A 58985-nucleotide genomic window follows, 5' to 3' on the forward strand; every position below is an offset into this window, starting at 1 on the left:
AAGAAACTTTTACCTCATAGAAATTTACCTCGGGTTCATGAAGAAACATTTACCTCAGAGAAATTTACTACTGTCACTCCAGGGCACTTCTGGGCCCATAACCTGTCAAGGAATTGGGCAGCAGGTGTCCAAGTGGAGTCAGAGATGCTGACACAAACTTGTAGTTTTACATAAATAAATATGTTTTACATCAATATTTACAGCAAACAAGATAGTCTGGCTAGCAGGAGCATCATGAGGTAAAATGACAAAGCATACAGGGCACATAGAAGAAAAAGGTGGGGGGAAAGGGAAACTCCCCCTCCACACATACAGCAACCAATCACAGTGCAGATTGCCTTGTGTAGGAGACAGCACTCTCCAATCAATTCACTATGTCTGTGGGTTTCTGGCTCACTGCACAACCCCACTGCTCCAGCTACTAAGTTTAAATACCTTAACATTATGTTAGTATCATGGTTGTTAAGTGAATCTGGCTTCCACATACCGAGTTTGATCATATGACTATGGGACATTGCTTTTACACATCATTACAGTCACAAGGACATTTAGTACTATGAGTATGATGGACTGTCTGCTAACATAAAGCCAGGTCATGGCACACTTGAAAATAAATGGAGAAGCCTGTAATTGTTGAGTCTCTCTGGCAAGAACAAAGAATGTTTATCCACAGGTAATATGCATGTGTAAAGCTTGTAACAATTCTGGGTAGTTAGAAAGCTGATAAAAGTAACAAGAGCTAGGCAACTTTATTTATTTATTTATTTATTTATTTATTTATTTATTTATTTATTTGTCAAATACGTATAAGATAACAGATACAAGTATAAACATGACTATGAATACAGGATAAGGATATGAATAAATGGGGACAGTAGGACAGGGACGGTAGGCACGCTGGTGCATTTATGCACGCCCCTTACAGATCTCTTAGGAATGGGGTGAGGTCAACAGTAGACAGTCTAAGGTTAAAGTTATGGGGGTTTGGGGATGTAACCAAAGAGTCAGGTAGTGCATTCCAGGCATTGACCACTCTGTTGCTGAAGTCGTATTTTCTGCAATCAAGTTTGGAGTGGTTTACCTTAAGTTTGTATCTGTTGTGTGCTTGTGTATTATTGTGGTTGAAGCTGAAGTAGTCCTTGACAGGTAGGACGTTGTTGCAGATAATTTTGTGTACTACGCTTAGATCAGACCGAAGGCGGCATTGTTCTAAATTGTCTTAATCCCAAGATTTCAAGCCTAGTGGCATAAAGTATTCTATTGTGAACAGAGGAGTGGCGTACTCTTCTCGTGAAATATCTCTGGATTTACTCAATTGTATTAATGTCTGATATGCAGTGGGGGTTCCAGGCAGATGAGCTCTATTCGAGCCTGGATAGCTCAGCAGACTAAAGCACTGTAATTTAACTCCAGCTGTCTGCAATTAGCAAGTTCGAATCTCGCCAGGCTCAAGGTTGACTCAGCCTTCCATCCTTTCTAAGGTAGGTAAATTGAGGACCCAGTTTGTGGGGGCAATAAGCTGACTTTGTAAAAATATACAAAAGTATGAAGGCTCTTGCTTAATGCATTGTAAGCCGCCCTGAGTCTCCGGAGAAGGGCGGCATATAAATCAAATTAAAAAAAAAAAATTGGTCTAGCAAAGGTTTTGTATGCCCTAGTTTGCAGTACAATATTGCCGGAGAAGAAGATACACAGGATTAGGTTAACAACTCCTAATGCCTTTTTGGCAATGTTGTTGCAGTGAGCTCTGGCACTTAGATCATTTGAGATGAGTACTCCAAGGTCCTTGACAGAATGTGGGTCGTCTACGAGGTCGTATCCGCCCAGCTTGTATTTGATGTTCTGATTTTTTTTTTGCCAATGTGAAAGACAGAGCATTTGTTGGTTGATATTTTGCAGATATAGGAATAGAGATGGCCCGCAGGGACAGCGAAGAAAGGAGGCACAGGCTGGCACAGATAGGGAAAGAGCAAGTTCCCTGAAGTGCCGGCATTAGGCTCCGACCCAGCGGCGAAGGAAGGCAATCATGGAGCTGTCAAAAGCTGGAACGGCCACAAACAAGAAGAGGAAAAGCAGGAGTGGAGATTGAACAGAGTATTGTTACCGGGTGAGTGATTGGCCAACTCTCAGGTAAGAAGAAAAAAAATTGTAAAGTTTGATAGAAGTCCCAATGCGTAATTAGCAGCTAATTGGCACTCGGGAACTCAAGTGGGGGAAAAAAAAAGGAACTTTAAAACTAAAGCCCTAAAGGAACCTTCCACCTGGATTTAAAATTGGACTTGGAAGAAATTAAAAATAAGATAAGAAAACAGAGAAGTATTCTTTAAACAACAAAAGGACTTAATTCGGAGAAGAGGAAGTAATTATTTTTGTGGATTTACAAATTGATATTTGTTGTCGGGGGATTTGTGAATTGGAGAGAGCCATCTACTGGTGAAAAGGAAGTATTACACTAAGTTTAGTCTACTTCGACATGCTCTGAACTGGATCCAGAAGCAGCCCGACAACCAGTGCAACTCCCAGAGCAGAGGCATAGTATGTGTTGTTTTAGAAACGCACATCACTGCCCGTGCCGCTTCATTTGGCACCAGCTGAAGCTTCCAGATACTCTTCAAGGGCAGCCCTATATAGAGTGCATTGCAGTAGTCCAACTAGGAAGTGAATAGAGCATGAGTTTGTTGGAAGAAACATCCCTCTAGGTTCTGCTCCAAGTGGGGAAACAGACACTGGAAACATGGAGACTGCTTGGAAAGATGGTTTAATGGTGGACAGGATCACATGGCTTGAGTTCCTGAACAGAAAAAAGGGCAGATACAGGGAGTCTTCGGGTTTTTATGCTCTCTCTGGCTCTGCATTTCTTGGGCCCCCGAAAGAGTATCCTGATTGGTTGTCAGACTCCCAGTGGGTGGGGGCCTTGCTGGCTGATGGTCACATGTGCTTCCCAGGTCACATGTGGTGAGTTTCTGCTGCTATTGTGTAGAGGGCTAATCCTATCTTTGGCAATTCCTACTCTGGCTCTGCCTGAAGGAGGTAGATCTTTGTTATGTAGAATAGACTGGCCGAAGCCTTAATGGCCCATTGACAAAGGTAGGGGGGCAGGAAGGTGGGAGCTGCTTTGTCTGTAAAATATGCTTCTCATATTTCTCATCCAGGGAAATATAATATTCTGCCTTTTTCATATTTCCTAAAATATTTCACTCTTCCAGGAAAGGGGTGGGTGCTAACTTCCTACAAGTGACTGTGAGCAGAGCCCCTCAATCTTGGAATGGGTGCAATTAACACACAAGACAAAAGGCGCAGTGGTTAGAGTGCAGTACTGCAGCTACTTCAGCCGACTGCTAGTTCAGCAGATCAGCGGATCAAATCTCACCGGCTCAAGGTTGACTCAGCCTTCCATCCTTCCGAGGTGGGTAAAATGAGGACCCAGATTGTTGGGGGGCAATATGCTATTTAGTATACTGTCTTTGGTGTAAGCCGCCCCAGAGTCCTCGGAGAATGGGCGGCATAGAAATATGAATAATAATATAATATAATATAATATAATATAATATAATATAATATAATAATATAATATAATATAATATAATATAATATAATATAATATAATATAATATAATATAATATAATATAATATAATAATATAATATAATATAATATAATATAATATAATATAATATAATATAATAAATAATGGTGTATTTTGGTCCTCTGAGCTCATGCCCAGAACCTGGACAGTAAAGGCCAGGCTTTTGGCTGCTACTACTGAACACTTGGTTACTTGACAACAAGGAATTCAGAAGTCCTAAATCTTAATTCTTGGCTGGAACAAAGAGAGATCCAACTTTGAATTAAGGAGAAATTTCCTGTCAATGAGAACAATTAATCAGTGGAAGGGCTTGCCTCCAGAAACTGTGGCTGCTCCAATACTGGAGGTTTTTAAGGAGAAACCAGACAGCCATTTGTCCAGAATGACATAAGGTCTCCTGCTTGAGCCGGGGGTTGGACTAGAAGACCTCCAAGGTCCCTCCCAACTCTGTTATTCTGTATTCTCTCCTGCTGCTTGCTCAGGAGTCTCACACACGCTTCAGTAGGGGGCAGAGATCCCAGGAGGAATGGCTGGGATGTGGGTGTGTGAAGTGAGTGCCAGAGCCAGCCTGCATTGCAACTGAGTCAGGCATGTAAAACATGACACAAAGCCTCCAGGTGGCTGACAGATGTAAAAACCCAAATGCAAAACCTAATAATCCCCCCTCCTGGTGACAACAATCAAATCAATATCGGGGGGGGGAGGGAGAGGTCTACTGGCAAACACTTCAGGGCTTTTGGAAAGAGTATCAAGGTGTGTGCGTGGGGGGGCAATCTTATCTCCATGAGGATGATGTTCCACAAGGAAAGAACCACCCAGGGGAAGGATCTTCTTGGTATCATTAGATGGACCTCTTTAAGACAGGGGACTCGTAACCTAGCCTGCCTCCTTGCTCTGATGGGCCTGATGCAGTGGTGAAATCCAATTTTTTTACTACCAGTTATGTGGGCATGGCTTGGTGGGCATAGTGTGGCTTGGTGTGGCAGGGGAAAGATACTGCTAAATCCCCATTCCCACCCCACTCTGGGGCCAGCCAGAGGTCGTATTTGCCAGTTCTCTGAACTATTCAAAATTTTTGCTATCGGTTCTCCGAACTACTCAAAATTTCCACTATCAGTTCTCTAGAACCTGTAGGATTTCACCCCTGGTCTGGTGGATGAAACTGAGAAAGTCCTTCAAAGAATGCTCTGCAGCCAGTGTGGCCTTTAACTCCCTCTGGAACCCTAAAAGATCCCATTCGAGCTCAGGGAACGGGAAGAAAAGCTTGCGGAGGGTGGGGTCTCTGAGGAACAAACACCTCGGGGGATATAAGGGGCAGTGGTTTCACATAGTGGTGGAAATATATTCATTGTGGGGCCAAATGGGTCTGGAACAGTGGTGGGTTGCCCTCGGTTCGGACCGGTTCGCAAGAACCGGTAGTAAAACCGGTGGGAGGCTCCGCCCACTGACCCAGGCGTCATCAAAAGCGATCTGCGCACGCGGGCATGATGCAATAGCAAAGGTAAGTAGAACCTACTCCTGGTCTGGAACTCTAACAATCCTGTCCAACCTGGTCATTCCAATTTCAGAGCTAATGTGTGGGTGTTCCTGGGCTTGGACAGAAGGTCTGGAGCTCCTGCCTGGTTTAAGGGAGGCTCTTTTTCTTTTTTGCATGAGGGTGGAAGGGTATGGGAAGTGGGGGGGGGGTTTCTCTGAGGGGTCTAGAAGATCCTTGGGAGAGCAGCAGAGGTGGGTTTCAGCAGCTTCTGACCAGTTCTGGAGAACCGGTAGCAGAAATTTTTAGTCGTTCGGAGAACCGGTAGTAAAAATTCTGACTGGCCCCACCCACATCTATTCTCTGCCTCCCGAGTCCCAGCTGATCGGGAGGAAATAGGGATTTTGCAGTATCCTTCCCCCGGGAGTGGGGAGGGAATGGAGATTTTACAGTATCCTTCCCCTGTCATGCCCACCAAGTCATGCCCACCAAGCCATGCCACGCCCACCAAGCCACGCCCACAGAACCGGTAGTAAAATATTTTGAAACCCACCTCTGGAGAGCAGAGCGTGGTTAGCAAACTTTGGGGATGGTGGGACACGGGGGAACCGGTGGGGCAGGTGGCTCAGCAGGTCCCCTCAGTTCAGCCACTTCTTCCTTGAACTTCTCCTTTTGCTACTTCAGACTCTTATCACTATGCTGAAAGTTGGAGATGGTTTGGGTTGTCTTTTCTGTCCTTCTTGTGGGGCCTCTTTAAAATGACACTCCCTTCTCACCAACAGTAAGTTTCCCACACCTGTTTGTTAAACTCATTCTTTAAATTTTTATTTTATTTTAAAAAAATACAATGGAAACTGTAAAAAAAAAATACTTACACAGAGATATCAAAACTAGACAAAACACTTTTAAAAACATGATGTATCAAAGAAAGTACAAAAAACAAAAATATACTTAGATTGCTTTTCAGAGTTCAATGTCTTGGTTTAGTTTAGTTTAGTTAATTGCACTTTTATACCGCCCTTCTCCCGAAGGACTCAGGGCAGTGTACAGCCATAGTAAATACAGTAACACACAAAAATTAAAAACCATTAAATTCAGTAATAGGCCATAATTAAAAAACCCCAAAACTAAAATCATTTAAAAACCCATTAAAAGTATTGTTCCATCAGGCCAGCTTGACGAAATGATAGAGGTATAATTTCAGCAACTATAGTTTCCTATGCAAAACAGGCCCACATCTGTTTGTTAGACTCATTCTTTAACATTTTCGCCTTTAAATAAGTGACCGTTCTTAACGGAAAAGTTCCCTCCTCAGGAAACTGGTTCTCCACACATCCTTTTGCCCAATCACGCCATAAACAACTATTTTAAAAGGTCATATTTGTGTAACATAAAAGCTCAGATGCTACTTGGGAAAAACTTGGAGGGTACCTGAGTTCCTTTCCGTGGCGTGCAAACTCAACAAACACACCTGATAAGACTTTTATCTTGGACAGGGCTACAAATAGATTTATTTGGCAGGGTAAGAAGCCTCGAATTAGGTTGAAAGTGATGCAGAAACCGAAAGAACAAGGCGGGTTAGGGGTCCCAAATTGGAAGTGTGGAAATTGGGATCGTAGAAACACCCAGGAGCATAGAAGGGTCCAAAGGCAGATGCATGAATAAATGTGATAAATGTATTTATTCATATAACAAAACATATTAACTATATACAAAGGCTGTCTTAATATCCATTAGGTTAGGGGGCACACAGCGTGTGTGACTATCCTTATCAAAGATCATGTCTCATGGAGAACAAATGTAAAAGAGAGCATGGTGGAAAGGTTAGAGGGGGTTTTATACTCAGTGTAAGCCCCTCCTCTCCACATAGGGGTGGGGGCACTTTCTGCCTCCACTAGTATCTGTATGATACATGTGCCAATGGCTTGCAAATACTTGACAGGAAGTATTACTATAATTTGGCGGTTTTGGTTTGGATCTGTGAATGGATTACACTATAATTTGGCGGTTTTGATTTGGATCTGTGAATGGATTACACTATAATTTGGCGGTTTTGATTTCGATCTGTGAATGGATTACACTACAAAGGAGACGTTTGCTAGCAATCGAAGGTCACGATCTCCAACAGGGGTGGCATGCCCACCTATGGTGGGAGAGAGGCAAACCCCCAGCATACTTTACAAAGCACCACGTGCGAGGAGTCCTGATTGAGAGTTGGATGGAAATTAGGAAAACATATTATAATAAGGTACCACTCTGGGTTTCACCTGTGGAAGCTGTGACTTATCCAATTCTGTATAATCCAGAGAAAAAATTGACCTACAAAGAAATATTAGAGACAACTGGGAAGTTAAAAACAAAATTGTTACTTCAGGAACAAGGAGTGAACCTAGACTGGTGGACATATATGCAAATTAGTAGTAAATACATGAGAGACAGACAGAGAATGGGGATTAGCTGAGAGGTGCAGACTCTAGATAGGATATTAATGGGGGTAGATGAAAAGGTGCTATCTAGATGCTATAAATTCTTTATGGCTATGGAGGTAGGAGAGGAAGGTGTGAAGACTTCGATTCATGCCTGGGAGAAGAATCTAGGTTATTCAATAGAGCCTGAGAGGTGGAACGAAATCTGGACTAAGAATTTGAAACTAACCCGGTCAATAGGATATAAAGAAAATATACATAAAATGGCGTATAGATGGCATTTGCTGCCGGCCAGACTTGCTAAAATGTTTCCTGGAAAATCCTCAGTCTGTTGGAAATGTGGCGTTAAAGAAGGTACATATTTTCACCAATGGTGGACCTGTCGAGAGGCAATGAAATTTTGGAAGAATATTCAGAAGTGGCTTAATGAGATGTTGGGGCAGCGTATACAACTGTGTCCTGAGGTATTTTTATTAGGGATAAGAGCCTTAAATGTTAATAAAACTTCATGGTACCTGCTGCTACATATAACAACAGCTGCAAGGTTGGCATTAGCCCAATACTGGAAGATGGATGTTAGCACACCCGAACAAGTAGTAATTCAGAAAATAATAAACTGTGCGGAATCAGATCGACTTACTATGTTACTGAAAGGACGAGGGGACCCAGACTATTATATATCTTGAAGTCAATGGCATAATTGTCAAATCGAGCTGTAAATAGAGGTATTGGATAAACATGTTGCTTGGTATATGTAATAGACTTATGCAGGTTACCCTATATATGTAACGGGACAAGTTTAGTTCCTTCTCGCGTAGTGATGTAGGCTGCTGTAGATTTAAGGTTTGTTGGATGTATAAGATAAAATAAAATAAAATTTACAAAAAAAAAAAGACTTTTATTTCCAAAGAAGCAAATTCCAAATGGGACACACACACACACACACACACACACCAACCACACACACACCGTTCCATAGTGGGGGCCCTTTTATATAGTTCTGTGAAGCACACATGGCCATGGCCAGTCATGAAAACACACATATACCAATCACTAAGAACAATAACCTGAACATCTTCAAGAGCCATAGCAACAGCTGAAGTTGAGTTAGAGCTTACAAGGTATGGGAGACTTTGACTGACCAATAACATTCTGACACTGAAAGCATCCTTAAACCACTTGGGTACCAGCATCTGTCTACCGTCTGAATGGGCAGGCATCCTTCAGCAGGAAGACCGATGGTCATCTATCATTACAGGTCAACCAGTCGTTCAAAACCAGTGAATAATCTCATCAGCAGATCCAAGGCATCATGCGATTGCTACTTCTTGGACTAAATGCTGTAACAAGCAATAAATACATCAATATACAAATAAAAATAGTCTCGTAGTACATACATTAAAATATATGAAATTGGGCTGTTCCCAGATCAATAGAATAGAATAGAATTTTTTATTGGCCAAGTGTGATTGGACACACAAGGAATTTGTCTTGGTGCCTATGCTCTCAGTGTACATAAAAGAAAAGATACGTTCATCAAGAATCATAAGGTACAACAATTACTGATAGTCATAGGGAACAAATAAGCAATCAAATCCTATTAGAAAACAGTCAATATAATTCTTAAGGATACCAGCAACAAGATAACAGTCATATCAGAAGGTAATCACACTAGTAGCAATAGCAATAGCACTCAGACTTATATGCCGCTTCACAGTGCTTTTATAGCTCTCTCTAAGTGCTTTACAGAGTCAGCATCTTTGCCCCCAACAATCTGGGTCCTCATTTTACCCACCTCGGAAGGATGGAAGGCTGAGTCAACCTTGTAAATGCAGAGCATAAAAGCCCCAGTGATCTCTGTGTGCTAAATTTCAATTCAATTCAGAATAGAGCTGGAAGGGACCTCGGAGGTCTTCTAGTCCAATCTCCTGCTCAAGCAGGAGACCCTGTATCTTGCCACTGTTCTAAATAAAGGTAGTCCTCAACTTACAACAGTTCATTTAGTGACCATCCAAAGTTACCACGGCAATGAAAAAAGTGACTTATGACCGCTTTTCACAGTAACGACCTTTGCCCATGATCTTCTGATCAAATATCAGATGCTTGGCGACTGGTTCACACTTACGACCGTTGCTGATCCCCTTTTAGACCTAACCAGCAAAATCAATGGGGAAGCCAGATTCACTTATAAGCCGGGTTACTAACTTATCAACTGCAGTGATTCCCTTAACAACTGTGGCAAGACAGGTCGTAAAATGGGGCAAAACTCACTTAATAAATGTCTCACTTAACAACAGAGATTTTGGGCTGAATTGTGGTCCTAAGTCGAGGACTACCTTCCCCACAAGAGGGTTTACATTTAGTGGAGAAAAAAAAAGTAACAAAAGGAGATTGCACCGTCCCACCCTGGCCACTGTCAAAGGGTTCATTTGGGTCTGATGAGGTTAGGCAAAGAGATGACCTGGGTTTGATCTGAGTCATGTCCAAACAACATAATATTCCCCAGGTCCCACTCGCACCTATGGCAAAATTCCACTGAATCCCAGGTTGGCTGAGAGTTGCAAAGTGCGCAAGCAAAGGAATAAGGTCCCCAAGCACTCACACATACATAGACACACACACACACAGAGTGCAAAATCCAGGCTCGGTTCAGAATCCACACCCAAATCCAAGCCCAGCCAAGCTGCAAGTCCAAAGTCTGAGAAGCAGGTCCGAAGTCCAAACGGAGGTCACATGAAGCACAGATTCGAAGTCACACAAATAGCAGTCACGGAGTTACCGTACCTGCATGGCAGGGAAAATGTGTGCTTGTTTCTAACACTGCATTGTCGAAATGTCGGACTAAGGAGGCGTGTGTTGGTATTACTCCTTAGGAGGAAAGAGGCTCCTTGCAATGGATTAGCCTCACCGACCTCCACTGCGCCTCCCTCCCTCCCTGCGACTCCCTCAGTCCTATGGTGGAGGCGGCTTCGCGCAAGCTCATTGCATTTCAGAACCCCTGAGGTACCGCAATCAGCTCTGCCGCACCTATCAGCTGGGCTAAAAACGAACGAATATAGGTAGGTATAGTGCAGGGGAGGGCCCAGCTGATGGTTGGAGTGAACCGGTTTGCTCTCAGCTCACCATCAGTGCTACCGGCTGCCTGAACTGGGGCGAACCATTAGAAACCCACGACTGCTGCCCCTCCATACAAACAGGAAGGAATCATCCCTTCTCCCCCCAGTGTTTCCGTCCTCTTGTCTCTCTTATACCTCCAGCTCAACATCACCAAGAAGCCTTTATACCAGACAGCCTCCCCCCCGTTTTTCCAACCTACCATCCAGTGGTGAAATCTAAAATTTGTTACTACCGGTTCTGCGGGCGTGGCTTGGTGGGGGGGTAATGTGACTGGGTGGGTGTGGTCAATTTTTTTTAACTTTTAAAACCATTTTTTCTACAACCTCTTCGGTGAAGAGGTTGTAAAAAAATGCTTTCAAAAGGCTCTGACGATCCCAGCTGAGTTGCCTGATCGTCAGAGGCTTTTTTTTCTTTTAAATGCCTCTGCCGATCAAGCAACTCAGCTTGGATTGTCAGGCATCGTCTTGGATTGTCAGCTTGGATCGACAAACTCAGCTTGATGATCAGGCAACTCAGCTTGGATCGTCAGAGGCATAAATGCCTCTGATGATCCAAGCTGAGTTGCCTGATCATCAGAGGCTTTTTTTCTTTTAAATGCCTCTGACGATCCAAGCTGAGTTGCCTGATTGGCAGAGGCTTTTTTTCTTTTAAATGCCTCTGACGATCCAAGCTGAGTTGCCTGATCATCAGAGGCTTTTTTTCTTTTAAATGCCTCTGACGATCCAAGCTGAGTTGCCTGATCATCAGAGGCTTTTTTTCTTTTAAATGCCTGACGATCCAAGCTGAGTTGCCTGATTGGCAGAGGCTTTTTTAAAAAGCCTCTGCTGATCAGGCAACTCAGCTTGGCTCGTCAGAGGTATTTAAAAGAAAAAAAGCCTCTGATGATCGTGCAGCTCAGCTGGGCATGGGGGGGGGGCAAGAATTTTTGCTACCGGTTCTCCGAACCATCCGCCTCCATCGCTACCAGGTTGGGCGATCCGGTCTGAACCGGGAGCATTTCACCCCTGCTACCATCGCTTTCTCCCCTTCTCCTCCAGTCCTTTGTGGACAGAAATCCCCCATTTTCCCAAGGTGCCCCACTTCCTGCTCCCAGCCCTTTCCTGTCTCAGTCTCCTTCCTTGGAGCTGGAGGGCCAGAGAAGCTGAGCTTTGACTGATTTCCCCTTGTACAGTAGTTGATCAGAGGGTCCCAAGCAGGAGGGGCTGAGCCCCAGAGGAGCCTCTGAAAGCCCACCATCCTTCCATGGCTGCTTGGGAAGACTTTCAGGATGAACTCCCCACCCCACCAATCCTGAAGGTATTGGCTCTCAGGTATTCTCCAAGCCCCAAGTTTTGTCTCTTAAATAGACTTCAGCAACAGTGAGGCTCACCTCGGATGTCATTATGGGTGGGAGCATTGCCGCTGATTGAATCTCGTCTTCAGTGCCATAAGGAGGGGAAGAACAAAGTTTTTCTAGAGGAAGGTGATTAAGGTGAATTGTCATTGCCTGACAGAGTTTTTTCCTGTAGTTCAGCCTGTACCCTAAAAGATGTCAAAGAGAGAAAATAGCTAGTTTATTTCTGGGGCAGCAGCTGCAGCCTGAAATGGATTTAAGCTGAAGACCCTAAAGGGCCCAGTTGGTAAAACTCAGCATCTTTCATTTCGTTTTCATTTTCATTTTATTAGATTTCTATACCGCCCTACTCCCGAAGGACTCAGGGCGGTGCACAGCCAAACAATAAAAACACATACAATACAAAATTTAAAAATAGAATAAAATCAAATTAAATAATTTTGGCCCCGACAAATTTAAAACCCCAAACTTTTAAAACCAATTTAAAATTTAATATATAAAATACTAAAAGATATTTAAAATTTTAAAAATCTTTTATAAAAGAGGGGGAAAATTAGGCCAGGCCGGCCTGGTGAAATAGTAAGGTCTTTAAGGCGCGGCGGAAGGTGCGCAGATCCGGGATCCTCCGTATCTCCGGGGGGAGCTCGTTCCAGATAGTAGGTGCCCCCACAGAGAAGGCTCTCCCCCTGGGGGCCGCCAGTCGGCATTGTTTGGCTGACGGCACCCGGAGGAGCCCCTCTCTATGGGAGCGCACCGGCCAGTGGGAGGCTATTGGTGGTAGTAGGCGGTCCCGCAAGTACCCGGGTCCTAAGCCATGGAGCGCTTTAAAGGTGGTAACCAGAACCAGAATCTTGATTTGCTTATTATGGATGAAAGGCAAAATTGTTGGCTGCCTACCGGTACAGGTGCTGACCATGGGGAAGTGGAAGGGACAATCCTGGGGGTGTTAAGAAATAATCGAGTTGAAACTGTCCGTGTTCCTATTAGATCTCCTATAGGACAACACAGTCCTGTTTCTCCACCATCATTGAAGCCATTCAAAAGTGGCCAGCAGGGCTGTTCCCAGTAGGGGTTTCTACTAAATCATTTATTCAATGATGCTTCATCTCTGGGAATTCTGTCATTGGGACAAGACAGATGATGCTCCCCCATGTATGTTTTGATTTCTACTCCAAAACCCCAATCCCGACCTTTCCTGATAGGACCTTGGCTGATCTGTCCCCGTACCCACACACACACAAACACAGCCAGCCGAGGGTTAAGGAAACACTTTGGAACGCACCCAGGTCTTATCTCCCACTTGGCAGCGATAGACACACCGTCTGCCAAATGCCTTTATTTTCACAAACAGAAAGATAAGGTACTTAACGTGCAAAAAGTCCAAGCAGAAATAATATTTCTCTCCGCAGTTCCGAACGAGGCTTTAGTGACTATCCAAGGTTTACTTTTGTTCGTCACAAGGAGCACTGACCACTACCCTCTATTATATAGTCTCTGGGGTGTGGTCCAGTGACTCAGTTCTAATCCCTAGCACGCCTCCTAAGCTGCTGCAAACGTTTATCACGCCTTCGGAGGCGTGCGTCCAGGAATGATGTTTCTTCGTCACTCTGATCCGAGCCAGCTGTCTCCCTACTGATCTCCTCTCCCTCGGCCGGCACCTGAGACAATGCCAGAGGGGAGGGGCCTGGAGAGGGAGGCCTGGCTGACTCCTCTTCCTCATGCTCGGAGCTTTCTTCCTCCGATGGGACAGGCTCAGAGGGCGGGGCCACAACACTTGGCCACCATCAATTACTTTTAAGCAAGGATGTTAAACTTCTGGGGATTGGTACAAGACAGATGGTATTCCCCATATATTCCAGACATGGTAGTTCTTAATCCAACTCTCACAACATTTGGTTTGATTTCTACTCCAAAACCTCAGTCCCAACCCAGCAAGATCCAAGTACCAGCGACCTTGTCTGATCTTGAAAAGCTAAGCAAGGCCTAAGTGGCTTAGCACTTTCATCTGAGACTGGCCCAGCAAGCAAGACCAATTGCAAGCAAGTCAGAAGGCCCATCCTAGAGGAGAGAAACGGCAAAGCACTTCCGCCTTGTTGCTGACAAAATGACCTGGATGTTATTGGGCCACACTTGGCGAAGCTCAATTGAGGGAACACTTCCTACATCTCGCGTCTCTTGCTCTGAGCCAAGCAAGCAGAAGCTCCTTCCACCGCTGGACCTTCCCCTCTGCAGTTGTCTGTTCCCAAGTGTGATTGCAAGCAAGGGCAGAAAACATGGGTCCCCTCACTCCATGACCCCCACCTTCCACCAGAGCTTTCCTGAAAATCCTTCTTGCCAGGTGAGAAGACACTGGGCAAGTTTATGGCTTTTCTGGCATTTTAGAGATTATTTATCAGACTTTTCTTGGATTCCTGACCCCCTGATATTCTGTATTTGCTCCTCTGAAGAAAGTCTATAGAGCTCAAAGAGGCTCCCTCCCAAACAACAGCAAGGATGAACATTCTGAGGTTTACAGGAAATGGAAAAAAATGGCTGCATAGTTTCTTCTTCCTTTTTAATTCTCATTCAAAATGAGAATTGTGGGGAAAGGTTTTGTGGAGATCCTGGCTGCAAATGCCAGGGAGGCTCTCTCCCATCACACCAGAACAATCAACACAAAAAGACACAGGGCTTGGGGTCAATAGATGCGTTTCACTTACCGATCAGGAAGAGAATCAGAACAGCTGAGATTACGAAAATCGCAACTCCCACTAAACCAAGTAACTTTATATCTAAAGAAAGAGAAACATGGTTCTGATTAGACAGATGCTGAATTCCCTGACATGGAGATGCTGAGCAATGGAAGCATTTCCCAACCTGAACTGGCCTCCAGGCAGTGTCTCCACCTGAAGGAAGCCTCCCTTCCCTCTGAGGCTGAAGAGGGCAGAGCAAACGGCCTTGAAGGGGCAAAGAAAGAGCCATAACCAAGGCAGCAGTCAGATAAGGAGGAGATTTCAGCCTGGGCCAAGAAATCAGCTTAAGTACATGTGTCAAACAGGCCCTTCTCTAGTTCATCTGAAGATAAATGGAGGGAGGAAGAAGCATTTTCAAATTTCAAGATTGTACACGACATTGGTTTCTTATTCTGGTCTTCCTTGTTGGGCTGACAAAGGGCCAACCTCCCCTGGTAACAATGGCATTGAACTATCCAACAATGGTGAACGATCTACTTATACATTTATTTGTATTGATGTATTTTATTTAATAGATTTATATGCCGCCCATCTCACCAGGAAGTAACATATTGCAAATGCTGAGCCTCTCACCTGTTTCCTCCTTCAAGGCCAAGGCCAGGGGCTCCTGCAAGCCCTCGTGATCCAGGTGGCACCGAAAATGGTCCCTCTCCTTGGGGTCGATCTCAATGCTGAGCTGGACATAATAGGTCCCGTCCGAGTTGGGGACCACATTCTTATGGAGGGTCTCATACTTGCAGGCCTCTCCGTCCCTCGTCCAAGTGGTCAGGATTTCCTTGGGGTAGAAGCCAAAGGCCTGGCAGATGAGGACCTCCAGGCTGTCATCCACCAACTTGCGAGTCACTTTCCCCACTGGAGACTCTGCAAAAGGAACAACACCTGAGTTCCCAGGATTTCTTGTGTTTCTGTCATGGCAATTTAATAAGTGGGAAAACCTCCTTTGGCCATCCTTTCCCTCTGCTCCCTCACCTCTCCCTCCCTCTGGGACATGGAACTCTTTAGATTCATTTTTGAAAGGGACTCATCGACTTTGGGGTAAAGTTCTCACTCTGACCAAAGTAATTGTAATTCTTGGGCTTTGAGTTCAGTTTTGACACCCTAAATTGAATTTGTTCAAGTTGTCCCAGGCGGAAATTGAAAAGAGAATCAATCAGCTTTTGGTTCTGCCCTAAATGCAGGATGTAAAAATTAGATTTCCTCATGAAAATGAGGAACTGGATCTCAGCCTTAATATCTTGCTCCTTTGGTTTCCTTTTCTTTGAATAACTTATTTTTTGAGAGGTGGAGATTTTGGAACTTATTTTCCCTATTGTGGTAAATGTCCCTAGTTTGTTTTGGTAAATTCCCAGTTCTCTTTCTGCCGGGCGTGTGAAAGGTGTCTTTGTTGTGGCCCGCCGGCGGCCCATGGATCTGGCAGCAGAGTTGGACAGTGAGGAGATTGGGGAGGAACTTGGGCCAGTCCTGGGGGCTGGAGAAAGCTCGGATGAGGGCTCTGCATCAGAGGCAGAGAGGGAATTAGCAGCAGCGAGGCAGAGAAACAGCTGGAGCCCGTTCCCATGCGCAGAGCTGCCAGAAGACAAGAACAACTCAAAAAGCAGGGTCGACTTGGGAGTAAAGCCATACCTTGGAGATGATTGGCCCCTCCCAATGGAAACAAAAGAGGAGCAAACCGGGAAGGGGATTTTGCAGGAAACAATTCATTCATTTGATAGTTTCAAAAGTGAAAAATTCTGGGTGACTTCCGGTTGGTGCCACGGCGATTCAGATGGGGAATTAGCGGGGCTCTTTGGAGCCCCGTGAAAACCCCGTCTGTCAAGCCGCTGCCGGCAGCTCTGTGGACCTACCCTATCCTGTAAGAACAGGGGGTTAGAGAGGGACCCCTCGGACGGCCGAGAGGAACGGGCAGGTTCCTCGGGGCCGGAGGATTGCCCTCTGCGCCAGCGGTGGTGATGCAGCAGCCATGGCGGCTGCCCCAAGATTGCAGCAACTGGAACAAAAGGATGTGCAGGTGGAGAAGCGGAGAGCGGAGCAGGGAGAGTGGCATTTGAAAGCCAGGTGAGTGGAATTCTGCCCAGGCGGGAACTGCCCGTAAATGCTGGATTACAACAAGTGTGCCCCAGCCTTAACAGCAGCTGAGAACTATTGGGGCAAAATGAATGGTGGAAGAAAAAGACCTGTTGTGGATAGCGTTAATTACTGACTTCTTGGAAACGATCTCACTACAGATTTGCTTTTTCTTTTTCTTTTTGTGTGGCTAAATGAGAATGGATTATGTTTGAAAGAGAGGAAAGAGAAGAGGAAATAAATACGCTTTTAAAAGCAAAGACAAAAGACAAACGGAGATGGACAAAATGGTTGCCAGCTGAGAAGTGAAAGTGTAAATTCCAGACTGCTTGTTACTTGAAAGAGAAACTTTGTTGCTTGTTACTTAAAGTGGATTATTTTGAGAAAAAAATTCAGGAGACTTGACTTTGGATATATAATCTGTTTATTGGAGGATTTATTGAAGATCAGAAAGAAGAAACTAAATGGAATAATGAAAACTGAACTAATAAGCGTGGTAACAAGAGAAAAAGGGTGCGGCAATAAAAGAAGGACATGATGATACCATATATGGAATAGCTAACTCAGAACTAACTTTATAGAACTTATAACTTTGATGACATTGAAATGGAAAAGAAACATACTTAGACAAATTGGAGAAAGAAAAAAATGGAATATATTATGTAACAAGATAACAAAATACTATAGTTTGATTTAAATGGATGTAATGGTGTCTGGGTGTTTGATGTTTGAATAATGTTAGGAGATACTTTCCTTCTTCTCTTTGTTCTGTCTCTATTTTTTTTTCTTTTTTTTAATTTTTCTTCTTTGTCTTTTTTCCTCCCTCTACTTTTTCTAATTCTTTCTTAAATCTCTTTTGTTATATTTCTATTCTCTTTCCCCTCTTTATTTTTGCTTCTTTTTTCTTTTTTTATTCTAACTATTATAAATATTGTTACTATTCTCTCTCTTTCTTTACTATTATTTTTATTGAAATTGATTTTATAAATATACAAATAATTTGACAAGAAAACAAGAGTACAAATGATTGAAAAACATGATTTTTGGATGTTCTAAAGCTTTTTAAAATTTTGAATCTCTAATAAGCTCTATTTACAGACCTAATAATTTAGAAGAAAATGTTTTTCAAGGTGCTGGATATTAAAAAGAACTATTTACAAACTTAATAATTAGAGAAAATTGATTTTAAAGTGACTTAAAATTTTGTTACTTATAGAAAATAAGAAATAAGCATGGAATGGGAGAAAGCCTAGGAGAGAATAGGAGCTAAGATATTCGTTTATACATTCTTATTTTAAATTAGTAAAAGATATGGAGGAGAATGGACTGAAAAATAAATAGGGGTAATACATTCTGAATTAATTTAAAGTTAAAAAACTGAATAAGAGATGTAGGAATGGAGGAAAACATAAATCTGGACAATAACTAAAATAAAATGCTATGAACCAGCTAAACAAATGAAGTTAGGAGTGGAGGGAAGCATGATTCTGGAGAACAGTGAAAGCAAAGCTGTGATCCAGTCTTACAAATAAGATAGGAGTGGAGGAAAGCATCATACTGGAGAACAGTTAAAGCAAAGCTGGGAACCAGTTAAAAATTAAAAAAAAAAAGATTTAGGAGTGGAGGAAAGCACGTGCTGGAAAACAGTTAAAGTAAAGCTGTGAACCAGCCAATAAATAGAGTTAGGAGTGGAGGAAAGCATATGCTGGGTAACAGTTAAAGCAAAACTGTGAACTAGCCAAAAAATAAAAAGTTAGGAGTGGAGGAAAATATATTTGGAGATCAACTGAAATAAAGTTGTGAACCAGTTAAAAATAGAGGTTGGAGCGGAGGAAAGCATCGCTGGAAAGCAGCTGATTAAGATGTGAACCAGCCAAAAAATAAACCTAGGAGGAAGTGGAGGAGATAATACTGGAGAATAGTTAAGTCAAACTGTGAACCAGTTAAACAAATAGAGATAGAAGTGGTGGAAAATACCACTGGGAAATAGCTACTTAAATTATGAACCAGCTAAATTCAGACTTAATAGTATTAGAGAACAAGCCTGAAGTAAACAAAATAAAGTATTTTGGGAGTAACAAATTATAGATGGAAATGTTGATTGATTTTGAAACGACTTTAAGAGAGGAGGAAAATATTCTTTGTCAAGATCATGGATACTAGCTGCCATTTAAGAGAAGTAGAATATAGATTTGATGTAATGGGTCTTAGGAATGAGGAATATATGTGAAATATTGATTGTTAAAATGATAAAGATTTGGAATGGTGTCTATTTGGAAATAATTGTTTAGAATTGCGGGTGATATAGTAGAATGATAAATGTTTAGAATAAGATTTTTTTTCTTTTCTTTCTTTTTTTTTTAAAGATGTAAATGGATAAAATTTGGAACAAAATTGGTTGAGGGAATGTGAGTAATTGTACCTATTTTATACCGGACCAAATCCTTGCTCTAAAAAGATGTATTTTATGTTGTATGTCTAAAAAAAAACAAAAAAAAAAGAGTGAAAAGTTCTGTTCGTGACTCTAAAAGACTATGCCAAGTTTTGCCTTGTACTGCGGTTGGAAACAAGTTATGTGGCAGCTTGCCAAACGAGATAAGGTGTGTTGAGAAATATTCCTTTGAAATACTGTTTGGACAAACCTTTCTGACTGTGAATGAACGTAATTCACAGTCTTGTAAATGAAAGAGGTTTTGCTGGAACCAATTCCTGCCTCCTGCTTGTTAAGGGAGCCTAAATCAGAACAGTCTTGGCTGTAGAGCACAAAACATGAGGAGGGGAAAAAGAGGGAGCCTAGAAAAAAAAATGCACAACCTGAGCCCATTTGGGCACTCACCTGTCTTCTTCGGAGCCTCCTTCTGGTAGGACAGGCATTTCTGCATCATCTTAATGCACATCTCCTCCAGGTAGACTTTATTCCTCTGGGACTTCCTTGTATCATCCTCCCACTTCTCCTTGACCTTCTGGGCCTGGGGCTGAGCTGCCACCCATCTCAGGGTCTCCTTGTCGAAGCTGATGAAGTCCATCCCATTGTAGCCATAGTGGAAATACCCTCCTTGGCTCCCGTCTTCCCCGAGTTCGCAGCCCAAAATCGCCTGCCAGGTGTGAAGCCCTGAAAGAGACCCAGGTGGTGAGGGAATAGTCCAAAATTCCTCTCCCCTAAACACTCTACAGGCTGCCATTTAAGTGTTTTCTTTCCCCCATCCCACCAGATGAAGCTGAAGCTCAAATATTTTGGCCACCAGAGCAGAAGAGAGGACTCCCTGGGAAAGACCTGATTGTCAGCGTTCCAGAAAAACCCCAACTCCAAGTAAAGAGGCAGATGCAAGCATTTTCCAAAGTTCTCTTTACTAGAATAGGCACATCTGGGAAAACCCGAACCTGAAAAGCCTGGATTTTCCCTCAGTAAGTCAAAACCCCCAAAACCATCCCCTTTCTCCCCAGTCGATCACATGCTCCAATCAACATCCGTTCCATCTCGACCCAGTCCCCTGACCGCTCCTTCTCCAGATGCTGGATCACCCTGACCTTGACCGACAGGAAGAATGCTATTATGTCTAAAGACAACCCCTCTCCTTAATCCCCCTCCTACTTTTCCACACTCGAGAAGGTGGCAGCATTGAAGCTTCCGGCCTAATATGGCTTCCAAAGCTGACACTGATATTGGGAAAAGAGAAGGGGACAGCAGAGGATGAGATGGTTAGACAGGCTCTCTCGGCTTGTCGTTCGTTCAGAACTGCGATAGGAAATAATCACCAGTAACGCACAGAGAATCAGGGTTTACTTTGGCAATGATAAGCTTGCAGTCAAATTCTTTTTGGTTGCAAGTGTTTTGGTTGCGGTGTTTTGGTTCAAAGTCAGCGCTGGGTGTAATCACACCACAGCGCTATTTAACAAAAACTCAGCCCCTTAAACACACATCCAGTGATTATCAATCAAGCACCCCCCACTCCCTTAACAGTAACAGCTGCGAGCACCAGAGCAGCGAGGACAGCAGAATCGGAGAGGCCCGGCAACGTCATCAATCATCGCCCTGAATGCTGCTATCCAGGAACTGTTTGTGTGTTCGCTGTGGCTGCTTATCTCCACTCCTTCGTCTCCCACACCCCCCATCGATGGCGAGCTCCGGTAGGACTCGACAGGCGGCCCCCCCTACCAGGAGCTCACCTATAAATAGAAAGCATACAAATGTTAGTCACTGTTACGATCCTGCATTAGGTTTGTCTGGGTATTTCCAATGGAACCGTTGTATCAATCGGGCAGCGTGAACATCGGGTGCTGCCACCCACGAGGCCTGTGTTACAGGGTATCCTTTCCACCGCACAGTGGCTGCTGCGGCCGTCAGTGCCAAGACAACCACAGCCAGCCAGAGAATCCAAGTTCGCTCCTCCCAGTGCTCCTCACTTAACAGAGGGGCCCAGCCCACCATATCGTAGGAGCCCACTTGTCCAACCATGCTAATCCTAAAATCACTGGTTCTAACATTTTCTCCACTATAATAAACAAAATAGTTTCGGTGTGCTCCCCAATATCGAGGTGCACCTTTTCTGTTATATGAGTCACTGGTGCCCCTCCCAGCAATGAACCATCCATTTGTTCAAAGGTAATAGGGGTTCTCAACCACACAACCCGCAGCCCAAGTTCGTCAACTATTGCCCTACGAATTAAACAACGAGTACACCCTGAATCAATCAATGCCTCATATCGGCGTCCAGTGGTTGCCCGTGGGTTTCGGAGTACGACTGGTACCACAAAAGGTTGGATGGGGTCGCTCACCATCGGGTCGTGTGGGTCCTCATCGTCGTCATCACTATCCCCAGCCACAATCGGGAATTTTTCCGCCACCACTTTCTTAGTATCTGTAGCCAGGGGATCCCTCTCCGCACAGGATGTTCGAGTCATTTGGGACCGTTCGGATGTTGGTCGGCCTCTGCCTCTCAACACAGCTCTAGGAGGGGGGTTTTGGTCCGAGTTGCGGGGCATGGGATGAGGACAGTCGGCTGCTCGATGACCAAGGCGATTACATCTGAAGCAACGAAACGCAGGCCGCTGGATCCTCTCCCCCAAGCCGGAGCCAGCATTCGGTTTAGTCTCCTTGGGTGTTTGTGTGCGTTCTGCTGGTCGTTTTCCTTGACTTGCAACCCCTTCACCCCGTATACAGAATTCTCGGAGACCGACGTCCAATTCGATGGCTGCCTTGTACCACACACTCAACTTGGGGGGCAAGCCCAGGTACACGCAGGCTTGCCGTAAATCACGGTCTAGTCCTTTATGGAATTGGTGCACCAGAAGACGTTCTGGCCACCCCACCAACCGAGCCGCAATCTTTCGGAACTCCTGTACATATTCCTTTGCTGGTACGCCCCGTTGCTTAAGCGCAAACAAATCCCCCTCTGCAACCTGGGCGCTTGTTTCGTCTTCAAATCAGGCACGAAAAGCCTCCAGAAATCGTCCCATGTCCACAAGTTCCCTTGCATGTTTAGCATGGAGGCCTGCCACCCACTCAGCCGCTTCTCCCGTCAGGACCCCCGTAACAGCAACCACCATAGCCCACTGGGAGGGATACCACTGTCCATATTGGTCCATATGGCTTATCTCCTGGCTTAAGAAAAGAGCCACTCGTTCAGGGCTTCCGTCAAAGGAAGTCTGCAGGGCAGGCGGTCCCCAAACAACCTGCGGGACCCACAGCCCCGGCGGGGCCCCCGGAGGCCATGGGGCCTGGGGTCCTCGCCGTCTCCCACACACCCCTCATTGACACAGTGAATATAAGTTTGGGCAAACTCGGGGAGACAGTGGAGGATGGGGGGGGGAGGGTGGCTGGTGTGCTGTGGTCCATGAGGTTGTGAAAAGTTGGACATGACTTAGCAAGTGAACAGCAACCCACCAAGAGAGGGAAAATGGATCCCCTCTTTCTTTCAATGGAGGGGGGGATCTTTGCTGTGATCAGTGACTGCACTGATTTTGGGCTGGGGCCAGATCACAAAGACCATGAGAGAGACCTTGGAGGGGGGGAAAGGTGCTTTCTTTCCTTTACAGGAAAGGATCTCTCACCGTTAAGCCCTTTGCAGCCCTTGGTGGTCAAACGAGATTTTCCTTTCCAAATCACGTCACCCATCCAAGGCTCCAGGCACCCACTTTCTATTCTTTGCCTGCTTTGGAGGTTCTCAAGTCATCCAAGTCAGGGTTGCCCCAAAGCTGCTTTTTCTGAAACTTTGGGACCTTTGGAAAAAGCACCTTTGGGATTTTGCCTGCTTCCCTCTTCTGATGATTACGGTGTCAAGAGGCACAAAGGGAGATTAGAGGGAGAATTTGGGGCTTGAAGGCAAATCTGCCTCTGCTTACCTTCAGTCTGGTGGCCGAGATTTGATAGCCACTCCAGGTCAGCCCTGAACACCCTTTCAAGGACCACCAGGTTCTTCGTCTCCTCTGCTCCCATCCAGGGCACCAGAAGCTCCATTGTGTTGGTGTGGTTGTCATATCGAGTGATCGGTTGATCGTCCAGGTGGATCACAGAGAGGAACTGGGGCAGCCCCCGGCTGGATTCTGACACCTTCAGGTAGGAATAGCACAGGGAGTGCCTGGGGGAGCCTGGAAGAGGAAGAGAGTGAAGGACAGGATTGAGGGGGGGTGTCTGTAGCTCCAGCTCCTCCCTGGTGAGGGGGACCTCTGGGTTCACACAGCTGCTTGTGGAGCTGACCCCCACCTGACCCTACACACTGAAAGCCAAATCTGGCTCTAGGTTCTGCCTCAGTTTACCTTCCCAATAAGCAACTGAGTCGGAAGATCTGTCAGGTTTGCCTCCTTTCAGTACTCAAAACCCCCGACTCCATTTTCATAGAGAGAGGTACTTTTGCTGAGGATGAACTGAGTATGAACTGAGTATGAACCAAAGAAAAACACGGTCTGAGGCAACAGGGGCGAAAATCCCATATAGAAAGCATCCTTAAGACCCTCCCCCCCAATGGCCCAGTCGGGATTATCCAATCCACATCCGCCCAAGGGATCTTGTGGGGTGCAGCTTCCGATGGCTCCATCCTTCTGGTATGCCAGGACGGTTGACCTTGACGGTTATCAGCTGCAGAGAAACGCTGAGGAAAACTTTCTCCCATTTACTCCACCAGCTCACTTCCCCCCTCCCAACTATCCCCACAGCTCCCCCTCCCTCCCTCCTTTTCAATGGCAGCTGTAGCAAGCAAGTACTATAAAAGCGGAGGCTGACAAGATCCCTTAAAGGAAGCTTATTAAGGGACCCTGATAAAGTGAGGTCTCTCTATGCAAAAGGGAGAGAGGACCTGAGCCCCTCCGTTGCCCCCCCTTTTTTTTATAGTGGACACAACAAAGAGGAAAGCTGATTGGACAGAATATAAGCAACCTCCCCTTTGCATAGGAAATCAATTACACGTAGCCAAACATGTTACATATTTGCGCTGTTAGATCAGGTGCAGGAAAAGAAGACGCGACCAGCTCAGCTCCATTCAGTACCTTTTATCGAGTAGGAATAGACTGGCGCTGCGCTGCCGGAGCTCTCCTTATATTCGCTCCGGCAGTCGCACCGCCCCCTGACAGCTATTTGAATTTCCCGCTGGTGGATTTGGCCAATCCCCGGCGGATGTGCTTAAAAGGACATAACATGCGCATCCCACAATATCACACATGTTCCATGTTCCTTAAAATGAGGTCTGAGGTCAGAAGGGGCGTCATTGTAAGGGAAAAGGTGGTTTAGAGTTCAGGAAAGAGATAAGCCAGATCCCAAGTTGTACTAACAAACTTTTCTTCTCTGGAGTTAGTCTCCAGCTTGTTTACCAGTTTAGGAATGGTGAAAGCTCATAAACGGGACCATCATTTTAAAAGAGAGGAAATAAAGCAAATGAAGATACAAGGTAACCATGTTAGTTAACCAATAACAAAACCCACGTCCTTTGCCCCTCAGTGCCCACTGCCGGGAGGACCAGCAGGGCAGAAGCTGCCTGTAGCTTCACAGCAGAGTACGGAGTATGGAGACTTCCAGGGCTGGGAAGCTCCACCACACACAGAAAGACAAACTCATCCCGAGTTAGATACAGATACGGATTAACAGCGGAAGGGAGGAGACTCCTCCATGCCCAGGTTTTCACGTGTCGTGTGGATGCGACCTGAGGGTTTTGGCCAAGTGGGGCCCGCGGGCAGAGCCGCCACCTCCTCAGCCCTTCAAGACTGAGCCTTGGTAGTACAGTGGTCTAAAGCACCCTGTTATTAAGAACAGCTGCCTGCAATTACTGCAAGTTCGAATCTCGCCAAGGCTCAAGGTTGACTCAGCCTTCCATCCTTTCGAGGTAGGAAAAATGAGGACCCGGATTGTGGGGAGCAATAAGCTGACTTTGTATAAATATACAAAAGTATGAAGGCTATTGCTTAACGTATTGTAAGCCGCCCTGAGTCTCCGGAGAAGGGCGGCATATAAATCAAATTTAAAAAAAAAAGGCGGCGTCCACATGTTCCCCATCTCATCCGGTAGAGGCGTCGGGGTTCGGGCTCTACGGGTTGCTAGTCTCAAGGCTGGGGATGTTGGGATTTGGAGTCCCTCCCCACAGCGGGCCGGCCCAGAGACTCCAAAGGAGGAGGAGGGGAGGGGGATCCATCCCTACGGCCGCCTCTCCACCTGTGTCAGCTGGAAGACGATGGCTAGGAGAGGGACGTGCCGAGGCTGCCTCGCTGCTGCCCAGCCTCCCCTTCCTTCCTCCGCGCTCAGGAAGGCCGGAGGGGGAGAGGCGGAGAGGGGCAGCGCTGCTTCCCAATGCGGAGGGGAAGGGAAAGTGAAGTGAAAGTGAAGCCTCACAGGGGCTGAAGGGGGAGAGACCCCCCCACCCCCGCCTGCCTTTCCGCCCCCTCGCCCGTCCTTCCAAAAACTCACCGCAGCGGCCCCCCGGCACCCAGGAGCCCAGCAGTCCCCAGAGGAGCAAGAGGGGCGCCCGTCGCAGCAGCATCGCCCCCTGGCCAGGCGCCCCTTCGCCCCCACGACCCAAGAGACCAGCATCCCCGACAGGGACAGCGACCGCCGGCTTCCTCCCCCCCCCACCCAAACTCCGCTCAAGTTCTCTGCCTCGCCCGCCCGGGACGACGAGCTCCTGCTCCCTTGGCCCTTCAGGGAGGAGGGGGGGACCCTTTGCCCCCGCCTCCAAGGTCCGCCAATAGCAGCGCCGCTCCCCCTCCCCCCGCCCCATTTCCCCTGAAGTTTCCACCCACACTAAGTCCGCGGATCCGCCACGGAGGAAAGGAAACGGCGCTGCTCTCTGCACATCCTCCGGCACTCTGGAAGGTCTGAGAGGCTGACCTCGCCCTCAACACGCAGAGACCCCCCCCTTAAAGTTTTCACCAGCCAGGTTCAGCATTCAAAGGACCGGATTGTGCCTGGTACGTGAACGCAGAATGACAGAGCTGGAAGGGACCCTGGAGGTCCTCTAGTCTCACCCCCTGCTCAAGCAGGAGATCCTATTCCGTTCCAGACAAGTGTCTGTCCAGCCTCTTCTTAAAAGCCTCCAGTGATGGAGCACCCAAAACGTCTTTTCATACATAGGAAACGTTTTCCTTTTCTATATCCAGTTTAATGGAAAGAAGGACGAGGGGAGACATGATAGCAGAGTTCCGATAGCTCAGGGGTTGCCACAAAGAAGAGGGAGTCAAGCTCTTCTCCAAAGAAGGCAGGACAAGAAGCAATGGAGGGAAACTAAACAAGGAGAGAAGCACCCCAGAACTAAAGAGAAATTGCCTGAGAGTGAGGACAATTAATCAGAGGAACGACTTGCCTCCAGAGGTTGTGAATGCTCCAACAAGTGGCCAGGACAGAAGGTCTCCCACTTGCTTGTTAACCCCTAGGCAAATAGGGTCTCCTTGGCTCTGTGGATGTCAGAGCTTGGATCCTCAGAGGCATTTAAAAGAGAAAAAAACTTTTTTTCTTTTAAATGGCTCTGACGATCCAAGCTGAGTTGCCTGATTGTCAGAAGCTTCTAAGAGAATTTTTTTCTGCAACCTTTTCAAGCTTGGATCGTCAAGAGGAGGAGGGGAAGGGGAGGAAAAGACAGGAGGAGGGGGAGAAGAGAGGAGGAGGGGGAAGAAGAGAAGGAGAGAGGAGGAGGAGGGGAGGAAAAAGGAGGAGGAGGGGAGGAAGAGAGGAGAGGAGAGGAGAGGAAGAGAAGGGGAGGAAGAGAGGAGGGGGGAGAAGAGAGGAGAAGAGAGGAGGAGGAGGGGGGAAGAGAGAGGAGGAGAGGGGGAGGAAAAAGGAGGAGGAGGGGAGGAAGAGAGGAGGGGGGAGAGGAGAAGAGAGGAGGAGGAAGAGGGGGGAAAGAGAGAGGAGAAAGAGAGAGAAGGAGAGGGGGAGGAAAAAGGAGGAGGAGGGGAGGAAGAGAGGAGAGGAAGAGAAGGGGAGGAAGAAAGAGGAGGGGGGAGAAGAGAGGAAGAGGGAGAAAAGACTGAGGCAGGTCATCTGTTTCCCACCCCCAGGGCAAGGAGGCTAATTGGGGAAGGGGCTTAGACTCTTCCCTGCATTGAAATCTGTCCCCACCCAGCCCAGAAGTCCTCCTGGTTGAAATCCTGTGGCCAGGGATCCCTTTGCCCAGATTTGGCTGCTACCCTATGTGCCCTCCCTTTTTTGAGGGAGCGCCCCAGTTCCATGCTCCACACTCTTGTGATTCCCCCAGGTTAGATTACTGCCGTGTGCTCTCCCTTGGGCTTCCCTGTGTAGAAAGTTAGCTCCCACTCCTCTCCTAGAAATATTTTCAAAAATATTAAGAAGGCAGAATATTATATTTCTCCTAAAAGAGAACTGGAAATCTTAAGGGGGACAGAAACTCAGCCCCAGCTCCCTACCCCCAGCAGATATTTGACTATCCTATCTACAAGACAAAAGACCTTCATCTCCAGGGTGATGGGATTAAGACATGACCCTCCAGGACATAATAGGATTATCTATCAGCAGAGCTCACCACATGGCACAACCACCTGGAGACATTGCATCACCCTCCAAGTTTCAACCAAACCTGGGAGCTCAGACAAAGTTAGCTATGACCCCTGCATAACCCCATGGGAGTCTGACAGCAACCAATAGAATACATGCCCTTGCCCCAGGAACAGGAAGCTCAAGGGCAAGACCCAAGAGAGGGTATAAATAACCCTCACTCTTCACTCCATGTGGAGTGAAGAGTGAGGGTTATTTATACCCTCTCTTGGGTCTTGCCCTTGAGCTTCCTGTTCCTGGGGCAAGGGCATGTATTCTATTGGTTGCTGTCAGACTCCCATGGTCAGCCGCCCAGGACCATGTCCTTGATTGTTCTGCTCCATTAAACCATCTCTCCTATCAGCCTCCATGTTTCCAATGTCTTCCTCCCCACTTGGAACTGAACCAGATGGATATTTCTTCCAACACCTGGAAAACTCTGCAGAAACTGCAACCGTACAAAAAAAGCATCCCACATAGAAGCTTGTCAGAGTATATATATTAACTGGGATAGGATATGGTAACAAAGTCAGCCATTGAGGGCTATTTGGGAGCTGAGACAGACTGGAGCCAAGGCGTGTCTTAGTCTGCAGCTTCTGAGTCTGTGCAGAGAAAAATGAGTCTAGTCTCTCTGCTGTAGTCTGTGTGTGTGGGAACATGTCTGCGGATCTGAGCTAAAGAATCAACTGTTGGTATTGTAAATATACTTTATGTGTTATTATGAATATAAAGAAGTTAATGAATCCAGCTGATTCAGTTATCTGTGTGTGCTTCTGGATTTGATTTTTGCAAGAAACTCTGATAAAGCTGGCATGAGACGGTGCAGCAACGTTGCTTCCTGCATTGGGGAGGGGGTTGCATAGCCTCCAATGGGGTCCTGAGTGCAATTCCAGGTGCTGCTTGGAACTTAGAAAAACACCCTGGTCAAGAAGGTCCACAGGGCCCATCCCTCCAATGGACTCCGCCTGGGGTTTTCTGTCCTGCCTGTGAGTACAGGAGAGCAGAGGCCCAGAAATTGTGGTATCCAACAGCCCTCTGGCAAAATTCCCCCAAGATCTTATAAGCCCTTCCAACCATCTTCCCAGAAGCTGTTCAACAATACAGTTGCTATTCTCAGAATAGAAATGAAATGAAATGAAGATAAAATGTGTAAAAATTGTTTTTTTTTTTCCTTAGTGGAAAAGAAACATCTGTCATATATTGATATCTTGAAGAGTTTGTGAGCACGAAAAGATTTTAACCGACCGAAACACTGTCTGTAATTGTTTGAAAGGATGATGCTTTTATGTTGTTTTTTGTTTGAAAAAGTAAAAAAAATAAAATCTTTTTTTTAAAAAAAACAATACAGTTTCTATTCTCAGGACTCGTTCAAATCTACAGTTTCTATTCTCAGAAGCTCCGGAAATGAACATCTGTGGTTTCTCTCCATCTGTTGAGCCTTTCATTGCTGTTCAGAAGCCTCAATTGGTGGTTTCACTATCTGAGGTTACTGAACACTCAAACCCCCCCCCCAACTAGAGCTGCTGGGGAAAAGAAAGAAGGTAGAAGGACACCGAGGGCCTGAAGCGAAGGACGCAAGGACACTTTGCATTCACTCTCCAGCATTGAAAGAATATTTTTCCTCCCATTCCAATTTTGGTATAAGTTGCATTTGCTGACAGTCATCCAGTAGCCCTATCGAGGGAGACCCAATTCCTTCTGGTTATGGAGGAGCCCTCAGAACATCTGTTGGGCCACTATGAGGATTGCTGAGCCTCTCTGGTTATCACTCAGACACACTCTGACCTTGACTGGGACTGAATAGGAGAGGCCGAGGTGCCTGTGGCATTGTCTGTTGGAGTGGTCTCGGTGCATTGGAGCCGGTGACTCTTGAGGAAGTGGACGGGGCCTCCTGTGCTGTCACTTTAATCACCTGCTTATTGGATCCCGACGTCTCCTGGGTTGTAAAAGCAGCCAGGGAGGTGTTGTGGCCCGCCAGCGGCCTGTGCGGATTGTGGCTGATCCCAACGACGACGAGGCTGATGTGGGGTCGCGCCAGCAGCCTGCACAGCCGGCGCTCGCGTCGGACAGCGAGGAGGCTGAAGAGGATGTGGTGCCAGAGGCAGAGACTCAGCCTGGGCCTTCAGAACCTCCAGAGGCTCCTTCAAGTGGAGAGAGCGAAGTGGAGGAGCCTCTCCTCAATGCTCGAGCACGCAGGGCTGCCAAAAGGCAGGAGTGGCTACTCAGGAGGAGGAGGTCTACTCGAGAGTAAGGTTTGAGGATAATTGGCCACTCCCTTAGCCTATTTAAGTCACATGCAGTTAGTAATTTTTTGCTGGAAACAACGTTCCAGTTGTTATTACAGAGCATTTTTGAAGAGTGAGTGTCTTATCGTATCTTGTTTTCTGGGCTGATTGCCAACCTTTGCGAGACTTTGTTTATTCTTGGTACATTATAACTTTGATAAGGACCGTTGGTGTGTGTCACAATCCTTGGGAATCCGGAGCTGGGGCAGAACAGGTGGTGAATCTGTGTATGGGTCCATGTCAAAGTGTTGGCCTCTCTGACAGAGGGGAGGATGCCCCCAATATTGAAAGAGGCAGTGGTACGCCCTCCCCTCTCGGAATAAATAGTTTTCAATAACTATCAACCAGAGGTGGGTTTCAGCAGGTTCTAACCAGTTCTGGAGAACCGGTAGCAGAAATTTTGAGTAGTTCAGAGAACCGGTAGTAAAAATCCTGACTGGCCCCGCCCCCATCTATTCTCTGCCTCCCAAGTCCCAGTTGATTGGGAGGAAATGGGGATTTTGCTGTAACCTTCCCCTGGATTGGGGAGGAAATGGAGATTTTACAGTATCCTTCCCCTGCCATGCCCACCAAGCCATGCCCACCAAGCCATGCCACGCCCACTAAGCCACACCCACAGAACCAGTAGTAAAATATTGTTGAAACCCACCACTGCTATCAACCAATCTCTAACTTTTCCCTTTTGGGGAAGGAGGTTGAGAAGGTGGTTGGTTAGCAATTGATGAGAATCTGAGAGGGTGAGAGAAATAGAATTATTCCTGTAAGCCTTAGTGACTCCATATTTACTGCCCATGACCTCAGCTAACCAGCTGTGTAAGACATTAAGATAGGGAATTATGTATGCCGCCTTTTGTGAGCTGTTGGACAGCATGACTTGGTCTGTTGTGTGGATGTTTGGGTGGTTTAGGGGTGGGGAATTGTGGTGGGTGGGAGTGTGTTTGAGGATTATGTGTGTGGGGCCTGGTCTTCGGGTGTCAAGTAAATTTCGTTGTATGTGTATAGTGTGTATACACATACAATGACAATAAAGTTTATTTATTTATTTATTTATTTATTTATTTATTTATTTATTTATTTATTTATTTATTTTCTGGGAAAAATAAAGCCATAAACTTGATTAGTACGTTACAAGTCAGGTCAGGCTGACCGAAGCTACTTCAATAGTAGAAGGAAGGAAGCGGTCATGTTCTGATTAATTGTATTGTTAAGAAGACATGTGGTAAAGGTATTTCCATAGGGGATTTCTGATTCGGGAATGCATTGCGGAATAGCCAAAAACTTATGTAACATCCGATAAACCAATGGTAAGTGGGGGCGTTTTAATTGTTTTGCTGATTGTTTGAAAATGTATTTAAACCATGTATTCAGACCTATATAACATTCTCTCTCTTTTCTTGGAGAACCCTTTTGCAAAAAGCTTATGATATATCTCTAAAATAAAGCTGCTTTTTAATGTTCGTGGGCTCCTCGTTTTTCTCTGAGAGGTTTATTTTTTTTAAAAAAAAATCTCACAGAGGGACTGAATGATCTACAACTTTTTGTGAAAAATGGACAAATAGCCCATTGGACTACCAGAGTCCACAGAAGGATAGCAGGCCCTAAAAAGCTACATGAACCAAAGTTTTAGATAGAAAGATTTCAACTATTTGTAATCCTGCTGAGCCGTTGCTGTGAAAGGTGGTTTTTGCAAAGTACCCTATTTTTCAGAGTATAAGACACCCCGGACTATAAGACGCAGCTACCTTTTTTGGTGAGGAAAAGAAGAAAAAAAAATCTGCCTCTGCCTCCCAGCAATTTTGCCTCGTTGCAGCAAACAGCAAACTGCCTGCTTTACTTTCATTTTCATTTTCAGCATAGCTTGATTAGCATAAGGAAAAAAAAAATCTGCTCCAGCAATTTACCTCCTTGGAGCAAGCAGCAGAGCCCTGTGCAAAACAGCTGAGAGCAAAACAGCTGAGAGTCGGGAGGCCGATCCAATCAACATGTGCTAAATAGGCTGTGCCGAAGCTGAAAGGAGCTGTTTTTTCTTGCTGTTTGCTGCAAGGAGGTAACTTCTGGGAAGCAGAGGCCAAAGGGTGGGGGCCAGTGGGTGGGTGGGAGCTACATTCGGTGTATAAGATGCACCTAAATTTTCACCCCCTTTTGGGGGGGGGAAAGGTGTGTCTTATACTCTGAAAAATACGGTACGTGGTTTTGAGATATATTTGGACATAGAAGGATGAAACCTTACGCACGGTCACTCACGCCCTTGTCACTTCCTGTCTCGACTACTGTAACGCTCTCTACATGGGGCTCCCCGGAGGCTCCAACTGGTCCAGAACGCAGCCGCGTGAGTGGTTATGGGAGTGACCCGTCGCTCCCATGTAACACCTCTCTTGCGCGAGCTGCACTGGCTCCCAGTGGTCTTCCGGGTGCGTTTCAAGGTGCTAGTCACCATCTTCAAAATGCTCCATGGCTTAGGACTGGGATACTTACCGCCTTCTGACACCACATGCCTCCCACCGCCCGATACGCTCTCACAGAGAGGGCCTCCTCAGGGTGCCGTCGGCCAAACAATGTCGGTTGGCGACCCCCAGGGGGAGAGCCTTCTCTGTGGGGGCTCCTGCCCTATGGAATGAGCTGCCCCCGGACATAAGGAGGATCCCCGACCTCCGCATCTTCCGTTGTGCACTAAAGACTTTATTGTTCCAGCAAGCCGGCCTGACCGAATGAATTAACTTAAGTGGGTTTTAAATGGTTTTAAAGTGGTTTTAGCTAGGGGTTTTAATGACGGCCAATGCTTTAATGATTTTAAATGGTTTTTAATTTTTGTGCTGGTATTATTTTATCATGGCTGTACACCGCTCTGAGTCCCTCAGGAGAAGGGCGGTATAGAAATGTAATAAATAATAATAAATAATAAACCATGAGAAATAAGGAACTGAAAGTAGCCACGTGGTTTTGAGATATATTTGGACATAGAAGGATGAAACCGTGAGAAATAAAGAACTGAAAGTAGCCGATGGATAGCGGTTTGCGATGTACATGGGTATATGTGGAGACTGTTTGTCAACAAGAACAAGCAAGGAAGTAAGTTGTGAAATGCGTGCAGAAAAGTATAAAAGGAATGTGTTGGGATGAGTTCAGGACTATTCCTTGCTGGATTCAGCTGTGTCAATGGACCTCATTGCAATGGGCAATTGATGTAAGTTGTGTTATGATGTCTCTTCATGTTCCAAATTGCTCATGAAATAAACCTCTGAATCTTAAAGTAAGAATTATTGTTTGTGTTGCTGTCTTCTTGTTTCTTTTATTGGAATATTTTTATGACATTTTGAAGTCAAGCTGTTCCATCGGTTAATTGTTCTCACTGTTAGGAAATTCCTCCCTAATTCCAGCTTGCTTTTTTTTTTTTAAAAAAAAAATTTGATTTATATGCCGCCCTTCTCCGGAGACTCAGGGCGGCTTACAATGTGCTCAGCAATAGCCTTCATCCTTTTGTATATTTATACAAAGTCAGCTTATTGCCCCCACAATCTGGGTCCTCAATTTACCTACCTTAGAAAGGATGGAAGGCTGAGTCAACCTTGAGCCTGGGCGAGATTCGAACCCTGCAGTAATTGCAGGCAGCTGGTCTTAATAACCAGCTTAATAACAGGGTGCCTTAAACCCCTGTACTACCAAGGCTCTCTCCTTGATTCATTTCCATCCATTGTTTCTTGTCCTGTCTTCTGATGCTTTGGAAAATAAATTGACCCCCTCATCTTTGTCGTTGCCCCTCAAATATTGGAACGCTGTTATCATGTCATCCCTAATCCTTCTTTTCTCTAGACTGGCCAAATCCATAAATTCTTCATACGTTTTTGTCTCCAGGCTTTTAGTCATCTTAGTTGCTCTTTTTTGCACTTTTCCCAAAGTCTCAACATCGTTTTTGTAATCTGGTGACCAAGACTGGATGCCGTATTCCAAGTGTTGCTTTTTGAAGTGTTTTTTTTTTAATTTTTTATTGAAAATTATTAAAAAATACAGAAAAAATATAATAATATGGATAGAATTGCAGAGAGTAATATAATACATATAGAGTTTTAAAGTATCAATTTTCGCCTGGAGAAAGTACAAACTTCCATTAAGCTAACTCATCAAAAGAAAGAAAGGTTTAACCAGAAAAAAAATTCTCAATCGTCATGCAGTACTCCTGGAAATATTTACCCACGTTCACATTAAGGTTAATATTTTCGTTCTTCTTAAGATTTCTTTTTTTGCAGCCAAGCATACCATCTGTCCCAGCTCCTATATAACCCCGATTCTTGTCTATCTCGCAAAAGTCCAGTAAGCTTGTCTGCTTCTGCACAGTCCATGATCTTTGCAATTAACGTAGCCTCTGATGGGATATTTTTGGATTTCCATTCTTGCGCGAACGAGATCCTGGCTGCAATGATGATGTGGAGAGCGAGATACCAATTAGATTTGTTTAAGTTCTCTGGTTTCATGCCTAGTAAAAACGTTTCCGGGTTCAAATCTATTCTACATCCTATGATTTCTAAAATCCATTTTTGAATTCTAGCCCAATATTCTTTTGCTCGGGGACAGGTCCACCAACTATGAAAGTAAGTTCCCATAGCGGCGTTGCATTTCCAGCAAACCGGAGAGGTCCCCGGGAACATCTTCGATAATCTAGCCGGGGGCAGGTGCCATCTATACAACATTTTGTATATATTTTCCTTATAGGAATACTTCATGTGATTTTGATTCTATGACTCTTTTAATACAACCAAGGATGGGATTCGCTTTTTTAGCTGCTGCCACAAGTTCCTTCCTTTAAACCCAAGGAAAAAGACCCAGCATCCTGAAAGTTTTGAAATAGATATTTTGAAGGATGAATTCAAGAGTTAGAAATAATTTAACTCAATGGATTAATAGTATTTTTAAGGTTATATTTTGAAGAATATTCTATTGAAGTGTGTTTTTTTTTTTTAAAAAAAACTTCCTGAAGTATTAAAATGGTTAATTTAAAATTGAATGGATATAAAATAATATATATTTTCTTCTTCTTAAAAGATACGCTTTAAAGAAAGTTTTATAATGTTTAGATTAGAATTCTAAAAGGGGAGGCTGATGAACAATTTTTAAAAGAGGAGTTAAAGAGTGTGAGGGGGTTTTGAATCTGGTAGTAAGTTAGTATATTTTAGCTTATGTTTGTTTAATGCTATACCCTGTTTTTGCTCTGGGAAGTCGGGGGTGGGGGTGGGGAAGGGGGGGTTGAAGGTTGTGTGGGGATAAAATGGTTGTCTAATTTTTAATAAAATTAAAAGATAGTTTAATAAATAAATGTATTATTAATAAATGTATTAATAGAGAAGTAAGAAAAGTGGGGGAAATGTGATAATAAAGGAAATGATCACTTCCCACCTGGACTACTGCAATGCTCTCTACATGGGGCTCCCCTTGGGGTGCACCCGGAGGCTGCAGTTAGTCCAGAATGTGGCCATGCGGGGGATTATGGGAGCGACAGGGCGCTCACATATGACACCTCTCCTGCGCCGAGCTGCACTGGCTTCCTGTGGTTTTCCGGGTGCGCTTCAAGGTGTTGGTGACCACCTTTAAAGCGCTCCATGGCTTAGGGCCAGGGTATCTGCGAGACCGCCTTCTGCCGCCAATAGCCTCCCACTGACCGGTTCGCTCGCACAGAGAGGGCCTCCTCAGGGTGCCGTCGGCCAGACAGTGCCGGCTGGCGACCCCCAGGGGGAGGGCCTTCTCTGTGGCAGCACCTACCCTCTGGAATAACCTTCCCCCTGAGATACGCACGATATCAGACCTCCGGACTTTTTGTCAGGCCCTGAAAACACACCTATTCCATCTAGCCGGGCTGGCTTGATCCCATCCTCTCAGTTTTTAATTTGAATTCGGTTTTAATTGGGTTGTCTTAAATCTTGGGCCGAAATTATTTAATCGTTTTTTACACTGTTTTTAAATTTTATATGCAATGTTTTATCTCGGCTGTACACCACCTTAAGTCCCGCAGGAGAAGGGCGGTATAGAAATAAAATTAAATAAATAAATAAATAAATAAATAAATAAATAAATAAATAAATAAATAAATGATATTAGGATATGATAAATATTGGAAGAGCAAAAAGAAGACACAAGAGATGTATTTAGAAGATATATTGACTGATTGATTATGTATTGTTTGTTTGTTTATAAAATAAAAAAAACTTTTTGAAAAAAATTTTAGAAAAAATAACCCTAAAATTGACTAAAGGATTGGAAAGAGATAAATAGATCCTTTTTTTTCAATGCTAAAGAAAAACAAAAGAGAAATTGGAATTTAAGCTCTGCAATGGAAGTGTTATACTAAAAGTGGGGGGGGGGGGGAGAACGTATTGTATAATTTGGACCGGACTTTAAGACTGATTTGGCATTTTTAAAGTAACAAAGAAAAGAGAAACTAATAAAGACTGTTGATGTGGATTGAAACAAAATGGATACTTTGTTAGACTGCTGATTGGAACTGTGGATTGAAGAGAGACATCTTCAGGAGAAACAAGAATATTGCAATTTGGAACTTTTATTTTGGAAAATTGAACTTTAACAGTGATAACCGCCATGAGAACTTTTGGGGAGGATTTCTTTGTATGCAAGCAGTTTGACTTTGAAAAAAAAAAGAGGATATAACAAAACTTTAAATTGGAATAAATATCAACCTGGAAAGAACAAAATGGTGCAGGAAATTAGAGAAATGATGAAAATGATGTACTCACCATGGAAAACAGAAATAAGGGAAATAATTACAATGTTACATGGGGAACTGAAACCTGAGGATTCAAAAACTGTGATAGAGCATACTGACAAGGAAATAACGACGGAGAAGTAAGATATAGAGACTGAGAATAAAGAAGAAGATAAAGACAATGAGATTGATTATGGAAAATTAAATGATTATGTGGATAGTAACAATAAAAAGGAGGCTGTTAGAGATTACATTGGGATTAACAATGAAAAAAACCCAGAAAGGATGGAAAGAGACAAAGGAGGAAAGAAGGGTGGAATAGAAAGAATATAAAAAAATTAAATGATTACACTGGGATTAAAAGTGGAAAGACAAGAGAGAGAGAAAAAGGGGGGAAACAACAGGGAATATAGGGCAAAATAGGAGAGTTCAAGATTTTAAAGCACAAAAGAAAAAAGAGGAAAGAAAAATGCAAAAATAAAAATAGAAAAGGAGAAAGAAATGAAAGAGGAATATGTTATATATACTTAGAATTGAAATATGAATTGAAAGAAATAATGGTAAATCAAATGAATGCATAAATGAATTGAATAATAATTGGAAGAGTTCTAGTTGCATTTTTGGAATCTAGATAAATATATGTAATTGTGTATGGTGATGAAAGCAGAAATGACTAAATTGTGGTTTAGAGGAATTTATGGGGAAAATTATTTGCCTTATGTAAAGAGAAAAGATGGCTATATAATTAATTGATTTGTTAAGAAATTGGATTGTATGGAACTTGTAATAATTGAAATATTCATGTTCATAATAATTGGAATATTTTGAAAGTAAATGAGGGAAGTTGTAATAATTGGAATATTTTTATGCTTGACAAAATAATTGAGAACTAGAGAACTTTGCAGAGGGTCTATCCCTCTCTAACGGAGAGAAAGACAAAAAGAAGTCAACTCACTCGGGTTATATACAGTCTTCAAAATACATCAGAATACATCAGAATACACGTAAGTAATGTCCCTTGGGTATCAGTTTCAGATCTTATATAACACATGTAGTACATGTTTTCACCCTGGAAATCCCCCAATTTCCCAACAGAAATACCCCTTAAAAACATCAAGTGCGCACTTTCCTTTTCCTAGAACAGACAAACCCCAAAACAATCTCATTTCAGTACTTTTCCAGAGCATCAGTTTCCGCAAAAACAGCTTCATGATACATATTTCCAGCAAGGCAAGCATTTCAGAAAATCCTTATTATGTTCTTTTTGTCCAGCTATCTAATCAGGTTATACAAGATAAAATAAGGCACTTAAAATGGCGTAACTCAGGTTATACTTTTACAGGAATAATTCTTATATTTCTCACAATCCCCACTTCTCCTCTTTACCAGTTTATTCCTGTAAATTATGAATGTCCTGCAGGCTGCAGCATTATAGAAACTTCTCTTCTGCCCAAACCACCCCTTGTTTCACCAGATAGATTCTTCTGTTTCTTCTTACTGCAGCAGCATTTCCACCAAAGCTTCCAACAACTACAACATACAGGTACACATTTAATACAAAGACATGAAATAAGGCCTATAACTATAATGAGTATGATTCCCATAAACAATTCCTTTAACCATCCAAAACTGGGTAACCCTGAGGTTAATGAGTCCCAGACTCCCCTAAAAGCTGTATTTTCAGATTCATGAGTTAAATGGGTAGTAATATTATGTAATGATCTTAGCTTAGACTCAATAAATTGGGAATTATCGGATATATTGGAACAACAAAGGCCCTGGAATTCCTCACATCCATGACCCATCCTCAATAACATATACTCTATAGCTACTCTATTTTGTAACAAAGATTTCCTTCTTTTTTTTTTTTAAAAAAAAATTGATTTATATGCCGCCCTTCTCCGGAGACTCAGGGCGGCTTACAATGCGCTAAGCAATAGCCTTCATCCTTTTGTATATTTATACAAAGTCAGCTTATTGCCCCCACAACTGGGTCCTCAATTTACCTACCTTAGAAAGGATGGAAGGCTGAGTCAACCTTGAGCCTGGCGAGATTCGAACCTGCAGTAATTGCAGGCAGCTGGTCTTAATAACACGGTGCTTTAGACCACTGTACTACCAAGGCTCCTATCTCATCAGCTAAAGCAGCAATAGCAGACGAAGTCTCATTTATACTTTTAGCTAAAGCACAAGCTAAATGTCCAAGTTGCAATTGGTTATACTGTGTAGATATCCATGGAAACATTCCCAAAAGTCCAGCTTGAACTTTATTCAATACTACTACGTTGTCATTACAAGTAGTATCAAACTCCCACTGGGTAACATCCCTTTTGCCCCTATAGATCCCTCTATATGCTCCATCCCCAATATGATCATAAGATTCTATCGGTGTTATATGCCATTTAATAGGTTCCACAGGATATGGTTCCCTTCCAGGCTTATGGATTTCTTTATGTCCATGTTCATCTACAGATTTCCAATTCATTTTTTTTTTTACAAAATCAAACCCTTTATTTATTATTTATTTATTTATTTATTTATTTATTTATTTATTTATTTATTTATTTATTTATTTATTAAATTTCTATACCACCTTACTCCCGAAGGACTCAGGGCGGTGAACAGCCACGAAATAAAACACATACATACAAAAAATTTAAAATCGAATAAAATGAATTAAATAAATTTGGCTGAATTTAAAATACCCATATTTTAAAACACACTAAAAATTTAAAATTTGCACTTAAAAGGGAGAAGATTTAGGCAAGGCCAGCTTGATGAAATAAAAGAGTCTTCAGCTCGCGGCGGAAGGTGCGCAGATCCGGAATCCTCTGTATCTCTGGGGGGAGCTCGTTCCAGATCATAGGTGCCCCCACAGAGAAGGCTCTCCCCCTAGGGGCTGCCAGTCGACATTGTTTGGCTGACGGCACCTGGAGGAGCCCCTCTCTGTGGGAGCGTACTGGTCGGTGGGAGGCTATTGGTGGTAGCAGGCGGTCCCGTAAATAACCAGGTCCTAAGCCATGGAGCGCTTTAAAGGTGGTGACCAGAACCTTGAACCTTATTTGTATTGGACATCTACTGCTGTCCATTAATGCTCTAATGCTGGACATTAATGCTTTTTATCCAATTTAAATCTTCCTTTTAGTTGTTGATATGTAAACCAATGGCAAACATAACCTTCTGATCCAAGGTCTTCCCTTGACTTTAGCACTGGGTCAGCAGAGTTGAAAGAGAGAATTTTGCCATTCGTCCACCAGTCTGGCTTCACCATCATTTCTTTTCTTTAAAAAAGCTTCCTGGGGTGACACCCAAAGAGGCAATTTCATAGAGAGCCTAAGTTTATATTTATTCCAAACTCTTAGTATGGTACATCTAACAAAGTGATTATCTTTTTTTTTTTATTGAAAAGTTTTATAAGAAATACAAACATTTTCTTCCCCCCACCCTTTCCCCCTCCCCTCCTTCCCCCCCACCCCCCTCCCTAGACTTCCCAGAACAGGCACAGGGTATAGCATTCACAAACATAAAGCTAAAATATGCTAACAAATTATTGCATTCATATTCTCCCTAAATCTTTAACTCCTTATAACTCAAAAACTATAAACATAAACTACTTAAAAATATTTCATTCATAAGCTATATGAATCTTCTTGTTCGGATACTTTTTTTTGCATATAATCAATCCATCTTCTCCATTCTGATAAATATCTCTCATTTGAATGATCTTTAAGATATGATGAAATTTTTGCCATCTCTGCCAGATGCACAACTTTTAATGTCCATTCCTCAATGGTAGGTGGATCTTCCTTCTTCCAGTACTGTGCCACCAGTAATCTGGCAGCTGTTATTAAGTTCAAAACCAACTTAGTCTCCATTACAGTACAATCAGTGACTATTCCCAACAAAAAAAAACTGTGGCGTAAATTTAATTTTTTTCCTTAAAATATTTTGAATAATCCACCATATTTTTATGCAAAAAGCCTTAATTTTTTTACATGTCCACCCTATATGAAAATATGTAGCATCTTCACACTCACATCGCCAACACTTGGTGAGTGTCAAAATCAACATTAACCTTAGTTTTATCATACCATAGATAGCCCTGCCATCCAAACCATAATTCATGGCCCTCTAATTCAAGTAACCTCTTATAGGAGGGTCGAGGGAAGGCAGACTTTTCCTTCTCGGAAAGGAGCTTACAGGGGGAGAGACCCAGCCCAGGACTACAGCTCCCCCTCTCCTTTCTGCTTCCTCCCCTCCAGGTCACAAGCCCCTCCAGGCACTCACCACAGCAGCTCCCGGAGACGAAGGCCCCCAGCACGGCTCCCAGGAGCAGGAGGGGCCCACGTGGTGGTACCATTGCCCTCCAGCACGTGCACCTGCCAAGCATGCTAGACAAAGGATCAGCCAAGTTAAGCCGCACCCCTTCTGCCTCTGTCCTGCCCCTCGTGCTCTAAGCTAGGGGGTCACCAACCTTTCGGACCTCAGGGACCACTCAATTCATAATTTTAAATCCCGCGGACCACTAATATGATTAAAAAAAAAAAAAGTATTTAGCGCAATATAAAAATGCAAAGAATGTTTCTGTGCATCAGCAAAATTTTCACCACAACTGCCTCTCCCCGGAACTGTCATCTGCACCTCCATAACTGTCTGGTTTGGCTCTGCAACCCAACAAGGCAGACACAGACTTCAGAGGATAATTAGAACTGCAGAAAAAACAATGGCTACCAACCTGCCTTCCATTGAGGACCTGTGTACTGCACGAGTCAAAAAGAGGGCTGTGAAAATATTTACAGACCCCTCGCATCCTGGACCTAAATTGTTTCAACTCCTACCCTCAAAACGACGCTATAGAGCACTGCACCCCAGAACAACTAGACACAAGGACAGTTTTTTCCCGAACGCCATCACTCTGCTAAACAAATAATCCCCTCAACACTGTCAAACTATTTACTAAGTCTGCACTACTATTAATCATCTCATCGTTCCCACCACCCATCTCCTTCCATTTGTGATTGTATGACTGTAACCTTGTTGCTGGTAGCCTTACGATTTATATCGATATTGTTTCCTGATTGCTAATTTGTTCCCTATGACTATCATTAAGTGTTGTACCTTATGATTCTTGATGAACGTTTCTTTTCTTTTATGTACACTGAGAGTGTATGCTCCAAGACAAATTCCTTGTGTGTCCAATCACACTTGGCCAATACAAAAATTCTATTATTCTATTCTATTCTATTCTATTCTATTCTATTCTATTCTATTCTATTCTATTCTAGTCTAGTCTAGTCTAGTCTAGTCTAGTCTAGTCTAGTCTACTCTACTCTACTCTACTCTAGTCTAGTCTAGTCTATTCTACTCTACTCTACTCTACTCTACTCTACTCTACTCTACTCTACTCATTCTATTCTATTCTATTCTATTCTATTCTACTCTACTCTACTCTACTCTACTCTACTCTACTCTACTCTACTCATTCTATTCTATTCTATTCTATTCTATTCTACTCTACTCTACTCTACTCTACTCTACTCTACTCTACTCTACTCTACTCTACTCTACTCTACTCTACTCTACTCTACTCTACTCTATTCTATTCTATTCTATTCTATTCTATTCTATTCTTCCCCCATTCTCCTCAGGCGTTTGTCCAATCCTGTCTACTCACCGGCGATGCCCCACAATACACACTTCCATGGCCGATTCCCCAGCGGGACGGTTAGCTCCTCTTTTGGCAGGCGGGAGATGCAGGAGTCGCCCCTGGCAGGCGTGCTAGGCAGCTTGGAGAGGGTGGGAGCGGCAGGCGGGTCGGGGCTGTTCCTTTGCTACAGCAAAAAAAAAAAATATTGAGCCCCTTTGATGCTAATGAAAGACTTATTGATGCATTCGGGTTTTTTTTTTTTATCCTAATGATATTTCTGTTTTCTTTAGAAAGTTAAAATCCAAAAAGCGAACAATTTTTTTTTTAAAAAATGCGCCTTAAAAGAAAAGAACAGACATCGCGTCGATTGCCTCCCCCCCACCACTTTAATACTGATAAATATATTTTAACACGAATAGTTTCCCCTCCCTCTCTTCTCCCCCCCGCAAAATCGCTCCGCAGTGTATGAACTTGCAGTTCTATTCACCCAACCAATCTGACCTGCCAATTCCCTGCTGTAAAAAATATTATCGATCTATTTATTGAGACGCGTCTCTTTTCAAAGGGGGGTGGGGGGGTGGGGGGGGGTAGAAGAGATTCCAGTCCCCCTTTTCTCCGGCCAGGCACGTTCAAAGCCTGAAAGTCTAAGAGAGACCCGGACTCCCCGCAGGTTCTCTGGCCGCCCTCGCTCGCTGCCTCCGGGCTCCCCCGTCTCTTCTTGGAGCCTCCCCGAAACTCCCACGCCCAGCCCGGCGCTGCTTCCCCCCCACCCCCACGCCCACTTGCCCGGCGCTGCGCTTTCTCGTTTCTCGTTCTTCGTCAACCTCCGTCTTTGCGCAGATGTTTCCTCCGCAGGGAAAGTCCCGAGCGCCTCGTTTTGAGCCCCCGGAGTTTTTCTTTCTTTCTTTCTTTCTTTCTTTCTTTCTTTCTTTCTTTCTTTCTTTCTTTCTTTCTTTCTTTCTTTCTTTCTTTCTTTCCTTCCTTCCTTCCTTCCTTCCTTCCTTCCTTCCTTCCTTCCTTCCTTCCTTCCTTCCTTCTTTCTTTCTTTCTTTCTTCCTTCCTTCCTTCCTTCCTTCCTTCCTTTCTTTCTTTTTTTGAAAAAGTTTTAAAACAAACACAATTTCCCCACAACCCTCCCAGCCAACCCTCCCTCCCCCTCCCCGACTTCCCAGAGCGGAACACAAGGTATTTCTATTGACTTTTAACAATAAACTAAATTGCTTAACCAATCATTAAACTAACACCCCCTAAAAAAAAAATTCTTAACCCCCCCATATATAAAATCCTGCTTCTTAGACATAAAACTTCTAATATCACTTAAAGAGCCTTGGTAGTACAGGGGTTTAAGGCACCCTGTTATTAAGCTGGTTATTAAGACCAGCTGCCTGCAATTACTGCAGGGTTCGAATCTCGCCAAGGCTCAAGGTTGACTCAGCCTTCCATCCTTTCTAAGGTAGGTAAATTGAGGACCCAGTTGTGGGGGCAATAAGCTGACTTTGTATAAATATACAAAAGGATGAAGGCTATTGCTGAGCACATTGTAAGCCGCCCTGAGTCTTCGGAGAAGGGCGGCATATATATATATATTTTAATTTGATTTATATGCCGCCCTTCTCCGAAGACTCAGGGCGGCTTACAATGTGCTCAGCAATAGCCTTCATCCTTTTGTATATTTATACAAAGTCAGCTTATTGCCCCCACAAACTGGATCCTCAATTTACCTACCTTAGAAAGGATGGAAGGCTGAGTCAACCTTGAGCCTTGGAGAGATTCGAACCTGCAGTAATTGCAGGCAGCTGGTCTTAATAACCAGCTTAATAACAGGGTGCCTTAAACCACTGTACTACCAAGGCATATAAATCAAATTTTATATATATATATATATATATATATATATATATATATATATATATAAAACGCTTATACAGATAAAAGAAATCATTCATAAGCTATTTGATATTTTTTGGTCTGATACTTATTTTGTATATAATCAATCCATCTTCTCCAGTCCTGTATATACCTTTCTTGTGTGTGATCCTTCAGATATGCTGAAATATTAGCCATTTCAGCTAAATTAGTTACTTTCAATATCCAATCATCAATAGTAGGCAAAAAGTCCTTCTTCCAGTGTTGTGCTACCAACAATCTTGCTGCTGTTATCAAGTTCAAAATCAGTTCCTTTCTTAAACGGTACGAAACGCCTCTGCTTTCCCAGCGAATGAGCACATCGGTGACTATAAGTATATATATACGGCTGCCGTTTTCCCCCCTTTCTTGAAATGTACAGATATGAGGGCGTCCTTTTGTTCCGCGGAAAATTGGCTGTGGAGGATTGTGGCCTCCCGCAATCTCTTCTTAGGGGAGTCTTTCTTCGCTTCGGTATTCAGCTCCGTTGGGTTAATGAACATTCGTTCATGGATTTATCATCAGAGGAAGGACTGAAGAAAGGCAGGAAAAGGGAAAGGATGTTGCCCGTACCCACCCCCCCGGCCGGGCTGAAGGCTCAAGAGGGACCCAAACTTGGTACCCAGAGCCTTGGTAGTACAGTGGTTTAAAGCACCCTGTTATTAACACAGCTGCCTGCAATTTCTGCTGGTTCGAATCTCTCCAAGGCTCAAGGTTGACTCAGCCTTCCATCCTTTCTAAGGTAGGTGAAATGAGGAGCTAGTTTGTGGGGGCAATAAGCTGACTTTGTATAAAATATACAAAAGTATGAAGGCTATTGCTTAACGCATTGGAAGCCGCCCTGAGTCTCCGGAGAAGGGTGGCATATAAATCAAAAATAATAATAAAAAACAACAACAAGCAAAAACTCCTGGCGGATCACTCTCACTTGCTCTCTCCGGATCCAGCCTCGCTTTCTCCATGCTCCGCAGGCCAGACTGCTGCTTCCCTTCTAGACCGCGCTACGGACATCCCGAGGCCGCCGTCACAGAGGAAGGACCGGGAGCCCTGGAGCGTTGGCTTCATTGCCGCCCTTCAGTTTCCCCCACTCTGCCCTTCACGTCCCACCTCGATTCTGGGGGGCAGCCTCGGTTTGTGCCACGGAGCCTGGCTGCAGCCTGCTTTGAACCGGGAACCGGGAAAGATCTCCTTCATGCCAGCCTAGAGAAAAGAAGGACTAAGTGGGACATGATAGCAGTGTTCCAGTATTTGAGAGGCTGCCACAAAGAAGAGGGAGTCAAGCTATTCTCCAAAGCACCAGAAGGCAAGAGAAGAAGCAATGGATGGAAACTAATCAAGGAGAGAAGCAACCTGGAATTAAAGAGAAACTTCCTAACTGTGAGGGCAATTAACCAATGGAACAGCTGGCCTTCAGACATCGGTGGGTGCTTCATCACTGGAGGTTTTTAAGAAGAGATTAGACATCATATGCCCAATATTGGAAAGGAAAAGATACACCACCAGAGGAACTTATTATTCAGAAAGTTTTAGAGTGTGCCGAAATGAACAAATTAAGGTTAGAATTAAATGAAAAAGAGGATTCAGAATACTATACGGTGTGGGATGATTGGTACAGGTGGATTGATAACCAGATAAAAAATAGATTAAAGTTAATATACTGCTCAAAAAAATAAAGGGAACACAAGCAGAAGACTTCCGAGATCTGAATGAATGAAATAGCCTTATTAAATACTTTGTTCTTTACATACAGTAGTTTATACACTGCTCAAACAACTAAAGGGAACACAAAACTACTCTATGTAACGAACAAAGTGCTTGTGTTCTCTTTATTTTTTTTGAGCAGTGTATAAATGTTAAGATATATATATATGTACATGGAACTATGAAACATAAAGGAAGAATTGATCTAACCTGTGTGGAAAAATAACACTGTCTGACTGATTGTATTGTATTGTATTATAACAAATTTCAATTTCAATTTCAATTTCAATTTCAATTTCAATTTCAATAATAATAATAATAATAATAATAATAATAATAATAATAATAATAACAATAATAATACTAATAATAGACAGCCACTTTCTGGGAGGCCAACCCAGAAAGATTGGGGAGCTCTGGATTAGAAGAAGTCCAAAGATCCCTTCCATTCCTCTCCGGGAGAGATAAGGGAAGCTGAACCGCTCCTGCTGAATTGAGGCCAGCCTTGTAGTCCTTCCCCACTCCAGGGGAGGGATTGCTTGCCCCAGGATATGACTGAGCCCCCCCCCCCAAGACTTCCCCAGAAGTTTTTGTTTTTTTTAATTTGATTTATATGCCGCCCTTCTCCGGAGACTCAGGGCGGCTTATAATGCGTTAAGCAATAGCCTTCATACTTTTGTATATTTATACAAAGTCAGCTTATTGCCCCCACAATCTGGGTCCTCAAATTTACCTACTTTAGAAAGGATGGAAGGCTGCGTCAACCTTGAGCCTGGCGAGATTCGAACTTACAGTAATTGCAGACAGCTGGTGTTAATCACAATGCTATCAGTCTGCTGAGCCACCAGGTTCAGGGGGAAAGCAGGAGAAAGGGCGGAGTGGGGGTCAGTCCTTGGGGGGGGTCAGCGCTTTCAGAGAGGGGGGCTCCATCTTTAGTGGACAGGTGCTTCTAATCAAGGCAGACGATGGCGCCCTCTTGAGGTAGACAGAGTGTCATCATTTATTCATTTTCTTCACTTTCGCAGCTTGGAATAGCCGTCTTGGAGAGCATCGGAAGGGTTGGGCTTCTCTGCGGAATAATTTTCCCGATGGAGTGATTGAATTGAATTGAATTTATCGCCTTTCTATGCCGCCCAACTCCCAAGGGAGCCTGGGCGTCTTACAGCAAAAATAATGCGAACAATGAACATAGAAAAATTATTAAAAGACATTATAAAAACATTTAAAAACATTAAAAGCCCATGCACACCATTCATGACTGGATCTCGCAAGATTGCAATGGGGAGATCAATGGCCCCAGGCCTGCTGGAAAAGCCAGGTCTTCACCGCTTTCCGGAAGGCCAATAGGGTGGAGGTAGTCTGGATCTCAGGAGGTAACTGGTTCCAGAGAGCTGGGGCAGCCACATAGAAGGCCCTCCCCCGCGGGCCCACCAGACGGCATTGTTTAGCATGAGAATGAGACAAAAATGCAGGGACAGCAGCTCAGCCTCCCTAATCCTAACCCTCAGGCTTGTTTTTTTTTTTGTTTTGGTTTTTAATTTGATTTATATGCCGCCCTTCTCCGGAGACTCAGGGCGGTTTACAATGTGTTAAGCAATAGCCTTCATACTTTTGTATATTTATACAAAGTCAGCTTATTGCCCCCACAAACTGGGTCCTCATTTAACCTACCTTAGAAAGGATGGAAGGCTGAGTCGACCTTGAGCCTTGGAGAGATTCGAACCAGCAGAAATTGCAGGCAGCTGTGTTAATTACAGGGTGCACTAAACCCCTGTACTACCAAGGCTTGTTGGGGTGGGGAATCCACCCTCATAAAGTCTTTGCAAGTGTGGAGCGATGGTGGGCTGCTTGGGGTTCCTTTGGGGCAGGGGTCCCCAACCCCCATGCCGTGGCTCACTACCGGATCATGGCCACTTTGGAACTGGACCGCCTGAGTGGGGGGGGCACTTGCACTCACGCATGCAGTTCCATTCACACGAGCTGTGGGGGAATAGTTTACCCGACAGAGCCAATGAGAAGAAAGGCAGGAACAGCTGTCGAGAGAGTGAGAAATCACTCTCTTCTCCATCTGGAGTCTTGTTTTCTTTGGGGTTCATTTCTTGCCAGTGCAATATTGATACAGTGGTCTTGGGGGTGCTCTGCCCCTCCTCCCTTTCCACAAGATGCCTTCTGCTGCCAATCGATTACAGCCTTGATGGATATAATTAACCCATATGGACAAGTATCGGGTTTTAAAATAAATACAGCTAAAACAAAGATAATAGCTAAAAATATGACTAGAAGCCAAAAAAAGAAGAGATAGAAAGGGTAACAGGATTTGAGATAGTAAAGGAGGTTAAATATTTAGGGGTTTATATTATGACCACAAATATGAAACTATATCAGCACAATTATGAACCGTTGTGGCAAAAAATACAGAAAGAGGTGGAAAAGTGGAAAAAAATTACAATTGTCTTTGCTGGGAAGGATAGCGGCAGTAAAAATGAATGTCTTACCAAGGTTTTTATTTTATTTTTTTCAAATGATACCTATACTTAAAAAAGATGAAAATTTGAAGGAATGGCAGAAGGGCATAAATAAGTTTGTGTGGGCAGGGAAGAAACCGAGAGTAAATCAAAAGATAATGCAAGATACAAGAGAAAGAGGAGGTCTTAAAATGCCCAATTTAAGATTGTATTACGAAGCCGCTGCCCTCTCAGCAGTTACTGATTGGATAAATTTAACGGAGGAAAGGATATTAAACATTGAAGGATATGATCTGGTCTACGGCTGGCATGCTTATTTATTGTATGATAAGAAAGACTTTTAAAAGTCATATATTAAGGAATGCTTTATTGCGTGTCTGGAAGAAGTATCAATACAAATTAAACGATAAGTTACCAATATGGACAGTTCCCAGACATGCGATAGAGAATATAAATGTGGAGCAAAAACAAGATAAGATTACATATAAGGAACTCCTTTATAAAGAAGGAGTTAGATTACAATTAAAATCTATGGAGGAAGTGGACACACATACACCTTTGTATGGGGAAAGCAGAAGTTTGGGGTCTTTACCTGACCACAGTATGAGAACAAACACCGTCCCAGCATTTGAGATGTATTTTGGGTGCAGATCTAAGGACATCTGCTGCAGCAGTTAAAAGCTGAATTGGAAATGTATACAATTCATGCACTGTCTAAAATTAGAGCACATAAGTAACTACTGGCACAAAAATCAACGAAATGGAAACTGATTGTTAGGTCTTGCCTCTCCTCTCTCCTCAAGAAAGCAGAACTCTTGAAACCGGCATTATTTCAAAAGGAAACTTTTATTGCGGGGGAAAGTGATGGCAAGGGAAGCAAGGCAGGATCTGAAGTTCCCGCTCAAAAACCTGTTAGATTAAACGTTGCAAAAAAAACCCTCCCCTATGTCCAGTCCTAGGTGGGCCAATCCACAGGTGTGAAGCTGTTATGAGAACTTGAGGCTGAGGTGGTGATAATTTGTTCTCAGGTGCCACCTTGCCTTTTCCTTTTCAGAGCTGAGACAAAACGGATGGCCCCAGGCAATTCCCTCCCCTCCCCCTCCCTTTCCCAAGCAGGTACATCCAAGTGACAGGAAGACCAGACAGGGGAAGAAGTTGGAAAGGAGCATTCAAGGCCCCCTCCCCTCCAGAATGGCCTTCCTGTCTCTTGCGTAACAGGTGAACAAGTTAAAAAAAGAGCTGCCCAAAGAATCAAGGATATAGATTGTGCTCCGTCTGCCAGGGCCACGCTGGGCTTGGAGGTCAGCTCTCCCTTCGGCTCCACCCCTACGATCTTCCCTGAGTCTTCTCTGTCCTCCCGAAATGACCTGGTCATGGTTCAGGACACCGGATGTTTGCTTGTCTTTAGAGCAGGATGAGTGACAGTTGGTTTAATGTCAAGGTTCCTTCCCAATTCAGGACTCTGAGACTGGAATCTTTCTCTCTTTTTGTTTTTGTTTTTTTTAAAAAGTTTCTTTTTATTTTTTACATAAACAAACAAAAAAATATACAATGTATTTTTTCTGAACAGAGTATTGGCCGCTTCACAAATTTAGACAATTTTTAGTCATTTCAACACAATTTTATATATTCCCTTTTGCCATAGTATTTATTCTCTCTATTTTTTTTATAGACCAATATTACCCTTCATCCTAACCATTAATCCTAACCAAATTCAATTATTCCCTTCATCTCTATATTAAACCCCTTAAATTTAAAATCTCACGTAAAATAATCCTTAGTATTTCCTTAATATAATCACTAGTATTTTATATTATCAGCTATTTCAATATCCAACATCTTAATAAAAATCAATTAATTATGTAGTAATACAATCATTCATTTCTTATAAAAATAATAAACCAAATTGTTTTATACCATACATTTCCTTAAATCTTACAGGAGTTATTATTGTATAAATAATAAATATTATTCATATTCATATTTCTAAAACATATATCAATTCATTCATACATCGATATAGTTTTCTATTATTTTATGTTATTTAATTAATATCACAATCTTATCTTTTTTCTAACATTCATTACATCTATAAATCTTACTTCAATTCATATTTCAATTCTAAATGTATACAACATATTCCTTTTTTATTTCTTTCTCCCTTTCTGTTTCTATTTTTTTATTTTTCTTTCCCCTTCTTTTCTTTTGTGCTTTAAAATCCTGAACTCTCCTGTTGTGCCCTGTATTTCCCATGATTTTCCATCTCTTTTCCCTTTTTCTTATTTTTCCACTATTAATCCCAGTGCAATCATTTTGTATTTTAAAATCATGGGCTCTTCTATTTTGCCCTGTATTTCCCATTGTTTTCCATCCCTTTTCCCCCTTTCTTGTTTTTTCACTGTTAATTCCATTGTAATCGTTTAAATTTTATATATTCTTTCTGTTCCACCCTTTTCCCCCTCTTTGTCTTTTTCCACCCTTTCTATTTTTTTTCCATTGTTAATCCCGATGTAATCTTTAAAATTCTCCTTTTTATTGTTACTACCCACATAATCATTTAATTTTCCATAGTCAATCTCTTTGTCTTTGTCTTCCTCTTTGTTTTCAATCTCTCTTTCTTGTTTCTCATTCATTATTTGTACTCTTTTGTACTCTAACACAATTTTTGGATCATCAAGTTTCGATTTTCCATGCAACATTGTGATTATTCCCCTTACTTCCGTTTTCAGTTCCGGCTGGAAGTTGACATGAGTTTTGCTGGTCGTCTGCCTGTTTATCCTACATAGTGGGGTTACAGTCATTACGGTGTATGTTGTAATGTAGATTAATCCTGGTTTTTTCTTCTAGGGCTGCTGGGTCTTTTGGTTTTGGAGGGCTTTAGTTGGTTTAGATGAGAATTAAGGTTGGCCTTGGCCTGGAGATGCCATGATTTTGGTCTTCACGGCAGCCTTCCTTCTTGCCTGTGCAATGATGGCAAAAAAATGGAGGAAATCAACAGCACCAGTTGCATGTTTGTTTGTTGTTTATGTTTTATTAAATTTATATACCGCCCTACTCCCGAAGGACTCAGGGCGGTGAACAGGCACAAAATAAAATACATCAATACAAAAGTTAGAAACAATTTAAAACCAAATTAAATAATTTAGCCCAAGACAATTAAAAATCCCAATAATTTAAAACAAATTAAAATTTCAGTTTAAAAATTTAAAAGAAAGGGAAGAAAATTAGGCCAGGCCGGCTTGCTGGAATAGGAGGGTTTTAAGAGCACGGCGGAAAGTGCGCAGATCCGGGATCCTCCGTATCTCCAGGGGGAGCTCGTTCCAGATAGTGGGTGCCCCCACAAGCAGTCGACACTGCTTGGCTGACGGCACCCGGAGGAGCCCCTCTCTGTGAGAGCGTACCGGCCGATGGGAGGCTGTTTGTGGTAGTAGGCGGTCCCATAAATAACCAGGTCCTAAGCCATGGAGCGCTCTAAAGGTGGTAACCAAAACCTTGAAGCGCACCCGGAAGACCACTGGGAGCCAGTGCAGCTCACGCAGGAGAGGTGTCACACGGGAGCGCCATGTTGCATGGGGTGGGGGCATGTTTCTTCTCTTCTCTCCTCAGCTCTCTCTCCCCCCCACTCCACTGCAACCTCCCCAGGCAGGAGGGGAAGCAGCCAAAGAGGAAGGAAGGATGGAGTGCAACCCTCCTATACGCATAGAGCTGCTGGTGGGGGCTTCCTCACTTCTCCCCCAGGGCTTCTAATGCTTCCAGCTCATCATGGGCAAGGGTTTTTTTTCTTCCCGGATGGTTTCAGCTGCCCTTTTCCTTCTCCCCTTCCCCTCCAGTCATTCCTGGACAGAAATGCCCTATTTCCTCAGGGTGCCCCAATTCCTGCTCCTGGCTCCTTCCCCATTTGTCTCTCCCTCCTGCCTCGGAGCTGATGGGTCAGAGAGGCTAAGATGAGTTGGATCTTTGGTTGCAGAGCAGCCCATCAGAAGAGCCACAGGAAGCCCACGACCCCCCCCCATTATGGAAAAGTTTGGATACCTTAGGAAAAGTTTAATTCCCCACCCGGAGAACCCTGATGTGGTCTTGGTTCTCTGGTCTATTCGAAGCCCAGAGTTTTGTCTCCAAAACAGTATCAATAATCTGCAACAATCAGACTAACCTCTGATGTTAATTTAGTTTGCAGGAACAACGGTTTTTGAATCCCAGCTTCTATACCATACTTGGGGGAAGAAGGAACTCTTTGTGAAGAGTTTGTGATCACGGCAGGTTGTCACTTCCTGACAGAGATTATTTCTGCGTCTTCTCCACAACCAGCCTGACAGAGGACAAAAAGAGAAGACAGCTAGTTTATTTTTTATTTATTTTTTTAAATTTAATTTATATGCCGCCCTTCTCCGGAGACTCAGGGCGGCTTACAATGCGCTAAGCAATAGCCTTCATCCTTTTGTATATTTATACAAAGTCAGCTTATTGCCCCCACAACTGGGTCCTCAATTTACCTACCTTAGAAAGGATGGAAGGCTGAGTCAACCTTGAGCCTTGGCGAGATTCGAACCTGCAGTAATTGCAGGCAGCTGGTCTTAATAACAGGGTGCTTTAGAGCACTGTACTACCAAGGCTCTTTCAAGGGCAGCAGCTCCTGCCTGAGCTGGAGAAGGATTTTGTCAGATGTAAATGCCTTATTCTCTAATGTGTAAATAGTATATGAATGGGATATCAGGGGTTAACTTATTCTTCAATTCTTAATGTATTCATGATTCACCACTCCCACTTATAGCTCCACCCATTGTATATATAAGGAGCCACCTTCACCCTTCTACCCTGCTTCTATCTGTGAATATTCAGTGAATATAGAATGCCTATTGTAAATAAAAGGAAGTATATTTAAACCTTTAATTCTTACTATCATTATTGAGTCTGATCCAGAAAATATTGCAACAAGCTGGTAGCAGAGGATGGTTAATTGACTCAATAAAAACTTAAAAATGTCTAAGAAAGATAGGCCCAACACCAGGGCCTACAGCAAAGAAATGGAAACAGAACAAGAAATGATCAACGAATCCACAAACGCAATTTCAAGAGAATCCGAAGTATACACCACTGAAGACGAAGAAATAATAGATGAAAATGATGACCAGGAGGAAATCGAAATAGAGAATAACGAACTCAGGTCAGAGATATTAAAACTATTAAAAAGCCAGAAGAATGATGAAAACCTCATCGCGAACCTCCAAGAAATGCTGAAGAACAGCGGAGCAGCGAGAGAGAAAAACATCACTAATGAGAAGCCTAAAGAACCAAAAACAGTGAGTGATATGACTACAGAGAAAGTCATTACGAAAAAGAAAAAATATGATCCCGCGCGAAATTTTGAATGGCAGCCATCTTGGTTTCAACGGACCTCCAAGGTGGGCGAAGCAGAGCCAATCAAAATGCTCGGTTCAAAATTTCTGGCGCGAAAAACGTTATCGGACAACGAAAATGAAAAAGAGGATTCAAACTCCTCGGAAGAGTCAGAATCAGAAAGTGAAGATGACTCAACAAAATCCCAAGTAAAGTCAGCGATGAAAACGCTTTTTGCTGCATTTGGGCCAAAACTAAAAATTACCAAAAAGCCACCGAAGAAGAGAGCGATTAAGCCGATACCTCAAGACCTGCCCGCTCCCATCCTGACTTCGAGAGCGATGATGCCCGAACCTAGAGAGCCTTGTCGATTCCGCCCTACACCCAAGACTGAAGCAAGTGACTACGCTCCCAAAAGAAAAAGAAGAGCAGCCGCCGCCGCCAGAACTCCCAAAGCCGATCCAGAGAACGACTCGTCTGAAGAGGAGCAGAGCGAGCGAGCCGCGATGGAGAGAACCTTCCACAACGACGTCAAAGAAGAAATGGACAACGCGCATGCGCGAAACTACGCAGACAGTCCGGGAAGACATGAAATGGCGAGAGAACCACGCAGACTCGTTGCGAGCATCCCCATGCCGTTTTGCAATTTTCTACACTTGCGAGACCACGGACTACCTCAGGTTGTAAGTAATGGACAAAATAATATGGGAAATTTACCCGGTGACTTCCCAAAACTAAGGGTTGATGGCGTTAATTTGCAAGAATGGTATCAACAGATCCAGGTGGTCTTTATGAAGGAAAACTTACTATTCTTTATCACTAGTCCCCCAAAAAGACCTTGGACTTTAAAAATAGATTGTTTACACCATAGAGCTTTTTTCTTAATAATATCTAGTGTGTCTCCTGCAATGTATCATAGCATCAAACCAAATCAGACTGTTTCAGAAATTATTCAATGCATGTTTAATTTGTTTCACAGCGACAGTGTAGCTACCACCACAAGAATGTCTAAGGATTTCTTTTCATCTAGGGTAAAACCAGGGGTTTCCATAAGTGAGCATTTAATATCTTTAAACAAAATAAGAGCTGAACTGCACTTGAGGGGGGAGGTGATTTCAGACCAAACAATGAAAAGTGTTATTATCAACTCACTTGATTCATCGTGGGATAGTTTTATGTCACATTTAGACACTATCAATCTAGGGTATTTATCCATAGAAAGTCTATCTAACAAATTGATAGCAGAAGACAATTCAAGAAAAAATCGTTCTAGCAATCACACAGAACACAAACCTTTTAGGAAAGTAGCTTTCCAAGAAAAATATAATGAAACATACAAATGTCACAATTGTGGATCCAGGGAACACAATAGAAGAGATTGCCCCAAAATTTCAAAGGAAAGACATAGGTCAGAATATAGGAACAAATACAATTATAGGCAGTCCTCCATAGATAGACATAGATATAGAAGCCCACCAAATTACAGAGAAAATAGAGGGGGCAGAGAAAATTCAAAGGATAGAAAATCTGGTTCACTGAATGGACTAAACAAACAGGACAACACAAAATTACAGCAAAATGAGAACAATAATTGGCTCATTGATTCTGGAGCAACTAATCACACCACTAATAACAAAAATATATTGTCTTCATTTACAGAAGATAAATTTGTAATAAAGGTAGCTAACCAAGAAAAGGTTCAAGTATTAGGCAGAGGGAATGTAACATTGCCTGGTCTAGGAAAAATAGAGGGGGTATTGTTAATACCTGAAATACCTCATAACATACTAAGTGCCATAAAACTAAGTAGAGATTCTGACATTAATATAGTTTTCTCAAAGGGAAAAGCGACTTTGGAGAAGAATAAAACAAATGTAGGCACTGTAATGATTAAAGGAGGCCTACCTTATCTGATAACAAATGAAGAATGGTTGCATAACATTGATTCAAATATAGAAGATTGTATTGAAGCAGATGATGAAAATATTAGCAACAGTGACAATGATGAATGTAAAATATCCCATGATCATACAGATGCACACGATAAAAAAAAACCAAAGATAGGTAAGCCAATTCATGATGAGTGTGCTCACATTTTACATAGGAAGTTAGGACATGCCAGTTTTCCTGTAGTACAAAAAATGACTGAACACGCAGAAGGTGTCAAAATAAAAAATTGTGAAAACTATTTGGAATGCTCAGTATGTAAATCTACAAAACTAAAAACTAGTCCCAGGCCAAGAAACTCTACTAGATCAACTAACAAAATTTTTGACTTAGTACACATGGACCTAGTGGGCCCATTAACTCCATCGATCACTTATAGAAAACGTTACTTCCTGACAATAGTAGACGATTATAGTCGTTATGGGTTTGTTTATACGTTAAAACATAAAGATGAAACTTTTCAAAAATTTAAGGAATTTTACAAACGCATAGAAACACAACACAATATCAGAATAAAACAAATTATGACAGATAGGGGATGTGAATTCATGTCTAAAGAATTCTCCCAATGGTTAAAGGATAGAGGAATGCTACATTACACGTCTAGCCCATTTTCTGCGTTTCAAAACGGGATTGTAGAGAGGAAAAATTCCACATTACAAACCATGATTAGGTGCACATTGGAGGATGCTGGCTTAAGCAAACAATTTTGGTCAGAAGCCTTACACTATTCAAATTACACACAAAATAGAACCTGGTCCAGTATTGTGAATAAGACACCATATGAAGTAATGTATAATAGGAAACCAAAATTAGCACACATGCACATATTTGGAGTCACTGCAGACGTACACATACCTAAACAGTTGAGAAGAAAGGGAGAAAACGTATCCAGAAGACTCAAATTTATGGGATATGAAACTGGCACCAAAGGGTACAGATTCATTGATAATAATAACAAGTTTATAGTTTCCAGAACAGCTGTGTTCCATGAACAGGCCAACTGGTCTAAATTACATCTTAATGAAATATTTCCAAATAAATGCAAAGAAACAAAATCTCGTGAGGGAGGAACCATAGAAAAACAAAATATCGACAAACACAAAAACAAAAACAAAACCTGGACAAATAGCCAACACAAAATAAAGACAGACACACTAACAAAAAAGGAAGCAAGATATTTGCATGATAACAATAGCAAACCTGAAAGAGTAATTAGAAACAATAGGAATCAAATGCCTAATAAATACAGGGATTACATAATGCATATGGATGGTGAACCAATAACACCTAACACATATGAAGAAGTGTTAAAACTTCCTCGTAAAGAAAAAGAAAAATGGGAACTAGCTATGAAGAAAGAGATGGAAAGTTTACAAGGATTAAATGTATTTACACCTGCAATTGCACCTAAAGATAAAACAATTATTGGTACCAGGTGGATATATAAAGTTAAGAACTTAGAAGGAGGCAATACTCTATACAAAGCTAGATTAGTTGCACAAGGTTATGCACAAAAATATCCGGAGGACTATACTGACACGTATTCCCCCACAGTAAGAACAGAGAGTGTCAAAACAGCTCTAGTGGTAGCATCAGCACTCAACCTTGATGTATTTCAATATGACATACAGACTGCGTATCTACACGCGAAACTAGATAAGGAAATATATGTAAGAGCACCTAACAGTCAATACACCAACAAAAATGAAATTTGGTTGTTGAATAAAAGTTTATACGGATTAAAACAATCTGGTAAAAGATGGTATGATTGTTTAGTAAAAGTACTTAAGACCATGGATTTCAATGCTACCACTGCTGATAACTGTTTCTTTGTCAAAAAGGGTGATGATTACATTGAGTTTGTATTGATCTATGTAGATGACATTTTATATATAGGAAAACACAAAGAGAGAAGAGAAACTTTTGTAAATAAGTTAAATGAACATTTCTCGTTGAAATCCCTAGGTAAAGTGAACAAATATCTTGGTGTCCAAATTAATAAGACCAGAAGGGGATTCAAACTTACTCAGAGAGATAAGATTATAGAACTTTTAAATAAATGTAATTTAATCGATGCCAAACCCTGTGATACTCCTATGCAAACTGATTTTCTTAGAAATACTGATGAATCTTCTCCTGAATTCAAGGATAACACATTTTATAGATCAATCATAGGTTCACTTCTTTATATATCTAATTGGACTAGGCCTGATATCGCCTTACCACTCAATCTACTATCCAGACACGTCAGCAAACCAACTATGTATCACTGGGAAGCTGTTAAAAGAATTTTAAGATATCTGAAAAATACACTAGATTTCTGCTTAGTATTAGAACCTAGTGATAATAAAGAACCAAAGCTTGTATGTTACGCAGATGCAGATTGGGCTGGAGACACGTCATGCAGAAAAAGTACATCTGGCTATATTTTTCTCTTAAATGACTGTCCAGTTTACTGGTACAGTGGTAAACAAGAACTTGTAGCCACTTCAACGACAGAAGCGGAATATGTTTGTTTATCCAAAGCTGCAAATAACCTTGTATGGTTTAACGATTTAATTTCAGATGTTTGGAGAAAACCTGCTTTGCCTTTTGTTATGCATGAAGACAATAAAGCAGCCATTGAAATATCTAGATCCGATGCCATTGGACAAAGGTCCAGGCATATAGATATAAAATTTAAACATGTGAGACAATTGTCTCAGGATGGGTTTATTAAAGCAGTGCACTGCGATACTTCAGAACAATTAGCTGACATATTGACAAAGCCTCTACCTTCTAAACAGCACAAATATTTGACTTCTAAACTGCATATCTTGTATTGTCCCGAATCTGAATGTAATTGGTGTTGTATAACGAATCGGCATTTAGAGGGGGATTTGTCAGATGTAAATGCCTTATTCTCTAATGTGTAAATAGTATATGAATGGGATATCAGGGGTTAACTTATTCTTCAATTCTTAATGTATTCATGATTCACCACTCCCACTTATAGCTCCACCCATTGTATATATAAGGAGCCACCTTCACCCTTCTACCCTGCTTCTATCTGTGAATATTCAGTGAATATAGAATGCCTATTGTAAATAAAAGGAAGTATATTTAAACCTTTAATTCTTACTATCATTATTGAGTCTGATCCAGAAAATATTGCAACAGATTTATTCTGAATTCCTCCCTAGGATCCTGCACTGAACCACCATCAGTTACTTTACAATGATAATGCGGAAGCTTTTGGATTCTTGTTGCTGGTACACGACAGATGGTATTTCCCCATATACTTTG

The 58985-nt window shown here is 43.0% G+C and overlaps 1 protein-coding gene and 1 long non-coding RNA gene across 3 annotated transcripts; both read right to left on the reverse strand.

Moving 5' to 3' along the window:
• Nucleotides 1-5859: 5859 nt before the first annotated feature.
• On the reverse strand, nt 5860-42520 carry LOC117668130 (major histocompatibility complex class I-related protein 1-like). Of its 2 annotated transcripts, none has more exons than XM_087884605.1 (7): nt 42370-42520; nt 23075-23320; nt 19569-19844; nt 15242-15529; nt 14636-14707; nt 11973-12124; nt 5860-8826 (listed from the first exon to the last, which is right to left on the reverse strand). In XM_087884605.1, exons 2-7 carry the CDS (start codon nt 23187-23189, stop codon nt 8797-8799), a joined length of 933 nt encoding a protein of 310 aa, XP_087740731.1. In that variant the 5' UTR covers nt 23190-23320; nt 42370-42520; the 3' UTR covers nt 5860-8796. The 2 variants fall into 2 exon arrangements, with proteins under 2 accessions (XP_087740731.1, XP_060549408.2); XM_060693425.2 differs by lacking the exon at nt 42370-42520 and adding an exon at nt 25623-25894.
• Nucleotides 42521-49898: 7378 nt separating this feature from the next.
• Nucleotides 49899-52723, reverse strand: LOC148115973 (uncharacterized). The gene is made up of 2 exons (XR_015731815.1): nt 52567-52723; nt 49899-51373 (listed from the first exon to the last, which is right to left on the reverse strand). It is a non-coding gene; the product is annotated as an uncharacterized LOC148115973 (long non-coding RNA).
• Nucleotides 52724-58985: the final 6262 nt, after the last annotated feature.

Source organism: Pantherophis guttatus, chromosome 2, assembly GCF_059756535.1.
Source record: "Pantherophis guttatus breed Tessera chromosome 2, ASM5975653v1, whole genome shotgun sequence".
NCBI classification, from domain to species: Eukaryota; Metazoa; Chordata; class Lepidosauria; order Squamata; family Colubridae; genus Pantherophis; species Pantherophis guttatus.

Bases quoted from the DNA above. Each gene is read 5' to 3' on its own strand.
- LOC117668130 (XM_060693425.2), bottom strand. From the start codon at position 25,695: ATGCTGCTGCGACGGGCGCCCCTCTTGCTCCTCTGGGGACTGCTGGGC. The intron at 19,845-23,074 runs GTAAGCAGAGGC...GGTCTCTTTCAG, and splicing joins TCTCGGCCACCAGACTGAAG to GGCTTCACACCTGGCAGGCG. The intron at 8,827-11,972 runs GTGAGCCTCACT...TGCTTGTTACAG, and splicing joins CACCCATAATGACATCCGAG to CATTTAGTCCAAGAAGTAGC.